Source organism: Coenobita brevimanus, chromosome 86, assembly GCF_032717465.1.
Source record: "Coenobita brevimanus isolate Jiangsu-jjx chromosome 86, ASM3271746v2, whole genome shotgun sequence".
Lineage (NCBI taxonomy): Eukaryota > Metazoa > Arthropoda > Malacostraca > Decapoda > Coenobitidae > Coenobita > Coenobita brevimanus.
The window spans coordinates 5,687,933-5,760,021 of NC_137039.1; the positions used below are offsets into that span (position 1 = coordinate 5,687,933).

Here is a 72,089-nt window from a genome sequence, read left to right on the forward strand (position 1 = left end):
AGTTAGAGGTCTTCATGCTTATTTCTTATAGTACTTTTTCATCCATGTTATCCCTACAATAAGCATTATTTTGTGCAGACCTATGTGTCTGTAGGGCCATGTGTTATTTTGTTAGTAATCCCTCTAATATCCGAACGCCCAATATCCGAACATCCCCACTAACCGGACATAATTGTCCCGGGATCCAACATTCCCAAAACGGTCTGGGGAAAAAAAAAAAATTCCCACCAGTAATTTGAACTTGCCGTGCACGGCGCGGGACAGCTTTCTTGTGGCGCATCATTCCTCTGACGTCTGATAGAGCGCCGCTGCATCCTCCCCACTTTCTGCCTGTCTCTCGCCGCGAGTGCACGCTCGTCGTTATGGCTGCCCACGTGCTCGCTTTTGTGATGGTGCCTTACCTGCTGCAGGCACTCCTGCTGCTCTCGGGCCTCCTATTAGTGTGTGTGATGATGGCCCTGCCGCCTGAGAAGAGGAAGAGAGTGGTGTTGACTCTGGAGAAGAAACGGGAGATATTGGAGAAAGTAGATGCGGGGTGGTCTTCTTCCCGCATCCTCCGCAAGTTCAACCTGGCCCGATCTACTTTGTTCGATATCAAAAGATCCCGAGACAAACTCATGCAGTAAACGGCTGACTTCTCGTCGAGAAACAAAAGCAACGTGGAGAGGAAGGTGATGTTTGCTCCCAAGTTTGCTGAAATCGACCGCTCCACGTTGATTTGGTATCGACAGCAACGTGCTGCTGGTGTGATGGTACGTGGAACGGAGCTGAAGCCTGCTGCTGAGAAGTTCGCCAGGCTTCACGACGCCCTAGACTTAGAGGCATCCGAGGGTTGGCTTTTTGCGTTCAAGTTACGGCATGGCCTTACGAACTGTAAAGCTCATGGTGAAGCTTTGGAAGCTGATGAGGATGGAGTTGACGAGATTTGGCACAAGGTGAAGGGCTTGATCGACAGGGAGGGCCTCACTCTCGGTCAAGTCTACAACGCTGACGAAACTGGTTTATTCTATCGCTCTTTGCCAACGAACACTCTAGAGGAGGAGACGGAGAAGCGTGTACTTGGCCGCAAGCTCTCCAAGGAACGGATATCTGCTTTGTGTTGTGCCAATGCTAACAGCATGCACCGGCTTAAGCCTGTTATTGTTGGCCGTGCAAAGCAGCCTCGGTGTCTTCGTGGGGTGATGGATGTCCTTCCTGTCGTCTGGTTCCATTCTTTGAAGGCATGGTTTACAGCCCAGATCTTCAAAAACTGGTTCCACCGCCACTTCATCAAGGAGGTCATCAATTACCAGACGAAGAGACTGGGAATCCCGCGCGACCAGGTAAAGGCCCTCCTTCTCCTCGACAATGCACCTGTCCACCCGTGCGACAAGGACTTGGTGGCTGAGAATGGCCGCTTTAGGTGCATGTTTCTGCCACCTAATACGACTGCTCTCATCCAACCAATGGACCAAGGAGTGATCGTGGCAATGAAGCGCCTATACCGACGGAAGTTCCTGAACGAGGTGATGATTGTTCTCGAGGACGAGGACGAGCGCAGGGAGGGACGGGACACACGAGGCCAGCGGACTTTGGAAAACCTTCGCCGCTACAACATCAAGTCTGCACTCTACAACTGGGCCAGTGCATGGAAGTCCCTGTTAAGACTCTAGAAAATGGTTGGTCTTGTCTGCTTCTCGGAACGGATGTGGAGTACGATTTTCTTGGGTTTGACGTGGATGACTTTCATGCATGGCTACGTACGCATGGCGACGATGTTGATGTGGACGATGTGTGTGAGTGGTTGGATGACGACGAGGGCGATCCTGGGTATCAGACATTGTCTGATATCGAGATCGCATCTTCAGTTGCAGGTGTCAGTACCAAGCTTGAAGATTCCGACGAGGAAGGCGACGATGATGCGGACTCCTCTCAGCAGAACACTACTCCAGCCATCCCCAGGCTGAGCGCACTCCGGGAACACCTAGAGTTCGTCCTTGACTACCTAGAACACCCGGACTGTGACAGGGAGATGGGGCCCTTGGGACTTGTGGTGGAAGTGCATGCTTTCAGGCAGCGCATCATCAATCGTCAGAATCGTCGGTCCTTGCGTCAATCAACGATTGACAGTTTTTTTAGGCCCGTGACCCCCGCTGTGCCCAGCCCTGGCTCCACTCCGTTGCCTCCCCAAGACAGCCCCTCATGCTCCGAGCCACAGCCCAGCACATCAGCCACGGTGGAGTCACCGCTCAAAGTGAGTTTGCGTCTGTCTTCAGAGTCGTCTGCAGTGGGTACGCCATCACCACGACCCAGCGACACACCCCTAGGTCACCTGCCAGTGATACTCTCGGACTCTGACAGTGATTAAACAGCAAGAACTTCTCCACTAGACCACACGGGAATTTACAGTGTTGTGCAGTGAAAAAAACAGTGTGTTGTGTTAAGGATTTACGGTTGTGAGTGAATAGACTAATTTGGAACAAAATTTAACGTAAATAGACTTGTTTGTTTTTGCTTTAGAAAATTATTAGAAGAATGGGAAAAGTTAAAGTGCACAGTGCAACACTTAGTAAGTTACAATGGAGCATTAGTTAGACAAGAGTGCGCACTGTGAAAAGAACGGACTTCTGAGTGTGATTGACTAAGTTCGTGCAAGACTTCATGAACGGTGTACTGGAAGTGCTTCAGGAAATCCTTCTTACTGTCAGAGTCCGAGAGGAGGCGGTTATTCATCGAGGTGGCCATGGACTTGCTGTAAGTAGGCAGAATGTTTCATACTGTACTTTTTTCCATACTATACTTACCTCAAACATCTCATTTCACTCTTTACCCCCTTAACCGCAGGGCGTCACTTTCGTGACGCTTGGGAGCAAGGGATCATACCGCGGGGCGTCACTTTTGTGATTCTGTGTTATTTTGAATTCACCCGGGCTTCCAAGTGGGGGCTTGTATCATCTACCAGTACAGCCAATGTCCAACACTAGTCAGCACTCCTAATCTCATCTGTACTCCCATCCATTGTTGACAATTTAGCCATTTCTACCCGTTCTTGACTCTCCTCCCTACCCCCCCTCCATTACCCTATCCTCTCGCCTGCCCGGCCGTGCTACGCTAAGTAAATCTTCCCTGGAATTTTTCACTGATTTCATCCATTGAAATAAGCCCTATGCCCTATTCTTATACCAAATAATATATACAAGAAAGAAATATGGTAAGTGAGAGTGCCATACACCTGGAATTGGCTAATTATCACCTGACAACACCTCACATGCACTCGTTCGCTAATTTTCGCTGTTTATTTCCCCTTAAAATATGCCGTATAATCTATTTTCGTAATAAATATACATATAAGGAGGGAAGGGACAAGCCTAAGTGACATTTACATTCACCTGGAACTACCTAATTTATAATGTATTGTCTAGATTTCCTGCCAATCATTTCACTGCTATAAATTAGCTGTGTCAAGAGGCTAACGTTGGCAGTAATGAATTTCCCTAGGTAGGCCACCACCCCGGCCCACCCTTATCAGTTCACTCTCATCTTCCAAAGTGAAGGTACGTCTGTTCGCTCTTGCTAGCTTCAGGGACTTTTCACCCCCATGTAAAGGGCCCTGTGACCTTTACCCGCTACTAAACCTCGTGTGGAAAGAGGTAAAGGGCTGACAATTGATAAAAGAGTGACTACGATCTTTCTATTGAGTAAAACAGTGCAAGTGGAATTGTAAATAATGTGTAAATAATGTGTAAACAACAAGTGAAAGTAATGAATGTAAATATACGTGAACGGTGGAAAATAGTTTTATAAGTTACTTCAAGTGACAGTGCATAACACAGTGTAAATAAAACAGAAATGTAAATAACATAAATAAAATAGAGAACGTAAATAGAAATGTAAATTAGTATTATAAGAATACGAGTATACAGTAGTGCACCAACTTTCGCTACAGCAGGATTCGCGGAATCCACTTTCGCGGCATGCACCAAATATTCCCTAACTTCCACTTTTGCTTGAAAAAAATCGATTTTCGCGCACAAATTTTGGGTTTGGGACAATATTTTGAACTTTGAATTTCCTGCACCGCCCGCCCGCAACCCACCACCATCTTGAATGACGTCATGTCAACACTCTGTCCACCCATTCCCGCCATTGTGTACGAGCGTGCTAGCTCCATTGTGTTGGATTCTCACGGTTCAATGGCCTCTACTATACCTGGTAGTGTGGGGAAAGGGCCTGGTGGTGTGGGGGGAGAGCCTGGTGGTGTGGGGGGAGGGCCGGGAGGCAGTGGTTGTGATAAAAAGTGGCCAGGGCATTCAAAGTCGGGAGGAAAGGCCAAGGCTAAAAGAGAGTATCGTGTTGGAGTGAAGAAACGGCAGTATAATAATGAAATGAAAAGGAAGATAGTTGAGCACATGGACAAGGGCGCAAAAAACAGTGAAATCAGCCATATATTTAACATCCCAGAATCGACAGCGCGTAGTATGAGGAAACAGCATGGTGGTAGCGAGGCAGCAAGAGGTGGCGCCAATACGTCTGGCGTGGCTAAATAAGCCCGCCACGCGCCTCGGATACTTACCCCCAACATCCATTAAACACCTCAACCTGGTCTCTGTGGTATGTTTCTCCTCATATAATGTGTACTGTACAGTTTTTATTGTTTGTATCTCACAATGCAATGTACAATAGTGATTTGATGTACTGTATTGCAAGTGAAAATGAAAGTCAGATGTTACTTTAGGATAACCGGGAACCAATTAGCCTTTTTGCCATAAAGACAATGCCCCAACTTTCGCTAATTTCACTTTCGCGCATTATTTTTGGACCCAATTAGGCGCGAAAATTGGTGCCCCACTGTATACCCTAGGAGTAATGAAAGTGAAAGTTTCACTCTAGCATGTCTGAATACTATGAGTTATGAGAGTGAAGGTGAAAGTGACATTCATTCTCAATGCTAGTATACAAGACGAGAAAGTTAATGCTACGTATTTTACTGAAAGAAATTGAATCCCTACAGTGACAATAAACTAATACTACTGAAGGAAACTTATGGATAAAGACTGTAGATATATATAAGTGTTATATAGTAATAGAAATATAAAGTGTGAGGGGTTTTATGAATAATAAATGACAGAGTACCAAGAGCGAACTAGCGCAAGTGCGACGGTCAGACGCGCTCGTAATTTTCATTGCTTTCACAGTGGGTTTTTTTTTGGAGTATGGATCCTAAACTACTTGAAAATCATAAAATAGTGTTTATAATGTTAATATCTGGCTGTGGTAATCATATTACGGGTTGTCGGGAAGTGTAAATGGAGACTTCGTTACCCAACTTCAGAGGTCTCCACAAGTCCTACGGTAACCGATGAAGGCTCAACAAACATTCCAGGAGAAAGCTGAAGGTATGTGCCATAAGCATATGTAATTTTAATATTCTAGGACTAATAACTGATTTTTGGCAAATATTTTTTGAGAGTCTGTCGGAGCCCAAATAACCCCGCGGCACATGCAAAACATTGGTAAACATGCCCGCGGTGTAGGGGTTAATGTCCTTTATTGGCGTGAATAGGGTGTTAGGAGCTATGCATGTGCAGTAGGAAAGTGTTTTTCTGAGCTAGGCTAGGTTAGGGTCCATAAGTACCAGTCCAGGAGCCAATAACCAGAATGTTTATTATTGTATGAACCTACTTCTAAACCCTCATTTTATGCTTCTTTTGCATTTATTTCAGTCATTTATGTGCCTTATTGGTGTGATTTGGGTCTTAAATAGGTGCTATGCATGTCCAGAGGGAGTTGTATAGGTGTTTCTCTGAGTTAGGGTCCATAAGTACAAGTCCATAAGCTGGGGCCCATTATCCGGACAGGACCAGTATCCGGACCTGCCTATGGCCCTATTACGTCGGATATTGGAGGGATTACTGTACTTGAGATGCCGAGTGTTATAACTCATGTTTCTTTTGTATGAGACTTTCTTGATCATGTGCAGGGATTACTTGCATTAGTGAGAATAGTTATTAATTGTACATAATTTCTAGCGGGTCCAACTGTGGAGGTCGAAGTCCAGTGAGTCAAAGACGAAGTGTGGAGGTCAGTCCCAGTGAGTGATTCAAGGTCCCAGTGCATAAGTCAAGGTCCCAGTGTGGAAGTCAAGGTCGGGAGTAGCAGAGGACTGGACCAGTGAACTATGTGCTCAGAGGGACGATTATGAAGAAACACATTAGACTGGGACAAAGGAGCTAAGTTTTGTGGCATTTAACATTAGGACCATATATATTTTTTTTAACGTGCCAACTAATTCAGGATTAATCTGTGAGGTTAATAGATGGGAAGATTCTATTTTTTTTTTTTTTTCCTTTTTGGTCTTGTTAATACACATTTCCTCCCACTCAAACTCTACTGTTTGTATAACCCTTGAGAACTGGTGGTACAAAGCTTACCTAGTAGTTTGTTAATGTGTAACCTTAGAAGCATTTGGGGGAAATTGCAATGGCTGGGCTTGGGTTGGCCGAGTTGGAGACTGGCCCCGTCATTTTTTGGCATGCTACCACTCTTAACTTGACCACTTGAAATGTAATAAACGTAACCGAAGAGGCCGCTAGTGGGAGAGAGTCTCCGTCAACCTGAGTTCCCGACTGTTCCAGCACACAGTGGTTATCAATAGTGACTTGATTTCTGCCCCTTTTGACCACGTAAAAGTCTGGACCACAGAGGTGACAGTACATGGGAGCATGCCGTAGTGTTTTTCAAGCAGCCGCACATGTCAGTGCTTTTGGATTCACTTCAGTGCCATGGCGTCCTACGGCAATGAATCTGACTTGGATAGTGACTTAGAAGTGTCTGACGATAACCAAACACAATCTGACATAACTGTGAGCGACTCTGATGAGGAGTACATGCCCAAGAATGACGATGAAGTGAGCGATAGTTGTGGGGAGAGTGATACTGATTCTGATATCAGTTTGGCCTTGAAGCGCATCACCCCATCCCCATCTACTTTTGACCTCCCTGCTGCCTACCTCATTCTTCATGGATCTTCTTCATACTTACAAGTTAAATAATACAATAATTAATCTCTTCCTTATTCACTGATTTATATCTCTATCTACTATATTTATCTGTATATTGTATGTTTACTAAATCAGTTCGTTAGACATATAATACCATCATGTACATTATTTTAACATCATAAACACAGCTCGTGGTCAATATCTACTTACCAATACAAAAATAAATAATATAAACCAAATAGAAATGATGTAATGATAAAATAAATACTACCCCACAAAAGAGCCACGCCTGGGGGAAGTCGGTTTGGCAGGGAGGGGTAGCTTAGCCGGGGAGGGGGGGAAATGCGGTAACGAAGGGGTTAAACTGGCAATCCAAGAAAAGAGATAAAACATGTATTCTCCCTCACTTGTTAGTGAATGGCACCATGCCTGCTTAAAGCCTGATTTCTTCTTCAAGCTTTGCCTCATTCATCATAACCATATAATTGCTCTCACACCTGAATGAATTGTCAGGTGCCATGTGATTAACCCATCACGACCCGACCGATTTCCTCTCTTCTTCATTTCTGCAACATTCACGGCCTTTCCTCTAACTTTCGCTCTGCTGAGCACCACCTCTCCTCCTCTAATCCTCACCTTCTTTTTCTAACTGAGACTCAGCTGTCTGAGGCAACTGACAGCAAACCCTTTTCTGTATCCTCCTACTTTCTCTATACTCATTTCAAAGCCAAAGGTGGCTGTTCTGAATATATACACAACGACTTATCTTCCTCTCGTGTTCCTGAACTCGATTCTTCTGAATTCTCTACACTCTGATTTCGGCTTTCCTGTCATTCTCTGACTAAATATATCTGTGCTGTTTACTTATCCCCTAATTCGACTGACTATAAAAAATTCTTCGACTATCTTACTTCTACGATGGAACACATTCTATCCATTTCTCCTTTCTCTGAAATCTCCAATCTAGGAGATTTCAATGTTCACCACCACCTTCATCTCTCCTCTCTTTTCACCGATCCACCTGGTGAACAAGGCTACATCTTTTCTATCCTTAATGACCTAGAGCAGCTTGTACAGTACCCTACCCGTATCCCTGACCGCCTTGGAGAGAGCTCCAACATACTTGATCTCTTCCTTACAACTAATCCTTCTGCTTACTCTGTTAATCTTTTCTCTCTGTTAGGCTCCTCCGATCACAACCTTATCACCTTAACCTGTCCTATCACCCCGGTATGGCCTGTGGACCCTCCAGGGAAACGTTGTCTGTGGCATTTTGGAGCTGCGGATTGGGAGGCCCTCAGGCAGTACTTTGATTTTCCCTGGAATGATTATTGCTTCCATGGCCGGGAGCCATCTGAGTGTGCGTTGTGCATTACGGAGGTTATTCTCTCGGGCATGGAAGCATACATTCCTTTCTCATAACCTTTGACTAACGCAAGAAAGCCTTGGTTTAATCACGCTTGTTCTAATGTTGTCCGCAACAAGGAGAGGGCCTACAAAAGGCCCCGGAGCCAACCCACCCCTGAATCACATCATCTATACGTTTCTGCCCGGAATCCTGCTAAATCTGTTCTTCGCTCTACAAAAAATAATTTCATCCGTACTAAATGCTCTCAACTCTCCAACTCGAATTCTTCCCGCTTCTTCTGGTACCTTGCCAAAAACCTTTCTAACAACTTTACCTTATCATCCTTCCTTCCTCTTTTCTGCTCTGATGGTTCTGTAGCTATTTCTTCTACTGATAAAGCAGATCTCTTCGCACACACTGTCTCCTCCAATTCCACCTTAGACGATTCCGGTGCTGTTCCTCCATCACTTCCTCCCTCTGACTTCCTCATGGCTGACATTAAAATTTCTTCAGCTGATGTATTTTCTGCTATCACTGCCCTCCATACTAACAAGGCATATGGGCCTGATGGAGTCCCTCCTGTTGTTCTCAAGAACTGTGCTTCTGTGCTTACACCCTACCTAGGCAAACTCTTTCGCTTTTGTCTGTCCACTTGTACCTTTCCTTCTTGCTGGAAGTTTGTTCTCATTCAGAAGGTCCCAAAGAAGAGTGACCACTCCCAACTCTCCAACTATCGTCCAATTGCTTTAACGTCCTGTATTTCAAAAGTTTTCAAGTCAATTCTTAATAGAAAAATTTTAAAGGCATCTTTCCTATCACAACCTTCTTTCTGATCGTCAGTATGGATTCCGTCAGGGACGCTCCACTGGCGATCTTCTCACCTACCTTTCAGACTCCTGGTCATCCTCCTTTCGGGACTTTGGCGAAAGCTTTGCCATTGCACTTGACATCTCAAAGGCTTTCGATCGAGTCTGGCATAAATCTTTAATTTCCAAACTGCCCTCTTACGGCTTCTATCCTTCTATCTGTGCCTTCATCGCTAGCCTCCTTTCTGGTCGTTCTATAGCCGCTGTTGTAGACAGCCATCGTTCTTCTCCTAGATCTATTAACAGTGGAGTTCCTCAGGGCTCTGTCCTATCACCAACTCTCTTCCTTTTATTCATCAATGACCTTCTAAGCTGTACATCTAACCCTATCCACTCATACGCTGATGTCTCCACCCTTCACCTTTCCATTCGGTTCCCGCAACGCTCAACCCAGCAGTTACTTCAACAAACAAGGGATGAGGCTATGGCACACCTAATGTCTGACTTGGCACGTATCTCTGACTGGGGTAAAAATAATATGGTTGGTTTTAATGCATCAAAGACTCAGTTGTTACACCTATCAACCCAACAAAATCTTCCACAGGTATACCCACTAATGTTTAATAATATTCAGCTTAAGCCTGCATCATCCTTGAACATGCTTGGGGTTTCATTTACTCGGGACTTATCTAGGAAAGATCATATTACATCTCTTGTAAAATATGCTTCCAAGAGATTCGGTGTGATAAGCCAAGTCCGTTCTTTCTTTACCCCTGCACAATTGTTGACTCTATACAGAGGTTTTATCCACCCCTGTGTGGAGTACAACTCTCATGTGTGGGGAGGCTCCCCACATACAGCTCTTCTCAATAGGGTGGAGTCAAAGGCTTTTCGTCTCATTAACTCTCCTCCTCTTACAGACTCCCTTCAACCTCTGTCTCTTCGCCGCACTGTTGCATCTTTATCTCTTTTCTATCGCTACTTCAACGGTCATTGCTCCTCTGAACTGTCTGCATGCATTCCTCCACCTCTACGACGGGCGCGTAGCTCCCGTCTAGCAGCAAACTCTCGTCCCTTTTCTGTCCAACTCTCTAATGCAAGAGTTAACTGTTACTCCCAGTCCTTCATTTATGCAACATGTCAACTCTGGAACTGTCTCCCTCAGTCTGTATTTCCTGCTGCCTATGATCTCCAGTCTTTCAAACGCAATGTGTCCAGGCATCTCGTAATGATCAGATCTTGAATTTGGCTCTCTATTGTATTTTTTTCTCTTGGAGGGAACTGTTATTGCGGGCTCGTGGCCTTTGGTTCCTTCTTCCTTGCATAAAAAAAAAAAAAAGAGAGATTAACCCATCACGTCCCGACCGATTTCCCACCTCCTATACCCCCCAATCCCGAGCTATTTTGGAAAAATTTATTTTTGGCTAAAACCTGTTTTTGTTGAGAAACAAAGGAAAATCACCAGAAAGGGCTTACTGGGGTCCATAAGTGGTTAGAATAGGTGAGCCTCCCCGCGTCAGGTATCGTATTGTCACTGACATGTCAGGCTCTCACATTTTCTATGGTAGGTAATTTGGGGAGAAACAACAAAGAACACGTCTACATTTATTGATTGGGAACTAATAAACAATCACAACAAGAATATAATGGTTTTCATTGAGATATACAGGAAAAATATGCACTGTTCCATTGCGCAAGCACAGCGAGTTTGGTCACACTGGTTACACGTTAGTTGCTAAGTTTCTTGTTTCATGAAACATATCATTTTTCCTACTTGCATAATACTGTTTCAATGACATTTTACCATTTTTTGCATTATGTAAATGTTTTCAGCTGTTTACATTCCTTATTTAGATATTTAGCATAATTATTGTGCATATTTCCCTACTCAGCACACTCGCTATGACTTCTCTCAACATACATTACATTTTTTTTACTTTCATATTACTGTTTCCATGACATTATACCATCTTTAAACAATGTAAAAGTTTTCACTTATTTACATTCCTTACGAGGATATTTAGCGAAATGCTAGAGCATATTCACGTAGTAAGCACACTCGCTACCACTCGTGTTTCAACTTATATTTTATTTCTTCACTTCCAATATACTTCCCCACTTTCATTACACCCGTTTCCACATTACACTACTATTTACATATTTACTGGCCTTATTTATTACACTGAGCGTCAGAATATCGCATCTGTATACACTCGCTAGGAATGTTTTGACTTTGAATATATTTATGCACTTAGATAATAATTTTCCACTTACCGTATTTCGCGGCATGTAAGACGCACTTTTTTGTCTCAAAGTTACCTTAAAATATCCCCATGCATCCTGCACGCTAGACTAAGGCAGGTTAGTTTGGCTCCATTGAGAAGAAACTCTTATAAAGATGATCATCTCACTGCTTAGCAGCCACAGGTGTTTTCTACAGTATGCAGACTTGATTTTATTTTTAAAAATAATATACACTAGTGTGTATATGCAGCAGATTTAAGAAACACGCGAGATCAGAAACACACAAAACTTTCGCGGGTTTGTTTACAGCTCAACTGGCTAACATCGTGAAGATATTTAGCGGTTTAGCAATTTAGCAGTTTAGCATCTGCACTATTCTAGCAAGCTAACGTACATGATCACTAGTGAACTGTCTGCTTACCTTCTGAAAGGCAATCATGACCACTTTGCATGCAATCCATTCAAAACTAGCAAAGCAATCATACTGGAGAGATGCTGGCTAGTGAAACTACCAAGTCATCAAAACAGACTTTCGTCACGTATGGATATTCAGTAACCCTAATTAGGTCAGTTACTTTTGTGACATTTTGTGAGTTTTGAGTACATGTTGAGTACACCGCTTCCCGTCCGATCAGCGAAGTTAAGCAACGTTGGGTCTGGTTAGTACTTGGATGGGTGACCGCCTGGGAACACCAGATGCTGTTGGCATCCCTACGTGTCAAGTGGGGTTGGTGGAGGATTAGTGCCCCTCCCTGTAAAACAATTACTCTAAGCCCTTGGCCACCCTGTCTGGGATACATGGCGTCTGGCAATGAATGAATGAATGAATATATGCAGCAGATATTAAAACACACAAGTTCAAGAACACAAAGCATTCACGGTTTGTTTTCAGCTCAACTGGCCAATACCGTCAAGGGGTTTAGCGGTTTAGCAACTAAGCAGTTTAGTGTCTAGCGTACACCCTACTCTAGCAAGCCAACATGCTCACTGGTGAACTGTCTGCTAACCTTCTGAAAGGAAATCATAACCACTTTGCTTGCCATCCACTTACTAACTAGCAAAGCAGTCATACTGGAGAGATGCTGGCAAGCGAACCTGACAAGTCATCAGAATTGATTTTTGTTGCATATGGAAATTCAATCACCCTCATATGGTTGGCTTCTCTTAGTGACATTTTGTTTCATGCCTGACAAGAGTATCATAGAAGTGAACAGTCTTATTGTACCAACTGCGAAAAACAGGAAAAACAGTTGTAACGTTAAACAGTACTGCCTGAAGTTACAGCTTCACTATTTCAGCCAAGTGAAGTACTTTATCAATGTCTATGCAACTCAGGGCACACCCAATTACAGTATTTTGTTATGAAAATAGGATAAAATTCACTGATTAGCATAACTGATGCAATATCTGAAATAGCAGTGCCTGACAGGCATTCATATCAGCGTTCGCCATTTCTGCTGTATTCTTAGCAGACGAAGCGATCAGAATGATTGACAACGTTCACTTTCTGCATCTCTGCTGCCTAAGCAAAGCTCTCATGATCGGCAATGGGGATCATTTAGGCCATAACGTCCAAATTGGTTAGGTTAGGTTAGGTTAGGTTGTAAAGTCATTTGCCATTTTGGACGTTACGGCCGAAACGACCAGAATCCTAAGGTGTAGGTGAGAGTTTGGTGTGGGTGTAGTTAAGGAAGTAGGAGTGGGAAGAGTCAGGCTAGGGAACTGATAATCCGCTTATTATAATCCCTTCAGCCCAGCAATGTATTTTATAGGGTAGTTTATTCATGCTCACCATATGATTTTATTCAGTTCAGGAAACATGTACTGAGGAGGTTAATGTGGGCTGTATCAAATGCCCCAAGTCTGAATATCGCCTGTGTTCAGTTAAAACGATTGCCAAGTTAAAGTTGCATAAAGTGTGGTATAAGCAATTCAATGGATGGTACTGAGGACCATTTACTGTATGAGAGTGACAGTGAAACAGTGATGATGACCGTGGTGATGACTTCCAGTGATGCTTCAGGACTTGGGGGAAGTAGTGATGAATTCTCAGGATTTGAAGATGCGTGAAATTTTCACCATGTCAGTAATGTGAAGTGAATATAGGTTTTAGGTGATCATGACAGATGCAACCATGGAAAATTTAGGATCAATGGTGCTGTACACCTTTAGTCTTGCACTGACGATGTTTGGATGAATAAATTGTTTGAGATGTTTCATGTCCTTAAGTGATGATATTTATATAGAACAACCAAATACATTTTGATGTTTTTGGCATATAATAATGCCACTGGGTACTCCACAACTGACTGATGTAAATGTTTCAGAGGCGAGCGAATGTTGCATGTGGTGTGTACATGTGCGTGTGTGTGTGTACCATAGCGACTAGGAGGCAGCAGTGTTAAGACCAAAAATGGATGTTTTCACAGTACAGGTAACTCGCACGGAACACGAGGGTTTCGTTCCTACCGTGCAGCGATACGGGCGAAATCGCGTATATTTAAACTACTCCGTATTTTCCTCCCTAGACCCCCCAAATGTGTTGTTTTGCTGTTATCTGTCACTGGTAATCACTAGAAAGCACTTTAAGTGGTTAGAAGGTTTATTTAATGTTATAACTCACAAATACAGTACTCCAGAGCAAAACTTCAACACACAAATACTGTACGTAAACACAAGGAAACATTCCGACACCGATCATAGGTAATCATATAAATCAGGTTAACTGGTACCAGTGCTTTATTTAATGCTTTATCTTTTTTGAGTGCTTTAACTTACAAGTACATACCAGAACAGTACATATTTAACTTAGAAATGCAGTACTGTGGAAAAGCTGTACAGCAAGTCTTTAACGAACAAACAAAAAAGGCAATATTCCGACGCCGATCATGGGTAATCATATAAATCAGGATAACTGGTTACAAGGCTTTATTTAATGCTTTAATTGCTTACAAGTACATACCAGAACAGTAAATATTTAACTTACAAATACAGTACTGTAGAAAAGCAGTACAGTAAGAGTTTAACGAACAAACAAAAAAGGCAATATTCCGATGCCGATCATGGGTAATCATATAATTCGGGTTAACTGGTTACAAGGCTTTATTTAATGATTTAACTTTATTTAAGTGCTTACAAGTACAGTACATACGAAAACAGTAAATATTTAACTTACAAATACTGTACAGTACTGTGGAAAAAACGAACAAATAAAAAAGGCAATATTCTGACGCCTATCAGGTAAACTGGTTATAAGACTTTATTTCTTGCTTTAACGTTATTTAATAGTACTTTAAGTTGCACATAAACTTACCAGAACAGTACAGTACAGTACTGTAAATATTTAACTTACAAATACTGTACGGTGGAAAATTGTCAGCATTCCTACACCTTCTTCGGAGTTGGCTTATAACCAGAAGTGGATGGCTGGGGCTCTGAAGACTCTGGTGCTGAAGGGGTTCCTGATAAAGGTGCTGAAGGTGTTGAAGACGAAGGTTGGGAATCTGCTGGAGCCATGGGACATCGTGACTTAAGGAACATCGTGATAGGGAGCTGTTTCCTCTGCCTCTTCATCTGGTCATACAGCTCCTTGTATGCTTGCATCCCTTCGTCAATAATCCTTTTAAATTTAATACTTCGGTCCATGTTAGGGTCATTCTCTATGGCAATATCCTGGAGAATACGGGCTTGGCTGAAAGAGTGGGCAAAGGAATCCAGGGTCCACCCACTAGGGGAAGCTTGTTCCTCGTCATCGTCATGACTATCTTCATCTTCCTCAGAAGACCTGACAAGCTCCTGAAGGTCGTCATCTGTCAGTTCTTGCCGGTGCTCGTTTATATGCTCTTCAACCTCCTCCTCCAGCATGTCAGAGAAACCCTCGCCTCTGACACTCCTAGCCAAATCGACGATCTTTTTTATTTCAGGACCGACCTCGGGGAAGCCCTTGAAATCCTTCACGACCTCGGGCCACAAAGGCCTCCAGCAGGCATTTATAGTTTCACACTTCAGACTTCGGCATGCTTCGTCGATGTACGTGATGCAGTCTGAAATCTTGAACTGCTTCCAACATTCAGTAAGTTCAGCATTGAGGTCGTCGTCGATGAATTCTCGAATCCTGGCAAAGGTCAAACGGGTGTAGGCTGCCTTGAACACTGCTATTATCCCTTGGTCAAGGGGCTGCAGTATCGAAGTCGTGTTTGGCGGAAGGAAAAGAACCTGAACATTCTCATTCACGTCCATGAGGGATTGTGGGTGGCCTGGGGCATTGTCAATAATCAGCAGGACCTCGAAGGGCAACTTCTTGCTCTCGAGGTAGACCTTGACATCCGAGACGAAATAGCGCTCAAGCCATTCTGTGCTGATAAGGCCCGTCACCCAGGCCTTTTTATTGAACATGTAGTGTACAGGAAGGCGGTTCAGGTTCTTCCCCTTTAGTGCCCGAGGTCTCTGCGTTCTGTAGACAGCTGTTGCTTTAAGCATATGTCCTGCAGCACTGGCACAAAACATGACGGTGATCCTGTCTTTCCAGGCCTTGAACCCTGGTGCCTGTTTTGCTTTTTTCTGGATATAAGTCCTGTTGGGCATCTTTTTCCAGAACAGGCCCGTTTCATCAATATTGAACACCTGTTCTGGAAGGTAGCCTTTCTCCATGATGATCTCCTGCAGCTCCTTCGGGAATTCTTGGGCGGCGCCTGTGTCAGCAGAGGCAGCCTCACCAGTAATCTTGATATTCTTAAGGTTGAAGCGCCTCTTGAAATTTGCCACCCACCCAGGGCTGGCAGTAAACTCCTTTTGATTCTCCACAGGAAGTTCAGCCTGAAAAGACACGTAGAGAGATTTAGCCTTCTCAGACAATGTGGCGCCGTCCACAGGAACTCTGCGTTGAACCATATTCTCCAGCCAGAGACTCAGAGCCTTTTCTGTCTTCACCAGGGCTTTGTCCCTGGGGAAAAAGCACACTTTCGCTGTTGTGGTGAGGGTCAAGTCAGAGTAGGCCTTACGAATCTCCTTCTCCTTGGCTCTAATTGTGCGAATGCTGGACTCGTTTCGTCCCACTGCACGTGCTGCACTACTCACAGACATACCTGACCTTAACTGATCTAAAACTTTCACTTTCTCAGCAACTGTCAGAGCACTACGAGACCTTTTAGGCTTACCATCCTCAACAGCACTGTTAGATGATCGCTTAGGCATTATTCACAGAGCAAAGGAGTCGGAGCACGGGATAACGTCCTACTGTACTCGGGAATGTCTCACTCACTGACAGGGTTGCCAAGTCGCACCATGCTCTGCCCGTGGAAACCCACCTGAAAACCAGCCCAAAAGTAGCCCAACACCAATAATTATTTTAAAAATCCTCTTATTATGCAAAATTAGTGTTTTATATTAATAAGAGAAAATCCTCTCTACTGCAGCAGTGCTTGCTGGCAACGAAAATTGGGATAAAACAAAACTCTCTCCGGAGTCTCCGCACTGGCTGCATCCACTGGTCCCTGTGGGAGTATTAGGGGGTCTCTCTCCGCCATATGTTTAAACGCTCTCTCTCTCCCTCAGTAGGTCCCGCCTAGATCGTTACATAATCAAAACAAACCGCGCGCTGCGGTGACGTTCGAGGATTTGATCTTTCAAAGGCCTCTTCTGCGTTAATTTGTAGTTTTCATAATGGTTCTTTAATCTTATGTTGTCTTATATGTATCCCAGCCCTTACCGTGTATAATTGCGAGCGCGTTCCGTGAGATCGTGTTCCGTGCGAGTTACCTGTACTCGAATGTTTTGAGATGGATGTCTGTTTTTAGCAAATTCTGGTAAGAGAAATATGCATTTTTAATTGTTGATGCTGCAAGGAAAACAGCTGACAGTAAGGGAGTGATACTGGGAGAAGAGGGTAGAGACAGTTGTCTAGCGCTTGGGATGCAGCAGTGTTGCTAAGGGATAGTTTCACCATTCTCGACATGTTTTGAGATGAATGTCTGTTTTTAGTAAATTGTGATCAGTGATGAATGTATTTTTAACTGTTGATGCTGCAGGGGAAACATCGCTGACAGTGAGGAAGTGATACTGAGAGGAAGGGGTAGAGACTGCTGTCTAGCGACTGGGAGGCAGCAGTGTTACTAAGGTGTAACAATGGATGTTTTCACCATACTCAGTATGTTTTGAAATGAATGTTTATAGTAAATTATGATCAATGAAGCATGCATTTTTAATTGTTGATGCTGCAAGGCAAACATAGCTGACAGTGAAGGAGTGATACTGGGAGAAGAGAGTAAAAACAGCTGTCTATCCTGTTCCCAAGCAGCCTTGCTATATTGAACTTTGGTTGTAAAACATTGTAATTTGTGTATTTACAAGTGCTACCTTTTTATATTATTTGTGAAGGTAATTACAGGTTAGTTAGAGTGCATGATTAATGATGGTAGTAGTCTGATATTGTGCTTGAGTCAAGGCAATGTGAGGAAATTCGTAACAGGTGTGGAATATGACGGGGTTCTTTTAGGATAAATGAATTGATGTGAACATTCACTGTACTTTATGTTTTTGTCAGTGAATGAAAGAATAGAGTTTATTGACTTCATTTGTGGTTTTAAATTCATCAAATATTAAAAACAGTGTTGATATTAGTTTACTGATACATATTTATCAACAAAGTTGAGATGGCCTCGTGGTTTGAAGTCACGTTTTGTTAAGACGGGGTTTTGTTTTCTCTTTTCCTGTATCATTTTTTGTACATAAAAGAAGAAACTAAAGGATGATGAGCAGTACTGAATAGATTCTGAAAGGTGAGTGTGTATCTAAGTGATAGTGGCTCAAATCAGTCACGTTTTGTCAAGAAGGGGCATTGTTTTCTTTTCCTGTACCATTCTTTGTATATAAAAAAATGAAACCAAAGGCTGATGATCAGTAATGAATAGATTCTGAAAGGTGTGTATCTGTGTGGTAATGGCTCTTATCAAGAAACCTTACTGCAGTCTTGGTTGGGGCAAACTTTTTTTTCACACAACTGCCCTGCCAGAATTAGGGTGCGTCTTTCACAATGCTGCGTCTTACATGCCGCGAAATACGGTACATTACACCCGTTTCCACTTTATACTACTATTTACATATTTACGGGCCTTATTTATTACACTGAGCATCAAAATATCACATCTATATACACTCGCTAGGAATGTTTCGACTTAGAATATATGTATGCACTTACATAATAATTTTCCACTTACAATACACCCGTTTCCACTTTATACTACTATTTACATATTTACGGGCCTTATAATTACACTGAGCATCTGTATGTCGCATTTTTTCCTGAGTATGAGCGTCATATCGCATTCACACCATATTAATACTGCATCAAGGTGTGATATTCACTGAAACAAGGGTCAATGCAGAGACCCACGTTACACTCAACGCACTCATAGCGGGTGTCTTTTCTCTGAGTGGTGGGTCTCACACGGGAATTACCACACACGACACCTGCGTTGGGGCCTTGGTCTATTTGGCTGGGGAGGTATAGGAGTGGGAAAATGGCGGGCAAAAATTCTCAGGGGAGTCTGGGCAGTAGGGGTAGTGCATGTGCGTTGTTGGGTTCTCTCGACCGCATACTGGGCTATAATCTCATGGCCAAGCTCCCTCAAACCCTTCAAAGGTTTCCTGCACTCCTGTTGTCATGGCGTGCAGGTGGTGGCAATTGAGGGCAGTTATATCGGGCAGGTGAAAGAAGTGCTTCTTGTACTACTTCATTGTGGTCCTGGCACACTCGACAGAGGATAACATGGAGTCCGACTGGTCCATCAGCCACATGTTGACGTTATAATCCAGCACACACTCGGGTTTCCAGATGCGGCGCCTCCTCTCGCTACGGTAATCCACGGACTTTGTACGGTGCATCAATGGGCGGTGAACCGTGGACAAGAGGCAGACTTCTCTGTTGTGGTTCCACACTGTAGCTAGGATGTTGTTAGCCTTGAAGAAAACCACCTCATTTTTTTCTAGTTTCCGCCCCACCTTGACCATGTGACGCCGATTCACCTTGACAGTACCACAGAGTCCCATGTCATGCACGTGTAGATAACGAGCGAGAAGAGGGCTAGTGTACCAGTTATCCAGGTAGAGGACATGACCATGATGAAGGTACTCTTCAATCATTGTCTTTACCACTGCTCCAGACAGTCCAATACTCTGATATTCTATTATGTCTGTCTGTGCACCAGTGTACAAGACTATGTCTTGCACATAACCAGTCCTACAATCAAACATAACAAAGATCTTGAACCCAAAACGGTGCCTTTTGCTGGGTACATACTGGCAAAAAGAAATATTGTCTCTCCACAACATGAGACTCTCATCTATGACAAGGTCTCTATAGGGATAAAATGAGGAACGGAATGTTTGCCGTAGGTGAGCAAAAACCAACCTAATTCGCCTCATCTTATCAGTGTCATTTGCATTGGCAAAATCATCAGGATCGTAAAAGTGGAGGCGGCTTAGAATTTGCTGATACCGATTACGGCTCATGATCTTGCCAAATACAGGTGTCTGCATGATAGGGTTCGTTGTCCAGTATGCTGGAATTCAGTTTTTACATAAAATACCCATAAAAAGTACCAAGGCAAAAAATACAAACATCTCTGCCAGGGAGACAGTGTAATCGTAAATGATCAAATGCCGGCTCCTTGTGCCCAGTCGTTCACTCTCATGGCGCTGGCTGCTAGCAAAACGGTTGGTTTGTTCCACAATCTGCTCCACAAAACCCTCACCGAAAAACAGGTGGAAAAAATCCAGCCTGGTGGAGCAACGGTGAATCCCAGGAGCCATGCAGCGCGCGCCCCTGCTCAGTGAAGGGGTGAATGATGGGAGAGAAATCACTGCCATCTTCCCAATTCCAACTCACATTAGCCTCGCCCCCATTGTCCCCATTGTCAGGGTGGGGAGGAGATGCTGGTGGAGGAGGTTGGGGAGGAGTGTGGAGGGCTTCCCCACTCACACTCCTCTTCCCTCAGCCTTTACCCTTCCCCTTTCCCTTACCCTTACGGCCTTGGGGAACATCAGGGGGTTGTGGAGAGTAAGTCTGGGAATATTGGGGAGCATAAGACGTGCCGGGGAGTGGCTCCATCTCATCTCCCCGCTCCATCACCACACCACATGATTCACCACGCACCCTCACTGCCCCACGTGATACGCTCCGCTGCCTCGCACCACCACATGAGAGTGATGACTCACTCCCGCCACTCTCACTTTCAGTGACCGCCCCTACACTTTCAATTTCACTCCCCACTCCCTCCACGCCACTTCTGCCCTCCCCAAATAAAATACTAGGCCCTTACCTCATAGAACGGTGTGCTGTGCGCTCGGGGCCGCGATGAGTGATGATCTCGTGGCCGTACCACGTGGCAGCACGTCCCACGGCTCCGTCCTCGTCCTCGGTTTCGGCCTCCACATCACGTAGGGGCTGCAGTGAGGTGATTGCATGATGTTTTGTTGCAGGCGGGCCCATTCTTATGGCACGATAAGTGACGTAGCGCTGCTTCCTCGGGGACAGGACCTCCTCATCGCTGCTGCTACTTGCCTCCTCCTCTGGTTGTACATAATCCTTGTCTGCCATCTCATCATCGAGGGGCGAATCACTGTTGCCTGTGAACGCGTCCAGGGCTGCTTGAATTTGCTCCTCTGAGAGACCTCTGTGCGCCATGTCTGACCTGGGTCACCGCTAACAGGTGAGTGACCGAGCCGAGGTTGAGCGCAGGTCACGCGGGGTCGCCGAGTGTTCCCGCCCGGTGGCAGGTAAGGGAAGGTCTCCCGACCCTGCGTACCCAAAATCAAGCATGAGATTTGAAAATTGTGCAAATTATGAACCTTGCAATAGACGAGTTTCAAGTCAAAATTTTTTTGAAATTAGATACTTCTATGGGTAAAAGATACACAGAAAATAACTATGTCAACCATTATTTCCAAAAGAAATGTGCAGAAACATGAAAAAATAATAGATAAAGTAGCCGAAAAATCACGTGACTCTGAAACGGCCTGTGATTGGCCGTGACGTCACTACTCACACTGAGGCAGCATAGTCTGCTTTGTTTACGTTTAGCCAGCATACACTGTGTTTATTTCTGACCTCTAAGAATGTCCAATGACAGAGGAATAATTGCTAATGTTTCGTCCCAATGTGTAAGTGCACTGACAAAAGCACAGTAGGGAAATTATTCCTCTGTATACTAGCCAATAACAATAAACGAAAACAGTGGTGGCTGACTGCTCGTTGGAAGTTCCCAGTGCTGGAATGCAGTCTTTACTGTTGTGAAAATATTATATTCTTCACCATATAAGTTCATGCATACCTAATTATCTGAAATTCAGTAAAAAAAACTACGCTTAATTTAACTATTAATAGAATATTATGAGTCAGAGCGAAAATGTTCTAAGGTTAGTGGGTATTTCTACTTTAGATCACCAACATGCCTTGACAGACTTATATTTTGCACAGATACTGATTTAAAGTGCAAATAAATGCACTTGTATGTTAAATTAATATTTATACAAAGCAGATGTCTGCCAAGGAAAGCTGTTGAGCTAAAAGAGAAACACTTCCGCTAATTTTAGCGCGTTTTCGCGTGAATCTGGATTTTTTAAAAGGTAAAATTAAATACAAAAATTTGACTAGATTTCAGGTAATTAGGTGAGTATGAACCTCTATGGTAATAAAATCTATAATACCAATTAAAACGTGCCAATTAATTCGGTGTTGATTCGGTAAATGACCACCGATTCGGTATTTCATCACACTCCCCTGAAGTATTGTACTGTAGTTCAGGGTCACTGAAACTGTTTTTTTCAGAAAACTAATAATGAAGTTATCAAATATATGAGCATAATACTATTATAAACTTATACAACTGATTCTGTACGGCATACATTTAACACTTTCCACCTCATGAGGTACGAGCACCGCTCGGGCATGGTGTAGCTGTAAGCTACATCTGGTCAATTTCACCACAATTTACTTACCTAACAGGTACCATCCATTTACACCATGAAAAGTATTCCTTCACAACATACCTGAAGGGGATAGTTCGGATCTACGGTGGCCATGCAGGTACAACTATCATATCTTACTGGTAAAGTATTGTGTGATGGATTGGAGCGTCGTCTGCAGTGTGAATGCTGACGTCATCGCCAACATGGCGGCTCCTTCCCTCCAGCCGCAAAGAATTAAAGTTATCACGTCTTGTTCAGTGCAAATGATAAATTAAATCAAAAGATACATATACCGTAAGTTTTTAAGTACATGGCAGAGTGCACTGGCCATGTTTACCCAGAACCAGCAACACGTCTATTGCGCGACGTACCAGTACGTCGACGGGACTGGCTGTTACAAAACGTTGTGACGTACCCATACGTCGACGGGATGCCTCGGGTTAAGATTTTTTTCTGAACAGTTTTCCAGTCACCACAAATTCAAATTTTTTCACTCCTGAAATGATACTGGAGAGAACTTAAAACTATTTACCCCATTCATCAAACTTGTTTTTCTTCACTCCTTAATGAATTAAACAGTGTCAGATGACATCAACTGAGTCAACTGTTTACCACATTAAGCACACTAGAAACTCTTCCCTACGCAATGATGTAATAGGTGTCTGATGAGACTGCTTCTCAGAGAAAACTGTTTACCACACTGATCACACTTGAAATTCTTCACCCCTGAATGAATTAACAGGTGTTGAGTGAGATTACGCTTCTCTGTAAATTGTTTACCACATTCATCACACTTGAAATTCTTCACTCCTGAATGAATTAATAGGTGTTTGTTGAGAGTATCTTTCCGTGTAAATTGTTTACCACATTCATCACACTTGAAATTCTTCACTCCTGAATGAATTACTAGGTGTTTGGTGAGACTACCCTTCTGTGCAAATTGTTTACCACATTCATCACACTTGAAATTCTTCACTCCTGAATGAATTAAAAGGTGTTGAGCGAGATCACGCTTCTGTGTAAATTGTTTACCACATTCATCACACTTGAAATTCTTCACTCCTGAATGAATTAATAGGTGTTTGTTGAGAGTATCTTTCCGTGTAAATTGTTTACCACATTCATCACACTTGAAATTCTTCACTCCTGAATGAATTAGTAGGTGTTTGGTGAGACTACCTTTCTCTGTAAATTGTTTACCACATTCATCACACTTGAAATTCTTCACTCCTGAATGAATTAAAAGGTGTTGAGTGAGACTACACTTCATTGCAAATAGTTTACCACATTCATCACACTTGAAATTCTTAACTCCTGAATGAATTAACAGGTGTTGCGTGAGATTACACTTCATTGCAAATAGTTTACCACATTCATCACACTTGAAATTCTTCACTCCTGAATGAATTAATAGGTGTTTGGTGAGATCACACTTCACTGTAAATTGTTTATCACATTCATCACACTTGAAGTTCTTCACTCCTGAATGAATTAAAAGGTGTCGAGTGAGATTACGCTTCTCTGCAAATTGTTTACCACATTCATCACACTTGAAATTCTTCACTCCAGAATGAATTAATAGGTGTCTGGTGAGAGTATCCTTCTCTGTAAATTGTTTACCACATTCATCACACTTGAAATTCTTCACTCCTGAATGAATTAATAGGTGTTTGATGAGACTAACTTTCTGTGTAAATTGTTTACCACATTCATCACACTTGAAATTCTTCACTCCTGAATGAATTAAAAGGTGTCGAGTGAGATTACGCTTCTCTGCAAATTGTTTACCACATTCATCACACTTGAAATTCTTCACTCCAGAATGAATTAATAGGTGTCTGGTGAGAGTATCCTTCTCTGTAAATTGTTTACCACATTCATCACACTTGAAATTCTTCACTCCTGAATGAATTAATAGGTGTTTGATGAGACTAACTTTCTGTGTAAATTGTTTACCACATTCATCACACTTGAAATTCTTCACTCCTGAATGAATTAATAGGTGTCTGGTGAGATTACGCTTATCTGTAAATTGTTTACCACATTCATCACACTTGAAATTCTTCACTCCTGAATGAATTAATAGGTGTCTGGTGAGAGTACCCTTCTCTGTAAATTGTTTACCACATTCATCACACTTGAAATTCTTCACTCCTGAATGAATTAATAGGTGTCTGGTGAGAGTACCCTTCTCTGTAAATCGTTTATCACATTCATCACACTTGAAATTCTTCACTCCTGAATGAATTAATAGGTGCTGAGTGAGATCACTCTTCTGAGAAAACAGTTTACCACATTCATCACACTTGAAATTCTTCACTCCTGAATGAATAACTGCATGTTGGGTAAGACTGTTCTTAAAAGGAAATGCTTTACCATACTCTAAACATCTGAACTGCTCAACTTCAGCTAAGGACACTGTGTCCAGGACAGTCTCATTGTCACTGAGGAATATTTTGTCACCCACCTCACACTCTGACTGTTCTTCCTTTACCACCTCCAATATTTTGTCACCCACCTCACACTCTGACTGTACATCTGGTTCTTCCTTTACCACCTCCATTATTTTGTCACCCACCTCACACTCTGACTGTACATCTGGTTCTTCCTTTACCACCTCCAATATTTTGTCACCCACCTCACACTCTGACTGTACATCTGGTTCTTCCTTTACCACCTCCAATATTTTGTAACTCACCTCATATTCTAACTTTACATTTGGTTCTTCCTTTGCCACCTCCATTATATCATTCCTTCCACCTCTCTCAACTTCCACAATACTTCAGTTACTCTACCTTGGTGTTAATCTTACTGTCTACCACCAACAGGATGACTTACCCTCATTGTACCCATGCTCAGTCATCAGATGCTCCCATTACAATGAACAGTGTCAAAAATTCATCACTATTACTGGATAATAATAGTACATATATAAAATGGATAAAATTTCTAACACATAAAAAATGGATAAAATTTCAACACAGACTATTATTCCTTCAACCCTTTGGCCACGACCTATCATTTCTCGGTCATTCCCCTGGTTGCGGCCTAAGTCCCTAAAAAATTGTGCTAATTATATTGTTACTTTTCCAATGGGAAATGACTGTGAAGTTCTAATTTTTTTAGTGTGATAATGGTAAAAAATGCACATTTCTCTACGAAAAAACTTTAAGGCTATAAGAAAAAAATGCAAAAATTAATTTTTGCAATTGTGTGATTTTGCAATAATGAGGGAATTATTTATGACAAGCAAGGTTTTCACTTGTATATCTACACTTGACACATGTACAGTACACTGTCTGCTGGCACATACAGAGAAATCAAAACTAACCATATTTGTGCAAGAACATTGTAATTTTCTGAGAAAAAAATGAAAAATAATTAATTTGTGCTATTCTCTAATTTTGCTATAATGACAAGATATTTACTTCAAACAAGGTTTTTCACTTGTATATATACACTAGACACATGTATACTGTTTGTTGGCACATAAAAGAAATCAAAACCTACTGTATTTAGAGAAAAACAACAGACGTGTAGATGGAAATGTGTTTTTTTCGGCTGTGGACTGTGGTTGCCTGACTTGCCACAAAGAATAATTGGTAGGGGGACCACAGTCACCTAACACGGCCAAAGGATTAAATATTGCTAACACGTGAATGCTTCTGAACCGTAACTTTAAACATACAGGCCATCACTGCTGAGTCAAGCCGTCAATTCAGGCATATTACCACCATCTTCCTTACTTCAAATGCTGTTACCCATTGTTTCTGCTGTAAAAGATACTGCAAAGGATACCACACCAGGTATATAATCCAAATCAGCTTTGTGGAGAGAAAAAAAAAAAAATCTTCCACAGGACACTACATGGATAATAACCCATAATTTGTTGGCTGAGGTACCTCTTGTTGGATGTGCTAACACAACATAAGATGTGCCCTCAGTCCTGTTTTGTACTTATCATCCATTACTCAGGCAGTGACGACAGTGTTTATGACTGTTTTACTGCTCTGACTCCAGCTGTGAACCTGGAACAACAGCCGCCATTAGACCAGCATTTCCATGAAGTTAATTACATGGTCCAGTGAACCCTAATTTTGCATGGAGCTCATTTATACTGACAAAAAAGAAAAAAAAATGTTCAGGTTCATTTTAATGGTTATTCAATTTGCAAAGCAATAAAAGACATATAGAAATGTATATTAAAACAGCTAAAGAAAAAATACTGTGTCTTTGTCTTACTAGAGGCTTGTTTGCAAATCTGTGTACAACATGAACTTTTATAAAAATATATAATTTAACATTTAATATCACTTTACTGTTTCATTCATGACCAATACATCTTTAACCCTTAAAATGTGTAATCATCAAGTAACTGCTATATTACTTTTGGAATGTATTCTGAACTTCCTACCACCTCGTTATTGTGCATCAGAGACATGGATAGCATCAACTGTGGCACAGTTTGACAGTAAGCCACACTATACTGGAATCACTCCTGTATTGAAGATAACAAAAACTTTACAGAGCCAAAAGAGGAATCTTTGGGAATATTTATAATTCAATTTTCCCCAATACCAAAACAAGGGGATTCTTAACCTTTTTTTTTCTGTGCAGATTTCACTTACACAATGCATGGTACAACCTAGGAATACATTATAGCCATGCAAAACAATGGTTTACAGTACAACACTTTATAAAGGCAGAGGCAGAAACATAAACATGAAGATTTGAGTCTTGGCACAGTCATTACCTTTTAGCAGGGGTCAACATCAGCTCCTCAGATGAACTGACTGCAAGCTGCCTTGTGCATGTCCAGTTGCCCTCTCACCACACACCTGAATCACAGATCACTTCATTACATACACAACGGTAGACTATCTAGTGGACAAGTACTTCATGGTACATCAATGCAACTATGTAATACTTTTATAAGTCATTGATCTGGAATCAACAGATTAATGTGTACATCCTGAGGAAATACAGAAACCAGTAAAGCTTAAATGTAAAGCATTTCTAAAACAAAGATACATACAGCAATTGCAATTACATAATTTAAACAATGACTGAAATTATGAGGTGGTGGCAACAATCATCCACTCACTTGATGTATGGTAGTACTGAACTTCTCCCTTCCCCTTTCTCACTTTATTTCCGTCTGCCTTCCTCTCATCTTACCTCTCCCTTCCCTTTCTGTTACTTTTTATGACTCTTCTTTCCATATCAGGTGGCTCTATGCTCAGTAGGGTAGGTTCATTATAAAACTACTATCTTGGACAAGTAGAGATAGTTAGGACTCAGTATTATGATGTCTGACGAGAAGTTTTAGATCCATCACTTGTATAGTTTTTTGAGGAAATCGATCTAAAGACAAATACAAATATCAGTGACCCATTGAATTTTTTCACAATTTTACTCTGACTTTTGTTTGTATGAAAGCATAGTATATGTGCATTCACTGAGCCTGACTTTTGTCATGTTGCAGGTATGTTACGTTGTGATACATTTCTTGAAAATGCGAAGAACTCGCAATTCTGCAGTGTCAACTTGGACTGGTACAGCCAAAAAGTTCTGCAGTCACCTTTCGCCACTGGATAAAACCGAACCGCCAACACTCTGCCAAGTAATACAGTATTGCTATTATCTGCAGAACAGTCATCCCCATGTAAATGATTACGCTACTGCTAAGATGACAGCAAAGGATGTCATCGACATCTGGGGGGCAGTCAACCCATGGCTTACCCTGCATGGGGGAGGCGGTGGCTGAATCGGTAGAGAGGCGGCTTGCAGTCCTAATGGACCCAGGATCTAATCTCGGCTGGGGCAGGGAACAGTTTAAGGATTTGAATTTCCTAAAAGCAGACTTTCCTGATCTACCAGATGATCCGCCGACATGTCGTAAAAGTCTATCTATCTATAGCCCGACGCCCTAATCCTGCAAAAGGGTGGCCGCAGACAAAACGCCTCCAAGTCACTCTGTCACCCACCATTTGACTGCCCTCCCCCCAACTCACCCCCCCCTCCCTCATATACCTCTCAACTCCATCCCTCCACTTCATCCTCGGTCTGCCTCTCCCTCTCCCTCCCTCCACCTCACCTACATACACCCTCTTAGTCAGTCTTTCATTCTTCATTCTCTTCACATGTCCAAACCATGACATTTGGACATGTCGTAAAAGTACCCCCGCTAATACCAATACACCAGTCCTGTATGACACAGCCCTAGCACGTATTCAATATGGATGGTGGGTGTTAGAGCCAAAGTGGTGACATGTGGAGGTGTAGGAGGACTACTGGGCCTTGGGATAGGCAACTGCCCCCAAGAAATAGGCCCTGAGCCTTTGCCCAGAGTCGGGGGGGGGGGGGGAGGTCAACAGAGTGTGCTTCAAGAAAGCAAAGGCCATCAACAGGAAATCTCTTCCTACAGTTCAGGAACAGAAACTGAAAGCAAAGTTAGATAAGCTTTTTGATATTTCCGCCTGTATATGTGAATTGCCTGTCCGTAACTGTGATGACAAATCTGTGAAGTGCAGCAAAGAAAACTGTCAAGTCCAGCATATTGTCTGCACTTGTCCTCCTAGAAAGAAGGTGAATATTTTCTCTGATTTATAATTGGTTCTATGTGTGCATTATTCAGCTGAATCCCATTGGGCATGCAATATAATGCACATATTTCTTCTTTCTGGTTCCTATACAGGACAGGCAATACCTAGATGATCAGAGAGCTAAAGTGGGGACCAAAGGCTCTTTCCAGTTGGGCCCTGTTGATAGAGCCGACTCAAGGAGATGCCAAAAAAATGGCAGTTGATGTCGAAAGACTCAAGAGACAGGCTGAAAAGCACAGGGAAGCTGATGTGGTAGCTTCTACGACCACGTCTGCCCATGTTCTCGAAAGTGATATGGAAGAATTAGGACAAGGGAAAAATATGAATAACATATATTTTCCAATAAACATGTGACGTATTTCATACTTCCACCCACTTAATGTAGTGGTTTTGTCTTTAGGGTAGCTCTACACTGAGTGGCAAGCTAAATTTCATTCATTCATTCATTGACAGACGCCATGTATCCCAAACGGGGTGGCCAACGGCTTAGAGTTAATTGTTTTACATGGAGGGGCACTAATCCTCCACCAACCCCACTTGACACGTAGGGAGAACGTTATGCCAACAGCATCTGGTGTTCCCAGGCGGTCACCCATCCAAGTACTAACCAGACCCAACGCAAGCTAAATGATTTCCTGTAAACCAGGAAAGCATTTACAATGCTGGGTGGTAACCTTATAACCAATCAACACGTGTTCCCTACATGGCAATAAGTTAAAAATGGAGGGTTAGTGCCCCTCCTCGGAAAACAATCAGCTAATAATACGAACAAGAAGCCTCAGACCAGGACTGACCAAAAGGTAATGACTAAGGACCGAACAAAGGACATGGTACGGATAGTTACTTGGAATGTAAGGGGTGTAAATGATGAGGTGAAAGAGAGATTGTCTAGGTGCTTGTGGGAGCAAAAGTGGATGTATGTGGAGAAACTGAAACTAAATGGCGAGGTGAGAGTGTCAAAGAATGGGAGTATGGCTGGGGAATATGTGCGGGAGTAGGTGAGAATGAGAGAGCAAAAGAAGAAGTGTGTATTGGTGTAAGTAACAGATGAAAGGAGAATATAAGAAAGTATGGATCAGTTGGCTTTAGCGTTTGTGTGGGTAAGATTGAGAGTTGGACTAAAAATGTGGACGATTGTGTGCATGTATGCGCCAACGCAAGATCATGCAAGGAGAGAGAGAGAGGAGTTCTGGACAAACATGGATGCATACTTGGAAATGTTTGAAAGGAATGAGAAAGTGTTTTTGCTTGGAGATACGAATGGAAAAGTAGGGAATGTTAAGGTGGATGGAGTGGTTGGTGAGTGGGGTGTGCCTGCAGAGATGGATGAGAATGGCAGTGCTTTAGTGGACATTTGTGCTGCAAGGGGGTTGGTTAGAGTCAATACCCTCTTCAGGCACAAAATGATCCATAGGTACATGTGGCAAGTGATAAGAAGGGTGGGTGGTGAACTGAAAGAACGGAAGGCGATGACTGGTTACGTATGTTTGGATGAAAGGATGAGGTGTGTAATGGATGCAAGAGTATACAGAAGCTGGGGAAGTGGACTTTCTGACCACAGAATCAAGGTCCAAAGGAAATGGAGAGATAGAAGAAGGGAAGGATAGGTGGAAGTAGTGCATATAAGGAGAGTGGAAAAATTACAAGAGGAGGGAAAAAAAGCAGAATTTAAGAGGGAAGTAGAGATGCCATTGCGTAAATATGGATTCGAGCAGATGCGGGATGTGGAAGGTGTGTGCAAGATAGTCACAGAAGAAATCTGTGCTGCATGGGAGGTGGTGTGTGGGTTGAAGAGAAGACAAAAGGGGGTGCAGGGAACAGCATGGTGGAATGAAGAGGTGAGGGAGGCTGTGGCACAAAAGAAGAAAGCATAGAGTGAGTGGATGAGAAACACTGGCGTGGAAGAAGCTGAGAGACGCAAGAGAAAGTTACATGCAGAGAGGACAAGAGAGGTGAAAAGATTAGGAAGAGAGGGTAAGAAGAGAGTGGATGAGGAATTTGGGAGGACTTTGAGTGTAAATTGGAGGGAATGTAAGAAAATGTTCTGGAAAGAGGTAAAGAGAGTTAGACAGTGTGCCAATGAAGTTAGCTGGGGAGTGAAAGATATAAATAGAAGATTTTTTTTTTTTTTAATGTGAGGAAGAAGGAACGAAAGGCCGCAAGACCGCAAAATTGTTCCTTCCAAGAAAAAAACAAAATACAAGAGAGAGCGAAAATCAAGATCCGGTCATTTCATTTCGAGATGTCTGGAGTGACACACTGCATTTGAAAGACTGATCATAGGAAACAGGAAATACAGACAGAGGGAGACAGTTCCAGAGTTGACCTGTTGCATAAATGATGGACTGGGAGTAACGGTTAACTCTTGCTTTAGGGAGCTGGACAGAAAAGGGATGAGAGTTTGTTGCTAGACGGGTGCTACGCGCCTGTCGTAGAGGTGGAAGAATGCATGCAGACGGTTCAGAGGAGTAGTGACCATTGAAGTAGTGACAGAAAAGAGATAAAGATGCAACACTGCTGCGAAGAGACAGAGGTTGAAGGGAGTCAGTAAGAGAAGGAGAGTTAATGAGATGAAAAACGTTTGACTCCACTCTATTCAGAAAAGCTGTATGTGGGGAGATTCCCCACACGAGAGTTGTACTCCACACAGGGGTGGATAAAACCCATGTATAGAGTCAACAATTATGAAGAGGTAAAGAAGGAAAGGAGTCGGGTTAGCACACCCAATCTCTTGGAAGCAGATTTTACAAGAGATGTAATATGATCTTTCCAAGATATGTCCCGAGTAAATGAAACCCAGAGCATGTTCGAGGATGATGCAGGATTAAGCTGAATATTATTAAACATTAGTGGGTATGCCTGTGGAAGATTCTGTCGAGTTGATAGGTGTAAAAACTGAGTCTTTGATGCATTAAAAACAACCAGATTATTTTTACCTCAGAGATACGAGCCAAGTCAGACATTACGTGTGCCATTGCCTCATTCCTTGTTTGTTGAAGTAACTGCTGAGATGGACATTGCGGGAACCAAATGGAAAGGTGAAGGTTGGAGTCATCAGCGTATGAGTGGATAGGGTTAGATGTACAGCTTAGAAGGTCATTGATGAATAAATGGAAGAGAGTTGGTGATAGGACAGAGCCCTGAAGAACACCACTGTTAATAGATCTTGGAGAACGATGGCCGTCTACAACAGCGGCTATAGAACGACCAGAAAGGAAGCTAGCGATGAAGGCACAGACAGAAAGATAGAAACCGTATGAGGGCAGTTTTGAAATTAAAGATTTATGCCAGACTCAATCGAAAGCCTTTCAGATGTCAAGTGCAATGGCAAAGCTTTTGCCAAAGTCCCAAAAGGAGGATGACCAAGAGTCTGAAACATAGGTGAGAAGATTGCCAGTGGAATGTCCCTGACAGAACCCATACTGACGATCAGAAAGAAGGTTGTGATAGGAAAGATGCTTTAAAATTTTTCTGTTAAGAACTGACTCAATAACTTTTGAGATACAGGATGTTAAAGCAATTGGACGACAGTTAGAGGGTTGGGAATGGCCACCCTTCTTTGGGACTGGTTGATGAGAGCAAACTTCCAGCAAGAAAGAAAGGTACAAGTTTTTTTTTTTTTTTTTTTTTTTTTTTTTTTTAAATGCGAGGAAGAAGGAACCAAAGGCCATGAGCCCGCAGTAACAGTTCCCTCCAAGAGAAAAACAAAACACAATAGAGAGCCAAATTCAAGATCCGATCATTTTGAGATGCCTGGACACACTGAGTTTGAAAGACTGGAGATCATAGGCAGCAGGAAATACAGATAGAGGGAGACAGTTCCAGAGCTGACCTGTTGCATAAATGAAAGACTGGGAGTAACGGTTAACTCTTGCATTAGAGAGTTGGACAGAAAAGGGATGAGAGTTTGCTGCCAGACGGGTGCTACGCGCCCGTCGTAGAGGTGGAGGAATGCAAGCAGACAGTTCAGAGGAGCAGTGACCATTAAAGTAGCGATAGAAAAGAGATAAAAATGCAACAGTGCGGCGAAGAGACAGAGGTTGAAGGGAGTCAGTAAGAGGAGGAGAGTTAATGAGACGAAAAGCCTTTGACTCCACCCTATTGAGAAGAGCTGTATGTGGGGAGCCTCCCCACACATGAGAGTTGTACTCCACACAGGGGCGGATAAAACCCCTGTATAGAGTCAACAATTGTGCAGGGGTAAAGAAAGAGCGGAGTCGGCTTAGCACACCCAATCTCTTGGAAGCAGATTTTACAAGAGATGTAATATGATCTTTCCAAGATAAGTCCTAAGTAAATGAAACCCCAAGCATGTTCAAGGATGATGCAGAATTAAGCTGAATATTATTAAACATTAATGGGTATACCTGTGGAAGATTTTGTTGGGTTGATAGGTGTAAGAACTGAGTCTTAGATGCATTAAAGACAACCATATTATTTTTACCCCAGTCAGAGATAGAAGCCAAGTCAGACATTAGGTGTGCCATAGCCTCATCCCTTGTTTCTTGAAGTAACTGTTGAGATGGGCATTGCGGGAACCGAATGGAAAGGTGAAGGGTGGAGTCATCAGCGTATGAGTGGATAGGGTTAGATGTACAGCTTAGAAGATCATTGATGAATAAAAGGAAGAGAGTTGCTGATAGGACTGAGCCCTGAGGAACACCACTGTTGATAGATCTAGGAGAAGAACGATGGCCGTCTACAACAGCGGCTATAGAACGACCAGAAAGGAAGCTAGTGATGAAGGCACAGATAGAAGGATAGAAACCGTAGGAGGGCAGTTTGGAAATTAAAGATTTATGCCAGACTCGATCAAAAGCCTTTGAGATGTCAAGTGCAATGGCAAAGCTTTCGCTAAAGTCCCGAAAGGAGGATGACCAAGAGTCTGCAAGGTAGGTGAGAAGATCGCCAGTGGAGCGTCCCTGACGGAACCCATACTGACGATTGGAAAGAAGGTTGTGATAGGAAAGATGCCTTAAAATTTTTCTATTAAGAATTGACTTGAAAACTTTTGAAATACAGGACGTTAAAGCAATTGGACGATAGTTGGAGGGTTGGGAGTGGTCACCCTTCTTTGGGACTGGCTGAATGAGAGCAAACTTCCAGCAAGAAGGAAAGGTACAAGTTGACAGACAAAGGCGAAAGAGTTTGCCTAGGCAGGGTGTAAGCACAGAAGCACAGTTCTTGAGAACAACAGGAGGGACCCCATCAGGCCCATATGCCTTGTTAGTACTGAGGCCAGTGATGGCAGAAAATACATCAACTGAAGAAATTTTAATGTCACCCATGAGGAAGTCAGAGGGGAGAAGTGATGGAGGAACAGCACCGGAATCGTCTAAGGTGGAATTGGAGGAGAAAGTCTGTGCGAAGAGATCTGCTTTATCAGTAGAAGAAATAGCTACAGAACCATCAGAGTAGAAAAGAGGAGGGAAGGATGATGAGGTAAAGTTGTTAGAAAGATTTTTGGCAAGGTGCCAGAAGGAGCGGGAAGAATTCGAGTTGGAGAGTTGAGAGCATTTAGTATGGATGAAATTATTTTTAGTAGAGCGAAGAACAGACTTAGCACGATTCTGGGCAGAAACGTAAAGATGATGTGATTCAGGGGTGGGTTGGCTCCGGTACCTTTTGTAGGCCTTCTCCTTGTTACGGACAGCATTAGAACAAGCGTGATTAAACCAAGGCTTTCTTGCGTTAGTCAAAGGATATGAGAAAGGAATGTATGCTTCCATGCCCGAGAGAATAACCTCCGTAATGCGCAAGGCACACTCAGATGGCTCACGGCCATGGAAGCAATAATCATTCCAGGGAAAATCAAAGAAGTACTGCCTGAGGGCCTCCCAGTTCGCGGCTCCAAAATGCCACAGACGACGTTTCCCTGGAGGGTCCACAGGCCGTACCGGAGTGATAGGACAGGTTAAGGTAATAAGGTTGTGATCGGAGGAGCCCAACGGAGAGAAAAGATTAACAGAGTAAGCAGAAGGATTAGTTGTGAGGAAGAGGTCAAGTATGTTGGAGCTCTCTCCAAGGCGGTCAGGGATACAGGTAGGGTGCTGTACAAGCTGCTCTAGGTCATTAAGGATAGAAAAGATGTAGGCTTGTTCACCAGGTGGATCTGTGAAAGGAGAGGAGAGCCAAAGGTGGTGGTGAACATTGAAATCTCCAAGAATGGAGATTTCAGAGAAAGGAGAAATGGACAGAATGTGTTCCATCGTAGAAGTAAGATAGTCGAAAAATTTTTGATAGTCAGTAGAATTAGGGGATAAGTAAACAGCACAGATATATTTAGTCAGAGAATGACAGGAAAGCCGAAGCCAGAGTGTGGAGAATTCAGAAGAATCGAGTTCAGGAACACGAGAGCAAGATAAGTCGTTGCATATGTATACACAACAGCCACCTTTGGCTTTGAAATGAGTATAGAGAAAGTAGGAGGATACAGAAAAGGGTTTGCTGTCGGTTGCCTCAGACAGCTGAGTCTCCGTCAGAAAAAGAAGGTGAGGTTTAGAGGAGGAGAGGTGTTGCTCAACAGAGCGAAAGTTAGATGAAAGGCCGCGAATGTTGCAGAAATGAAGAAGAAGAGAGTCAGACAGTGGTTCCAAGCACCTCGAGTCGTCACTGGGAGAGGGGCAGATGGCGAGGGCATTTATGGTCCCCCCCCCGGGGACTCCGAGACCATTTTTTTTGAATTTTGAATAGGAAGTGTAGTGTGTACTGTGCATGTAGTTTGGTGAAGATAGAGAAATTTGTACTGGAGAGCATGCTGGCCTACTCTCTGTGTAACTGAGACACTGAAAAAGTTCAGCAAAGGGGGATGGTCAGGAACTAGTCCTGAGGGCTGATGAAACGGGAGCTCCAGCACTCCCTGTTGGGAGAAAAAGGCAAAAGAGTTTGCCTAGGCAAAGTGTAAGCACAGAAACACAGTTCTTGAGAACAACAGGAGGGACTCCATCAGGCCCATATGCCTTATTAATATTGAGGCCTGTGATGGCAGAAAATACATCAGCTGAAGAAATTTTAATGTCAGCCATGAGGAAGTCAAAAAGGGGATGTGATGGAGGAACAGTACCGGAATCGTCTAAGGTGGAATTGGAGGAGAAAGTCTGAGTGAAGAGATCTGCTTTATCAGTAGAAGAAATAGCTACAGAGCCACCAGAGTAGAAAAGAGGAAGGAAGGATGATGAGGTAATGTTGTTAGAAAGGTTTTTGGCAAGGTGTCAGTAGGAGCGGGAAGAATTCGAGTTAGAGAGTTGAGAGCATTTAGTACGGATGAAGAACAGACTTAGCAAGAATCCGGGCAGAAACGTATAGAAGATGTGATTCAGGGGTGGGTTGGCTCTGGTAACTTTTATAGGCCCTCTCCTTCTTGCGGACAGCATTAGAACAAGCATGATTAAACCAAGGCTTTCTTGCATTAGTCAAAGGATATGAGAAAGGAATGGATGCTTCCATGCCCGAGAGAATAACCTCCGTAATGAGCAAGGCACACCCAGATGTCTCCTGGCCCTGGAAGCAATAATCATTCCAGGGAAAATTAAAGAAATACTGCCTGAGGGCCTCCCAATCCGCAGCTCCAAAGTGCCACAGACAACGTTTCATTGGAGGGTCCGCAGGCTGTACCGGAGCGATAGGACAGGTTAAGGTGATAAGGTCGTGATCGGAGGAGCCCAAAGGAGAGAAAAGATTAACAGTGTAAGCAGAAGGATTAGTTGTAAGGAAGAGGTCAAGTATGATGGAGCTCTCTCCAAAGCGGTCAGGGATACGGGTAGGGTGCTGTACAAGCAGCTCTAGGTCATTAAGGATAGAAAAGGTGTAGGCTTGTTCACCAGGTGGATCAGTGAAAGCAAAGGAGAGCCAAAGGTGGTGGTGAACATTGAAATCTCCTAGAATGGAGATTTCAGAGAAAGGAGAAATGGATAGAATGCGTTCCATCGTAGAAGTAAGATAGTCAAAGAATTTGTGATAGTCAGTAGAATTAAGAGATAAGTAAACAGCGTAGATATATTTAGTCAGAGAATGACAGGAAAACCAAAACCAGAGTGTAGAAAATGCAGAAGAATCGAGTTCAGGAACACAAGAGCAAGATAAGTTGTTGCATATATAAACACAACAGTCACCTTTGGCTTTCAAATGAGTATATTGAAAGCAGGAGGATACAGAAAAGAGTCTGCTGTCAGTTGCCTCAGACAGCTGAGTCTCAGTTAGAAAAAGAAGGTGAGGTCTAAAGGAGATGTGGTGTTCAAGAGAGCGAAAGTTAGAGGAAAGGCCAAGAATGTTGCAGAAATGAAGAAGAGAGTCAGACAGTGGTTCCAGGCATCTTGAGTCGTCACCGGGAGAGGGGCGGAAGGTGGGGGCATTTAGGGTCCCCCCCCCCTGGGGACTCCAGGGCCACGTGTTTTGCTGCCATGATTATTTTTTTTTTACATTTTGGAGAAGGAAGTGTGGTGTGTACTGTGCATGTAGTTTGGTGTTGATAGTTAAACTTGTATTGGAGAGCATGCTGGCCTACTCTCTGTGTTACTGAGACACTGAAAAAGTTCAGCAAAGGGGGATGGTTGGGACCTAGTCCCGAGGGCTGATGAAATGGGAGCTCCAGCTATCCCTGTCATCAGCTTTCCATCCACCTTGGGTATACGGCCCTGCTCGACTGGTGCTACAGTCTACTCCTGTAGTAGAGAAGGGAGAAAAAGTGAGCAGATGGAGAGAACAGTTTAAAGAACTGTTGAACATAGAGAATGAAAGTATGCAAGTGTAAGTGGCTAGGGAATGGCTAGGAGATAGAAGGATGTGAGAAGAGAGGAAAAAATCAGTAAAATGGAAGTTGTGGAACCAATGAAGAAAGTCAAAATGGGGAAAGCCCCAGGAACTGATGGAGTGTGTGGTGCATTGCTGAAGCATGGGGGAGAGCCAGTAGTAGAATGGATGTGGAAGATGTGCACATTGGCCTGGGAGGAAAGTAGAGTCCCAGAGATTGGAAGTCAGGTATAATTATTCCCCTGCAGAAAGGAAAAGGGGAAAAAGAAGTATGTGGTAATCATAGGGGCATTTGTCTTCTTAGTGTAATAGGAAAAGTGTATGGTAGGATACTTATTGACACAGTTAGGGAAATAACAGAGGAATCAGTTGGAGAAGAACAGGGAGGTTTTAAGAAGGGAAGAGGATGTGTAGATCAGATATTCATTCTTAGATCTTTAGTGGAAAAGTTTCTCAAAAAGGGAAAGAAGTTGTATGCTGCCTTCATGCATTTGGAGAAAGCATATGACAGGGTGGATAAAAAAGGATTATGGAAAGTATTAACGCTTTTGCTCACGATAAGTTTTAATAAGTTTCACATTCCACAACACATCGCCTTTCTCCCCATCCCCCGACACCTGCAACGTGCTCCAAAAAAGTGTATTCGTGGCTTATTTTCACCACCCAAACATATTTATTTTGCCACAAAACCCACATATTGCTATTCGTCAATGTTTGTTCTACATGATAAGGGAAAAAAACACACACACACAAACACTATACGAATGTTACAGAGGTGTGAATAAACATTCAAGAACATTCATCTCACTTCCCAACATCGTAACTTGAATGTTCACAAATCTATCTCTACATGTTATACCATCATTAGAAAGAGAATTTTATTAGCTTTCGAATGGGATCGTCGGCATTTTGATACGAGGTATGGTTTTTGAGTAATAAGCGAAAAAGTGAAACCTTCTGACTGACACCAGATTTTTTATTCATGGAGCTCTAGCAAAAAACTTTCCTTGGCAATGTTAGTTTTTTTTTTTTTTTTATCATTGTATGCAGAATTTTATGGGCTTTCATTTAAGACCAGAACTTTTCTCCTATGCCTCATAGTTTTCGAGAAAAAAAAAAAAAAACTACTGTGTACTCACCAGGACGCTGAACCAAAGTCAGCTGTGGTCACTTACGTTATTTTCCCATAGTGCACAACATGTTTATGCTTGCTAGGTATGTTTTTTTTTTTTTTTTCAGTTTTATTCTAAATACTATTATAAAATAACATCTGGTTTTCTTTATAGTCCTCTCAGAAACCACACATGAAAACTACATCTGTTGCTTGCAACTGAAACTGAAGCTGTACTTATTTCCCTGTCATTTGTGTTGATGTAAAGAACAATATATATAAATGTGTAAATATACTGACATAAAGACAGGTAAACAGATAAATCAAAACAGAAAAAATCACTTACTTCTCCAGTGGCGTCGCTCCTCCTGCAGGACCAGGTGGGTTTGGAGGTGAGAAGTTTTGTACTGTGTGTGTGTGTGTGTGTGTGTGTGTGTGTGTGTGTGTGTGTGTGTGTGTGTGTGCGCGCGCGTGCGTGTGTGCGCGCGCGCGTGCATGTGTGCGTGCGTGCATGCGTGCGTGCATGCGTGTGTGTGTGTGTGTGTGTGTGTGTGTGTGTGTGTATTTACCTATTTGTAGTATACAGGAATTGAGCAATGCTCGTGTTGTCCTGTCTCCATATCCACATTTATCAAGTCTACCTTTACACACATGAATGTTTTTCTCATGCACCACCTCTTTGTCTAAGTCGTTCCAAATATTTAAGTATTTACCTAATATACCTAATTGTGATATACACGGAATGTACTAAGCTCGTGGGTTTCCGTCGCTGTTTCTCAATAAGTCGAATTTAACTTTAAACTCGTTTAAGTTTTTAGACTGGACGATCTCTTTGTCCAGGCTATTCCATAAGTCTATACTTCTGTAAGGAAAGCTATAATTCTTGATATCCTTCAAGCAGCTTGACTTTTTCAATTTCATTCCATGTCCTCTTGTTGCTCTCTTATCCCATACAAACAGATCTTCTTTGTCAATTTTATCTACTCCCACCATGGTCCTGAACACGCAATCATGTCTCCTCTCTTTCTCCTTTCCTCTAACGAAGGCAAATCCAGTTTTTCCAGCCTCTCTCTGTATGACAGGTCTGTTAGACTGGGGACCATCTTGGTTGCTTATCTTTGTATTCTCTCAATCTTGTTTATATCTTTCTTTTTGTGTGGGGACCACACTACCGCTGCATATTCTAACCTGGGGCGGATCATGGCCACTATCAATTTTTTCATCATTTCCTCATCCATATAATGAAATGCTACTCTTATGTTAGTCAAGAGTTTATAAGTCTCTCCAACTATCTTGTTAATGTGCTTTTCTGGTGACAAACTATCTTGGACCAGCACTCCCAAATCTTTCTCTTCTCTCCTTTTTGTGATTAATTCATTACCCAAAAAATAATTCAGTGATAGTCTCCTGGTACTTTTACCCATTTCCAATATTTTACATTTCTTTACATTAAATTTCATTTCCCACGTCCGGTTCCAATTGTGTATCCTATCCAAATCCTCCTGCAGTATTTTACAATCCTCCTCAACCTCTACCTTCCTCAAGATCTTTACATCATCAGCAAACAGACATCCATAACTGTTCACTCCATCTACCATATCATTTACGTAAATCAGGAACATTACTGGCGCCAACACTGAGCCTTGAGGGACTCCACTTGTTACTTCCCTCCATCCAGACATCTTTTCCTTTATTACTGTCCTCATTTGTCTGTCTCTCAAAAAGTCTCTCATCCATTCCAGAAGTTTCCCCTTTAGTCCTCCTATATGTTCTAGTTTCCACATTAGTCTCTTATGAGGTACCTTGTCAAAGGCCTTCTCTAAGTCTAAGTACACACAATCCACCCAACCATCTCTCTCCTGTACCACATCAATCGCTCTTGAGTAAAAGCTCAACAAGTTAGAAACACATGACCTTCCACTTCTGAATCCAAACTGACATTCAGCCAAAATATTCATCTCTTCCAGATATTTTATCCATCTATCTTTCAGGATTCTCTCACACAATTTTGCGACCATGCTGGTTAGAGACACTGGTCTATAATTCAGGGGTTCTTCCCTGTTTCCTCCCTTGTAAATTGGTACCACATTTGCCCTCTTCCATTCTTTTGGCACTTTCCCCTCTTCCAGTGAGCATACAATTAAGCTGTGAATTTTATCCGCCAGTTGTTCTCTGCATTCCTTCAGTACCCAATTAGAAATTCCATCAGGTCCTGGGGCTTTCCTTACATCTTGAGTTTCCAGTAATTTATACACTTCCTGTACCTCCACTTTTATATCTTTCATCACCGGAACATTTCTAATCACTCCCTCCCCTTCCTCAAGCTCCTTTTCTTTAGTGAAAACTGACTGGAAACGTTTGTTCATTATTTCTGCTTGCATTGCCGCATCCTTAAGACCTCTCCTTCTACTTTCAACTTGGTGATTCCTTCCTTTTGTTTCAGTTTGCCATTAACAAATCTATAAAACAGTTTGGGTTCATCCTTACATTTGTCAATTATACCTTTTTCGAAATTCCTTTCTTCTTCTCTACGTATTCTTGTGTATTCATTTCTTGTTCTTTTATATTCTTCCTTTGTTCTGTCGTTACCTCTCTTTCTCCAATTGTTCCACGCCTTATCTCTCTCTTTTTTTGCTATCATACACCTTCTATTAAACCACTCCTTTTTCCTGTTTTCTTTCCCTCTTACTCTTGGTACAAATTTTTCCACTCCCAAATTATAGAAGTCTAGAAAGATATCCCACTTCCTCTGTATCTCTCTTGTTTCTCTGAATTGTCTCCAATCCGCATTTTCAAAAAAAGTTTCTCAATCCTGTAAAATTTGCTTTCCCAAAGTTGTATCTTCCCCGTCTATCAAGCTCATCTCTTGGCTCGACGTTTCCTATTAACATCTGGAACTCAATGACCACGTGATCACTTTTTCCCAAAGGACAGGGATATTCCAATGATTCTACTACATCGGGTTCTTTGGTGAACAGTAAATCTAACCTTGCTGGTGTGTCCTCACCTCGAAACCGTGTCTCTTCTTTGACCCATTGCGTCATCACATTATTCATTATTATATTTAATAACATAGTGCCCCACGAATCCTCGCCGCCTCCCGAGTACCATTCCTCCCAGTTCACCTCTTTACAATTAAAGTCACCCACCAAAATTATGTTATTGCTTTTCTCAATTATTTTTTGCAAGTAGCTAGCCATATCTGACAACATCTCATGGTATTCGTCATCCTTCCATGCTCTCGTCTTTGGGGGAACATACACTACCGCCATATCTCTCTTACCATTCTCTCCAGTTTCTAATTTCATATATATCACTTCAGCCCTGCCTTCTCCCATTTCCACAGTATCTACATTTATGTTGTTCTTCACTGCTATCATCACTCCTCCTCCCTTTTTTTCTTTTCTGTCTTTTCTCCACAGTTTGTATTTACCATCTCCCAAATGAACATCAATATCTTCTCTTAATTTGGTCTCTACAAAGCACATGACATCAGGTTCATGTTCTCTTAAGAAATCATTAATTTCGATCCTTGTCGATATGAAACCATCAACATTAGTATATATCACCTTCAAATTATTTTTGACATTATTAATACCCTCTTCTCTCCTACTCTCTGTCCGTACCACTTCCTCAACTTCTGATCTTTCACATCCATCCCCCCTAGTTTCCTTCACTTCTATTTCCTTAAATACCATTTCCTTACTTTCATATCCAATACTCTCCAAAAAAAAGTATTACATTCTTCCTCTGTCCTCTTATCATTTTTTTCCTTTACTTCTTCCTTTAATGATTTTAAAACTTCTCTTTCTTCTTCATTCAGATCTTTTCTTATTATAATATTTTCCATCCCTGCCTCTTTGCTTAATTTCCAGGTCACTTTAAGTATCTCATTTATTACACTTTCTGATGTAAACTTTACTCTCATTGGTCTTGTTTCCCCTTTCTTGTAAAGCCCTATTCTCCTTACTTCCTTAGTTTCTTTTACCCACTTGTCTCCTTCGGGGTCAATCTTGCCTAATATTCCTCTCACCATGTTCGTGTCTCTCTCGAGTCTTACGAACCTAACCTTTTCTTCCTCTTCCCTGTTTCCAAATACTACCACACATCTGTTCCTTTCTACAGTTTCTCTCACTATTTTCTCTTTTTTCTTCAGTATTTTCACTACATTTTCTTCCATTTCTTTCTTGTTCATTTCCCTTTCTTCCTGGATGATCTCTCTTAAGCTGACCACTTCTTTCTGTTCTTCTTCTATGTGTGCCCACTTTGCCTTATGTTCTTCTAATACATTACTCACCTTCTCCGTTTTATTAGTACTCTCTTCTAGTTTCCTCCTCAGTTCAACATTTTCCCGCTTCAAATTCCTAATTTCTTCATTGGCTGTTTCATTGGACTGGATCAGACTCTGTATGGTGGTTTCCGTATTTACTGACACATCCTTTATCACTAGATTCTCTACTTTCTTTTCGAGTTCACTAATCCTCATAATTAATGTTTTAACCAGGTCCATGACATTGGTATTAGCATCAAATCCTTGAAATTCCAGTCCCTCATTGTTTATATTTTCGGCCATGTTTGATGTTGGCTAAATACCAAAACAGCTGTTACCGAAAAAAAACTACAAACATTCACGTACAATCTAGTCAATAAATCTTTACATTATTGGTAGTCTATTAACTTTCATTATTTGGAATTTAAAGCAAGACCTTAGGAGACAGGACAGACAAAATTCCTGAAACTACCTAAGGTTAGCAGCGATGGCTGGTACGTCTGCTCTCTACGGCTGTTCGTGTGTGTGTGTGTGCGTGCATGTGTGCATGCGTGCATGTGTGCATGCGTGCATGAGTGTGTGTGTGTGTGTGTGTTCTTACCTAATTGTATCTTTACAGGAATGAGTCAAGCTCGTACTGTCCCATGTCTTAAACCTTATTTATCCTACATATCCTTAAATTTGTGAATTGTTTTGGCACACACTATTTCATTCGGTAGTGCATTCCACTGATCAATTGCTCTATTTGGGAAACAAAATTTCCTTACGTCTTTATCACCTCTCTTCTTATGCAGTTTTTTGCAGTGTCCTCTTGCTGATGCTTCCCCATAGGTTAAGTAATCATTTATGACTATTTTCTCCTTCCCTGATATGTATTTATATAGCATAATCATGTCACCTCTTTTCCTTCTCTCCTGTAGTGTTGGTAGATTCAGTTTATTTAGTCTTTCTTCGTGGCTTAGAACCCTTAAGCTTGGTACCCATATTGTAGCAGCCCTTTGAACTTTTTCAATCTGGTCTATGTGTTTTTTGAGATGAGGACTCCAGACTACTGATGCATACTCCAGGGTTGGTCTGATGAATGATGTTATTATCTTTCTTAGCATGTCTTCATTTATGTATGTGAACGCTATTCTCATATTTGCAAGCAGTGTATACATGTTCCGTACCTTCTCACTGATGTGGTCAGCCAGAGATAGTCTTGTTATTGATAATCACACCTAGGTCCTTCTCTCTTTCTGATGTGTGTAGGGTTTTATTTCCTAACGTATAATCCTAATCAGGTCTTTTTCCACTTTTACCAAACTTGATTACATGACACTTGTCCACAATGAATTCCATTTGCCATATATTACTCCATTCATTAAGTTTATTTAATTCTTCTTGTAGCTCTTTACAAGAGTCTGTGTTAGTAATTCTCCTTTGTATTTTTGCATCATCTGCAAACATATTTAGATAGCTTTCATTTCCAGTGTTACTGTCTATATCATTTATATACACTAATAACATGATTGCTGCCAGCACTGAGCCCTGTGGCACTCCACTGGTCACTTCTTTCAATGATGAGTAATTTCCCCTTAGTACTGTTCTCATTCCTCTTTTTATGAGAAAATCTTGCATCCAACAATACAGTTTGCCTCGAATTCCTACTTGATGGTACAGTTTCCATAAAAGTCTTTGGTGTGGTACTGTGTCAAATGCTTTCTTGAAATCTAAATAGATACTGTCCACCCATCCTTCTGTTTCCTGTAATGTGTCTGTTACTCTGTCATAGTAGCTCAACAGATTAGTAACACATGATTTTCTTTTTCTGAAACCAAACTGTCTTTCTGTTATCATATTGTGTTCTTCTAGGTGATTTACCCAAGCTTTTCTCATAAGCTTTTCTAATACCCTGCTTACAACACTGGTTAGTGATACTGGTCGGTAGTTAAGTGGATTTTGTCTATTCCCTTTCTTGAATAAGGGAACAATGTTTGCTTTCTTCCAACTATCAGATAGTTAACCTTGACTCAAGGATTTCTTGAAAATTGAAAATAATGGTTTACTTAACTCCTTTACACATTCACGCAGCACCCAACATGAAATTTCATCAGGACCAGTTGCTTTTCCTTTGTCTAATTTACTTAGCTCCTCCTGTATTTCTTTTTCTGATGTTTGTATATCTGGTAGTATGTGTGGGCATGCATGTTCCACATAATCCCTCTCAAAATTTTTTTCCTCAATAAAAACCGATTGGAAATTCTTGTTTAGTGCTTCACAAATATCTTTCTCTTGTGTATAGGTGATTCCCTCGTCTGTAATGGATTGTATTTTATCTTTTATTTTGGTTTTGCTTCTGCTCTAGCTGTAAAATAGCTTTGGTTGATCACTACTTTTATTTATGATATCCTCCTCAAACTGTTTTTGGGCTTCCCTCCTTATTCTTGTATAATCGTTTCTTGCCTGTTTGTAATTATTATATGCCCTTTCACTATTGTGTCTTCTGTATCTATTCCACAACAAATATCTTTTTTCTTTTGATTTTTTACATTCTGTATTGAACCATTTCTTTATTTTATTTTCTTCTTTTTTGTGCTGTGGGATGTACTTCTGGACTCCTATTTCATAAAGTTCACAGAATTTTTCATATATAGCATTTAAATCTTGTCCTCTAAGCTTCTTTTCCCAAGCAATTTCTAAGAAGTACTTCTTTAGGTCATGATACTTTCCCTTTTTATAGTTTAGGCTCTTTTTGTAATTTTCATTGCTGTTACCTATGTCATATGCAATCCTGAAGCTGCAATTTAGTACTGCATGGTCGCTTTTGCCTAACGGAGGGTGATATATTAAATTGTCAATATCGTTTTCTTGCCTAGTAAATATGAGATCTAGCACTGAGGGTACATCGAGTTCTCTTTTTCTGGTGCTTTCCCTTACATGTTGCATTAGGAAAAAGTCTTGCATGAGATCCAGGAGCTTTTGGTCCTAACAGCTTTCTTGGCTTATTATATCTACAGTATTCCAATTTACAGTGCTCGTCAGAAGTATTCAGCGTTGTCCGCCAGGCGCGCAATACTTATGGCCCAAAAAGAATCACCCATTCTGGGGGGTAAGAATTGAGCCACAAGTTTGAGCTCCGAGCATGACGTCACGGTAGCCTGGGGCCTTCCGACGCGCTGGTTGGTTCCCGCCTCAGTCGCCCACGGGCTGCCTGAGAGAGAGGAACTCCGCCGAGTGTCCCTCTCAAATTGCGCCATTTTTTACCGAGTGTCCCGCAGTGTTCTGGCCTTCACAACTTTGTTATGGCACCTACCCGTGAACTATCGAGTGAAATCATATCCCAGATCATTGCTCTAAAGGAGGCAGGCCACCAGACAAAGGAAATTAGTGAATTGGTTGGTGTGGCACGATCGACAGTGCGTCGTTGGTGTGCGCGGTTTCGGGAGGAAAACAGTGGTGCAGTTCCCACAAAGAAACCGCGGTCTGGTAGGCCTAGGAAAACTTCCCCAAGGTCTGTTAATGTTTTAAAACGTGCAGTGGAGTTTAATCCTCGTGTGAGTGCAAGGAAAATTAAGGAGAGCAACCCGGAAGTGTTTGGTGAGGTGTCAGTGAGAACAGTGTCTCGTAGGGTGCATGAGCTTGGTTACACAAGTCACAGGCCTGTGAAAAAGCCTCTTCTCACCAAGAGCCAGAGAATTCGTAGGCTTTCCTTTGCTAATAAATATCTAACCTGGGGTGAGGAGCAATGGTTGTCAGTGTTATGGTCTGATGAGGCAACGTTTAGTGTTACCTGTAACAGAGGAGCACGTGTGTATCGACGCAAAGGTAGTGACCCACTTGACCCACGGTATGTAGAAAGCACAGTTAAACATCCTGATTCACTCATGGTATGGGGTTGTTTCTCAGGGAAGGGTTTGGGGAAGCTTGTTGTACTTCCCAAGAACATCAGAGTGAATCAGGATGTTTACCTGGAGCTTCTGTGTGATCATTTACCAGACTCCTTCGAGCTAACAGGTGCACGAGTGTTTCAGCAGGACGGTGCACCTGCTCACAAGGCCAAATCGGTCACCAATTGGCTTCGTGACTGCGAGGTATCATTCATGACAGACTGGCCAGGAAATAGCCCAGACCTCAACCCCATTGAAAACCTCTGGTACCTCGTAAAGAAGAGTCTCCAAGGGAAAGATGTGAGCTCTCTGCCTAAGTTGGAAGCCGCCATTCGTGACTCCTGGGACAAAATACCCCTCCAGCACCTCAGGAGCCTCGCCCTTTCACTTCCAAGACGTCTCAGGTCCGTGAAGAAACGTAAAGGCTACCCTACGAAGCACTAAAGGTAAATAAAATGCATTATTTATATGTTTTTTCAATGTTGAAAGGTTTGTTTCTCAGGAGGGACGCAGGGCGCTCTATACTTCTGATGAGCACTGTATATTTGTATTAAAATCTCCAGTTAGTATAATTCTTTCCAATGTCTCTTCCATTTTATGTAGTAATGATCTTAAACTCTGAATTGTACTCTCTGCCAGGTCCTCATATTCGTCTCTTTCCCATGTGTTTGATCTGGGTGGCATGTACAAACTGGCTACAATTACTTTACCTTCAGATGTATTGATCTCTACTGCAATCAGTTCTACTTGTGACGGTATATCTAGTTCTATTTCTTTGACTTTTAGATTTTTCTTAGTTAATATTATAATTCCTCCTCCTTTTATTAAGTTCCTATCTCTTCTCCACATATTATATTCCTCTGAGTTTGGGATGTCATTTGATATCCTTGGTGTTAATTTTGTTTCAGTTAGCATATTATATGTGGTTCATTTTTTCTGACATAATCCTTCATCTCTAATAATTTCGATACCATTCCATCCACATTTGAGTACATCAACTTAATCATCTTGTTTATATACTTGTCATAATTTGGTTCTACTACCTTCCTCCTTTTTATTCCCTCCTGTTTATGTACCACTTTCGTACCTGCAATCCAATTACTTTGTAAAAAAATGTATTCTCCTCCTCCTCTGATCTTCCCTCATTTTTTGTGTTTGCTTCCTCCCTCTTCTCTTTCAGTAATTCCAGTTCCTCTTGTGTTAGGCATCTTTTTATCCATACATTTTTTAACTCCTCTTTTTCCATAAGATTCCTTGCATTTTTTAGTATCTCCTCCACGGTGTTTACACTCTGGAAGGTTACCTTTAGGGGTCTTGACTTGCTTCTCTCGTATTTCCCTAACCTTTTGTGTTCCTCTATGTCTTTACTACAGATTTTCTCTGATACTGTACTTCTTTCAATATGCCCATTACATTTGCCATCTCCTTTTTCTCTCTTGAGAACTTGTTTTTTACTTCTTCCTCTTCTACACCAGTGATTATTATAGATTTGTTGATATCTACTGGATCTCTGACTAACTTAGGATTGTTCTGGATTATTCTTTTCACTTCCATTTTAATGCTTTTTTCTTCCACCCTTGTTTCTCTTTCTTTACTTTCACTATTTCAGCATACGTGGTTTCCATCATTTTTGTAGCTTTGCACAGCTTCATTCACCTGTGTTATCTTCTCCTCAATATCACTGCTCTGGTCTATCAGACTGCTTACTTGCCTAATTGTCTCTGTATCATTTTTGAACTCTTCCATAATACTCTCATGGTTGACTACTGTACTTGCCATTTCACTAATTTTCCCCCAAGTGTACCCACTTCTACTGCGAGCTCATCTATGGTTGTGTCTTTCTTGTTGACTTCCTTTCCTAATTTTTTTATTTCTTCCTTTTGCAAGTGCATCTGTTTCTTAATTTCATCAATCTCATTCTGAAAAGCCATCTCTAGTCTGTGTACTTGTTCCACCAGTTTATTGTGAGTCTCCATTTCAACCAATTCTTGGTAGAAATCATCATCCTGCTTTCTACCTTTATCCCTCTTCTTTTCCAAATATGCTTTACTAAAGTATGTCGACATTTTGCAGTACTACAAGCACATACAGTACTTACATTCCCTGGGGCAGTTGTAGACTAAACAAACGATCAGCTGATTGTGCACATTCTTGCTTTGCTTTGTTTTCTTTTCTGTTTGAACAAGTCCAACTTAAAATTTTTTTTTTTTTATTAGAACACCATTTAGTCTAACCTGGTACAGAGCTTGACTCATATGAAGATACTAATTTAGGTAATGCCACTGGCCAAGTTGGCCAGATATGGAGCGGTGGCGACGTGCGTCTGTTCTCCTCAGTGCCTAGTGTGTGTGTGTGTGTGTGTGTCTGTGTGTGTGTATTTACCTATTTGTATTTACCTATTTGTAGTATACAGGAATTGAGCAATGCTCGTGTTGTCCTGTCTCCATATCCACATTTATCAAGTCTACCTTTACACACATGAATGTTTTTCTCATGCACCACCTCTTTGTCTAAGTCGTTTCAAATATTTAAGAATATACCTAATTGTGATATACACGGAATGTACTATGCTCGTGGGTTTCCGTCGCTGTTTCTCAATAAGTCGAATTTAACTTTAAACTCGTTTAAGTTTTTAGACTGGACGATCTCTTTGTCCAGGCTATTCCATAAGTCTATACTTCTGTAAGGAAAGCTATATTTCTTGATATCCTTCAAGCAGCTTGACTTTTTCAATTTCATTCCATGTCCTCTTGTTGCTCTCTTATCCCATACAAACAGATCTTCTTTGTCAATTTTATCTACTCCCACCATGGTCCTGAACACCGCAATCATGTCTCCCCTCTTTCTCCTTTCCTCTAACGAAGGCAAATCCAGTTTTTCCAGCCTCTCTCTGTATGACAGGTCTGCCAGACTGGGGGACCATCTTGGTTGCTGTTCTTTGTATTCTCTCAATCTTGTTTATATCTTTCTTTTTGTGTGGGCACCACACTACCGCTGCATATTCTAACCTGGGGCGGATCATGGCCACTATCAATTTTTTCATCATTTCCTCATCCATATAATGAAATGCTACTCTTATGTTAGTCAAGAGCTTATAAGTCTCTCCAACTATCTTGTTAATGTGCTTTTCTGGTGACAAACTATCTTGGACCAGCACTCCCAAATCTTTCTCTTCTCTCCTTTTTGTGATTAATTCATTACCCAAAAAATAATTCAGTGATGGTCTCCTGGTACTTTTACCCATTTCCAATATTTTACATTTCTTTACATTAAATTTCATTTCCCACGTCCAGCTCCAATTGTGTATCCTATCCAAATCCTCCTGCAGTATTTTACAATCCTCCTCAACCTCTATCTTCCTCAAGATCTTTACATCATCAGCAAACAGACTCGCATAACTGTTCACTCCATCTACCATATCATTTACGTAAATCAGGAACATTACTGGCGCCAACACTGAGCCTTGAGGGACTCCACTTGTTACTTCCCTCCATCCAGACATCTTTTCCTTTATTACTGTCCTCATTTGTCTGTCTCTCAAAAAGTCTCTCATCCATTCCAGAAGTTTCCCCTTTAGTCCTCCTATATATTCTAGTTTCTAGTTTCTAGTTTGGGGCTAAGATGCGAATGAATGTGTTTGAATGGATGAGTAAATGGAGAGTGAGTCGTCCTGTCTCGGCTACCTCCCTTTCCTTGGGGGAAGCAGCCTAGGTATATAGATAGATAGATAGATATATTCTAGTTTCAACATTAGTCTCTTATGAGGTACCTTGTCAAAGGCCTTCTCTAAGTCTAAGTACACACAATCCACCCAACCATCTCTCTCCTGTACCATGTCAATCGCTCTTGAGTAAAAGCTCAACAAGTTTGAAACACATGACCTTCCACTTCTGAATCCAAACTGACATTCAGCCAAAATATTCATCTCTTCCAGATATTTTATCCATCTGCCATTCAGGATTCTCTCACACAATTTTGCGACCATGCTGGTTAGAGACACTGGTCTATAATTCAGGGGTTCTTCCCTGTTTCCTCCCTTGTAAATTGGTACCACATTTGCCCTCTTCCATTCTTTTGGCACTTTCCCCTCTTCCAGTGAGCATACAATTAAGCTGTGAATTTTATCCGCCAGTTGTTCTCTGCATTCCTTCAGTACCCAATTAGAAATTCCATCAGGTCCTGGGGCTTTCCTAACATCTTGAGTTTCCAGTAATTTATACACTTCCTGCACCTCCACTTTTATATCTTTCATCACCGGAACATTTCTGATCACTCCCTCCCCTTCCACAAGCTCCTTTTCTTTAGTGAAAACTGACTGGAAACGTTTGTTCATTATTTCTGCTTGCATTGCCGCATCCTTAAAGACCTCTCCATCTACTTTCAACTTGGTGATTCCTTCCTTTTGTTTCAGTTTGCCATTAACAAATCTATAAAACAGTTTGGGTTCATCCTTGCATTTGTCAATTATACCTTTTTCAAAATTCCTTTCTTCTTCCCTACGTATTCTTGTGTATTCGTTTCTTGTTCTTTTATATTCTTCCTTTGTTCTGTCGTTACCTCTCTTTCTCCAATTGTTCCACGCCTTATCTCTCTCTTTTTTGGCTATCATACACCTTCTATTAAACCACTCCTTTTTCCTGTTTTCTTTCCCTCTTACTCTTGGTACAAATTTTTCCACTCCCAAATTATAGAAGTCTAGAAAGATATCCCACTTCCTCTGTATCTCTCTTGTTTCTCTGAATTTTCTCCAATCCGCATTTTCAAAAAAGTTTCTCAATCCTGTAAAATTTGCTTTGCCAAAGTTGTATCTTCCCCGTCTATCAAGCTCGTCTCTTGGCTCGACGTTTCCTATTAACATCTGGAACTCAATGACCACGTGATCACTTTTTCCCAAAGGACAGAGATATTCCAATGATTCTATTACATCGGGTTCTTTGGTGAACAGTAAATCTAACCTTGCTGGTGTGTCCTCACCTCGAAACCGTGTCTCTTCTTTGACCCACTGCGTCATCACATTATTCATTATTATATTTAATAACATAGTACCCCACGAATCCTCGCCGCCTCCCGAGTACCATTCCTCCCAGTTCACCTCTTTACAATTAAAGTCACCCACCAAAATTATATTATTGCTTTTCTCAATTATTTTTTGCAAGTAGCTAGCCATATCTGACAACATCTCATGGTATTCATCATCCTTCCATGCTCTCGTCTTTGGGGGAACATACACTACCGCCATATCTCTCTTAACATTCTCTCCAGTTTCTAATTTCATATATATCACTTCAGCCCTGCCTTCTCCCATTTCCACAGTACCGGTATCTACATTTATGTTGTTCTTCACTGCTATCATCACTCCTCCTCCCTTTTTTTCTTTCCTGTCTTTTCTCCACAGTTTGTATTTACCATCTCCCAAATGAACATCAATATCTTCTCTTAATTTGGTCTCTACAAGGCACATGACATCAGGTTCATGTTCTCTCAAGAAATCATTAATTTCGATCCTTGTCGATATGAAACCATCAACATTAGTATATATCACCTTCAAATTATTTTTGACATTATTAATACCCTCTTCTCTCCTACTCTCTGTCCGTACCACTTCTTCAACTTCTGATCTTTCACAACCATCCCCCCTAGTTTCCTAGTGTGTGTGTGTGTGTGTGTGTGTGTGTGTGTGTGTGTGTGTGTGTATCACCCATGCAAAGCGGCACATCACATACAGGACACATGTTCCTTGTGTCCTTCCTCACCCCCAACCTGAAGCACAAGGTACACCTGAGCATCTTCTCGTTGGGGATCCTCGCCCGGTGGTGGCCCTGAGTGCGGTCTAACCTGATGTCGTCGTCTATCACCCAGCGACGCTTGATTGGATGCCCTCGTGCTCCGTGGTCTTGTTGTGCGGGAAGGACAGCTGCAGACCCAGGCACAGGTTCTCCTGACGGACCAGGAACTTTAGGTGGTGGCGGTGCTGACACCCATGATAGGCCTCCTGCAGGCAGTGCTGGTGGCGGTAATGGCACCCATGATGGGCTTGCTGCAGGTGGTGCTGGTGGCAGTGACAGCACCTGTGGTGGGCCTGCTGCAGGTGGTGCTGGGGGTGGTGATGGGACCCGTGGTGGTCCTCTTGCAGGCGGTGCTGGTGATGGCTGGGCCCATCCTGGCACTGGTGCCTGTGCCTGCTGGGTGCCAGGTGTTGCTGGTGCTGGCCTTTGGGTAGGTAGGCCTGGGGCATGGTGGATTACATCTCCAGACGCAGGCCAGTCCTCTTCATGGAAATGCAGAAGATCGTTGATGATCTGCTCCACAAATTCAAGGAGAGTTACTGTCCCATGTCTGTACTTTTTGTACAAGGCGAATGCGTTGAAGAGTGCCATGTGGACGAAGTAGAAGATGATCTTCTTCGTCCACTTGATGGTTCGCCGTCGGATGGGGTAGTACTGAACCATCTGATCGAAATGATCCACACCACCCACGTACCTGTTGTAGTCCTCCGCTACGACGGGCTTGTTGACAACTTTCTCCACATAGATTGTCCGCCTGTCATTACCCCGCACCTTCCCTCAAACCCTCTTTGGAATGGTGTCAGCACTGTGGAAGGTGGACATCATGTTGACAATGCACTAGTCCCTCCACAAGAAGACGAGCACATTGTCTTTGTGCCTGTATGCCATACCCCCCTCAGGCAGGCCCTGGCGATGGCCTGCAGCTGGCGTGGTGCTCCTCTAGGCAGCTGCAGGGTCCCATACATGTAAATGCCTGCGATGAAGAGTCATTTGCACAGGGCTACAGAAATGTAATAGTTGTCTATGAACAACTTACAGCACTGGTCCTTCAACGGTTCCACCAGGCCCCACACGGTGTTCTCGAGGGTATGCTGCACCAGTGCGTAGACCTCAAGGTTCCAGATGTAGCCCAAGGATGACTCAGCCACCATGCAGAGTTTAATGGCATACTTGGTGGGCTTCTGGGGGTTGTAGACACAGAAGGGCAACCTGCCCTTCCATCCCAGAGAGCCATCATCGAGGCTGAGCTGCTCCTTGGGTTGGTACATTGACTGGAACTGCTGAAAAAGGTAGAGGTACCCCATGACTGTGTGAATGTGGATGAGCTGATCTTGGTTGTCCCAGGGTATGGCAAACGAGTTGAAGGTGTGGAAGTGCTTCAGGATGGCGTTGAAGCACCTTCCACTCATCGTCCACCTGAACCTTGGGTAGTCGTGCTGCTCAGAACTCCTTCAGTAGTGCCTGATGGTGGGCATGTGCACGACTCCCATGAACAGGTACAGCCCCAGGAACTTGGCCATCTCCTCTTCATTACAGGTGAACCAGGCATCCAGCTGAGTCCCAAGGAATGTGGCATATCGGTTGGTTTCCATGGTGAGATATGACAACTCGCGAATGAAGAAAAGCTGGAAGAACTGCAACGGAGTTGTTGTAATATCCACCTTGATCCCTGGGGAGCCAGTGAACAGTCCTTGGTTTGGTGTGAACAGGCCACTGCTCCACCCAGGACCCTCTTCACCGGCGGTGGCGGCAGAGGCAGCGGGTCGGCCTGCCAACACCCTTCGGCCTGCCCTCCAACCCCTTGGACGTCCCCCGTGACCAGGCAATGGACCATGGTGCCCTTGTCTAGGAGGAGACGGCTCAGATGAGGACAAGGACAAGACAGAGGGCTCTGGGGACTAGAGATGTACTGATACTAAAATTTCGACCAATACCGATGCCGATAACACAAAATTGGACCAATACCAATACTACTACTGATACTGATACTGATACCAGTGAGGGAGGGTGGTGCCAGCAGTCTGAGGGCTGTGGCAGGGCCCTGAGCTGCTGATATAAGGCTACTAACCTGTCTCGTTGATGTCCATGGTGGTAGATGTGGCTCATTACCAAAGAATGTACTGTATTACTATGCACTGTATACTCAAAATAATGATACTAAATAATTGGATATTATGGTACCAATAATTTATTTTTCATATCTATAAAACATCCAAATTCTATTTAACAAAATAACTTCCTGTGAGTGATATGTTACACACTAAATTCCTTTTAAGTATCGGTAGTATCGGCAGAAAATCGGCTGATACCAATTCCGATACCAATACTCTAAAAATGGGCCGATACCACCGATACCGATACATCGGTACATCTCTAATGGGGACACCATTCTCCTCGGCCTGGCTGGCGAGGATGTCACCGTAGCATCCTGCACAGCAGACGCCGGTGGAGGGGCCATGGTCACATACAATGTCCCAGATTCCAGTGACACTGGCTTGGCCAAGGGGGCAGAGGGGCCTGGAGATGGAAAGAAGACGAAGACAGTGGTGGGACCGGCAGGTCCTAGAGGTGGGAAGAGCCTTGAGGTGAGGCCGGCCACCGATGGTGGTGTTGTCTCCCATGGTGGAAGGCGGCGGGGCAGCTCCACTTGCTTGCCGGAAGGCGTGATGTCAATCTCCACCCCAGAATGTTTGCTCTCGCTGTCACTCTCCGACTCGATCTCATCAAGGAGTCTTCTCCACTTGTCTGGTGTCAACCCCTGTTTCATCTTTGCAAAAGACTTATTCTCATTGCAAGCCAACTGGAGAATGAAATTGCTGAGATAGGGTTGTGAGCTGAAATAAAGCAATCAAAATATTGTATTCACACCCAGCCAAGAACTTTGCTCAACACTAGCACAACACAAGGATTCATGATATACATGTATGTCCTTGAAAAACATTGTCTGCTACACCTGACTTAGTGCACAAGTAGGGGCCACCTAAGTGACCTACAGAACACATGCATGTACTTTAGTGGTAAACTATGCTGTACTTCTCATAAAGTGATAGATTTGGTTATTTCTCACGGGAAAAAAATACGTAAACAGTGCAGCATGTTCTCGTAGGGAAAATATCGTCTCCTACACCTAAGTTAGCACAAAGGTAGCGAAATGCAATGTGACCTACGGAACACGTGTATGTACTTTAGTGGTGAAATATACTGTATTTCTCATAAAGTGATAGATTTGGTTATGTCTTGCGTAACCAACACATAATAAGCGCACCGCGTGTTCATGACAAATTCTCGTGTGCAAGACAATTAGTGCTACCTTTGGGCTGAGTCAGGTGTAGTAGACGATCTTTTTCTAACGAGCCCACACCGCACTGTTTACATGTTTTGTTCACATGAGACATAACCAAATCTATCACTTTATAAGAAATACCGTATATTTCAGCACTAAAGTACGTGCATGTGTTCCGTAGGTCACATTGCATTTCACTACTTTCACGCTAACGCAGGTGTAGGAGATGATATTTTCCTTACGAGAACACTCTGCACTATTTACATGTTTTGTTCACATGAGACATAACCAAATCTATCACTTTATGAGAAATACAGAATATTTCACCACTAAAGTACATGCACATGTTCTGTGAGTCAAGTTCCATTTTGCTACCTTTGCGCTAACTCAGGTGTACGGGACAATGTTTTTCTTACTAGCACGTGGTTCACTCTTTCATTTTCTTTTCACATTACACATAACCAAATCTATCACTTTATGAGATACATAGTACATTTCACCACTATAGTGCATGCACATATTCCGTTGGTCACATAGGTGGCCCCTACCTGTGCGCCAAGTCAGGTGTTGCACACGCTATTTTTGTAACGATAACACACTGCATTGTTTCTGTTTTTATTTCACATGAGACATAACCAAATCTATCACTCTATGAGAAACACTTCACCAGTGAAGTACATGCACATCCTCTGTATGTCACGCTGGATTTTGCTACCTTTGCGCTAAACTCAGGTGGTAGATGATGTTTTCTTACGAGCATGGGGTTCACTCTTCCATTTTCTTTTCACATTACACATAACCAAATCTATCAATTTATGAGATACACAGTATATTCCACCACTAAAAGTACATGAACGTGCTCTGTAGGTCACATGTGCAATACCTCAGGTATCGCACCACAATATTTTCTGACAAGCACGTGGTGCAGTGTTTACATTGTTCCGCACAAGCATACGGTAAACATATCACTATAACATTCATGCTTTATTTCACACAACAAGCATACGGAATAAATATAACAGTATAAAATGAAATATCCCTAAGCCTCCTCCATTTCATCCCCTCATGACAACAGCGTGCCGTGGCTGTAAGGCATACGTGACTCATGCCCTAGCCAATATTTTATCTCGTACACTCATTGCACTGTACTCCTATTTATTGCACTATAACACTATCCCACCTACATCAGCATAAAAAAATGATTTCATCAACACCTTGCCAATTATTCCATTCATGACAACGCCATGTCGTAAGGCGGTTTCTTGTCTCCCCCTAAAGCTGCTGCACGTTTCACCATTTCCTTGCTCACTAGCTATTGCACACTGTATTCACTTGATTCACTGTCACCATTTCAATGATTGAATACTCACATCTGGTGCAGGACAGAGGCAGTGTAGTTGTGACGCCACGGCGAAAAACAGGTAGCACAATCTTCGTTGGGCCAACGGTTGATAATGGCCAGGAATAATTCACAAACATTTAATTTCCTATTGCAAACACCAAAGCTAATCACAATAGTGCCCAAAAAGTACAGACAAGCACTATTGGTATAGTGAAATATGACACGCACCTGGGACGGGGGTAATGGAGGAGGTTTAACCCCTTAACCGCGGGGCGTCACTTTCGTGACGTTTGGGAGCAAGGGATCATACCGTGGGGCGACACTTTTGTGATTCTGTGTTATTTTGAATTCGCCCGGGCTTTCAAGTGGTGGCTTGTATCATCTATCAGTACTGCTAATGTCCAACACTAGCCAGCACTCCTAATCTCATCTGTACTCCCATCCATTGTTGACAATTTAGCCATTTCTCCCCGTTCTTGACTCCCCTCCCTACCTCCCCTCCATTACCCTATCCTCTCGCCTGCCTGGCCGTGCTAAGTAAATCTTCTCTGGAATTTTTCACTGATTTCATCCATTGAAATAAGCCCTATGCCCTATTCTTATACCAAATAATATACAGTATACAAGAAAGAAATAAGGTAAGTGAGAGTGCCATACACCTAGAATTGGCTAATTATCACCTGACAACACCTCACATGCACTCGTTAGCTAATTTTCGCTGTTTATTTCCCCTTGAATTATGCCATATAATCTATTTTCGTAATAAAAATATATATAAGAAAGGAAGGGAGAAGCCTAAGTGATATTTACATTCACCTGGAACTACCTAATTACTGCAGGCCACCACACTGTATTCTATGCTAAGAAAATCTTTCCTGGAATTTTCCACTGATTTCATCCATTGAAATAAGCCCTATGCCCTATTCTTATACCAAATAATTTATACAAAAAAGAAATAAGGTAAGTGATAGTGCCATACACCTGGAATTGGCTAATTATCACCTGACAACACCTCACATGCACTCGTTCGCTAATTTTCGCTGTTCATTTCCCCTTGAAATATGCCATATAATCTATTTTCGTAATAAATATACATATAAGGAGGGAAGGGAGAAGTCTAAGTGATATTTACATTCACCTGGAACTACCTAATTTATTATGTATTGTCTTGGTTTCCTGCCAATCATTTCATTGCTATATATTAGCAGGTCTCACAGGGCTGAAGTTGGTAGTATTGCACTCACCATTGCCAGGCAGCAGGAGGCCACTACTATCAGTTCACTGTCGTCTTTGAAGGTGGGAGTATGTCTGATTAGCTCCTGCTAACTTCCGCCGCTTTCTAGCCCCATGCAAAGTGCGCTGTGACCTTTACCCCCTACTAAAACTCGTGTGGAAAGAGGTAAAGGGCTGACAATTGATAGAGAGTGACTACGATCTTTTTATTGAGTAAAATAGTGCAAGTGGAATTGTAAATAATGTGTAAATAATGTGTAAACAGCAACTGAAAGCAATGAATATATAAGTGAACAGTGGAATATAGTTTTATAAGTTACTTCAAGTGACAGTGCATAACACTGCGTAAATAAAATAGAAATGTAAATAATGTAAATAAAATAGAGAACGTAAATAGAAATGTAAATGAGCAGTGTTATAAGAATACGAGTCTATATACTAGGAGTAATGAAAGTGAAAGTTTCACTCTAGCATGTATGAATACTATGAGTTATGAGAGTGAAGGTGAAAGTGACATTCACTCTCAATGCTAGTATACAGGATGAGAAAGTGAATGCTACGTATTTTACTGAAAGAAATTGAATCCCTACAGTGACAATAAACTACTATTACTGAAGGAAACTTATGGATAAAGACTGTAGATATATATGTGTTATATAGTAACAGAAATATATACTGTGAGTGTTTTTATGAATAACTGACAACACTAGCGGCGAATGATCGGAAGTGGGATGGTCATACGCCCTCGTAATTTTCATTGCTTTCACAGTGTTTTTTTTTTGGAGTATGGATTCCAAACTATTTGAGAATCATAGAATAGAGTTTCTAGTGATAATATCAGGCTGTGGTAATCATATTACGAGTTGTCAGGAAGTGTAAAGTGGAGACTTCATTACCCAACTTCAGACGTCTCCACAAGTCCTACGGTACTCGACGAAGGCTCAACAAACACCCAAGGAGAAAGCTGAAGGTATGTGCCATAAGTATATGTGATTTTAATATTCTAGGACTAATAACTGATTTTTGGCAAATATTTTTAAAGAGTGTCGGAGCACGAATATGCCCGCGGGAGCCGCAAGTCAAAGCAAAACAAGCCGCGGTTTAAGGGTTAAAGGGACACGACCATACAATACCTTCTCCCCTGACAGCCAGTGTGGTACTAATCAACCTGTCTGCGCTGCCGCGCATCTCAGGACCAACAGTTGCCAACTCATTACTTTTGACAAGAGCCGGGCAAGCTATGACGCGTCCAAAAATGACAAATCACTCCAAAACTTAGTTTTGGGAGAATTTTTTGTACTTTTATGACGCTAATTGCGTCACTGTTCATTTACGAGGAAAGCCCATAATGACGCAAAATGCATCACCGCATATGAAAGGGTTAAGAATATATGGAGTAGATGGGAATTTGTTGAATTCCGTGGAGAGTATGTATGAGAGTGCTAAGGCTGCAGTGAGTGTGGATAAAGAAATGAGTGAATTCTTCTATCTGAAGGCTGAATTGAAACAGGGATGTGTCATGTCTCCATGGTTGTTCAATCTGTATATGGATGGAGTTATAAAAGACATACAAGGTAGGGCAGTGGATGTTGGAGCGGCAGTGTTTTGAGAGAGCAGTGTTTGGAAACTCCCTATACTGTTCTTTGCAGATGATACTGTGTTGTTAAGTGAAGACGAGGGGGAGCTACAAGGCTTCATGGATGAGTTTAGGAAAGTGTGTAAGAAATGGAATCTAAAGGTGAACATAGGGAAGAATACAGTTATGGTCTTCAAGAGAAGTGAAGTCAGTGAATGTGCAATGACGAGTGATGAGGAAACGGAAAATGTGTGTGTGTTTAAGTGCTTGGGTAGTGTGATCGGTAAGGATGGAAGTTTAGAGGGTGAAGTGTTTGAAAAGGTACAACAAGGAAGAAAGGTTGCTGGTTCCTTGAATGCAGTGATAAGAAACAGGGAAGTGAGCATGGATGTGAAAAAGTTACTGTGACAGTACTGTCATACCAACTCTACTGTATGGAAATGAAGCTTGGACTTTCTTGGAGGGACAGAAGTCAAGAGTGAGAGCAGTGGAAATGAGTTATTTGAGAGGAACATGTGAAGTTACATGGAGAGACAGACTGACAAATGAGGATATGAAGGAGCAGTGTGGTGTGGCTGTGGATGTAATGGGAAGCATTAAGAGAAATACACTAAGGTGGTTGGCCATGTGGAGAGGATGGTGAGAGAGAGACTGATGAGGAGAGTGTATGTGAGTGAGGTGGATGGGGGACAGGGAGGGGGAGACCAAGGAGGGATGGAGTGGAGAGGAATATGAGAGAGGGAGGTGTGAGCTGGGAGCAGGGCAGTGAAACGGTATTGGACAGGGTGACATGGAGGCAATTTGTTTGTGGCTACCCCGTACGGGATTAAGGCGTCTGGCAATAGATAGTACAGTGGAGTCTCTTTTATCCGAAATTCCTTTAACCATAATATGCCTTTAACCGTAAGTTTTACTAAAACGTTTTCATTTCGATTAACTGCAAAAATCTGAAATCTATCCAAAAATTCATACACGGCGGGCTTGTTTCGCACCATTAGCGTTGGTTTACGGTTGCTCCGCTAGTCACTAGTGCGAGTGTTGGTTGCGCCAGTCCCCATCCACCTTGGAAGATTTGGATGATGTGGGAAATGATGTGGATGATTTGATGAGGAAATGACTGAATAAGGAAACAGAAAATATGAAAAAACAATTAGGTTTAAGACTTTATTTGTTAAAATTACTTACAGGAAATAGCGTCATTGTTATGGTGAAGGTTTAAGTTTATTTGAGAGAAGGTTTATTTAAGCTGACAGTTTCTATTACAGTTACAAAAGTGCACTTACATATGCAGTTACTATAGTGTATTAAGTGTTTTGGTAAAGTTTGAGTGGCTTTTTGGGTGCTATCGTGGTGGTGGTGGGCTAGACATCGTCAGAAATGGGTGATGCATGAGTACAATACTGTTCCCTTGTATCTTACATATTATTACAGTATCTTTTATCCGAAAAAATTGATAATACGAAACTTTAGAAGTCCCATGATTTTCGGATAAGAGAGACTCCACTGTATATCATATTATTTTCAATGTTCAGCGCCACTCATTAATTTAGGTTTCTTTTAATTTTCAGTCATCTGATCATGAACAAACCAAAGATGAAGTTTTCGTGCCAATGGAACATCCAGCAGAACGCTACAAGTCCTTGAAACTCCCAGAGTCGCTGCAGAACTTATCATAGGGGATGTTTTTTCTGGTCTTGGAGCATCCTTGGCTAATGCTTTTCTCCTAGACTTGCTTTGCTATGAGCCTTCTAAAGCCTGGTTTGGATGTGAAGCAGATGATGGTTGATAAATCAAAGGTGGACCAAGAAAAGGCCAGAATAAAAGTAAGAACCAATGAAAAGCACAGTGAGGATGTTGGGAAACTCATCTGCATCAGGGTCGACGGAAAGGTCAATAAAGACACTTGTATAGAAATATTACTGATGAAAACGGAGGAACCAAACTCAAGAAGGTGTAAGGACAAGAGCACCACTTGATGTTCACGAAAGAACCGGAGACTGAGAGCAAAACATACCTCACTGATAGAGTAGTCCCTATCACTGGAGCCAGTGGAAGTGTTCTTGCTGAAGAGATGACCAGTGTCTTGGAAAAGTTTAACAGTGTCAATACAGTGAAGGCCATCTTAATAGACAACACCAGTATGAACACTGGCTGTACAGGTCTCATGATGTTTCTGGAGAATAAACATAAACGGAGACTGCGCACCATTAGCTGCTCATTCCACCAGAACGAGCTTCCCAAATGAGCTGTTTTCAAGTACACTAACGATGCTACCAAAAGTCCTACAGCATTCAGTGGTCTGCTGGGAAAACTGTGCAAAAAGGATTGTCAAGATATGCCACAGGTGAAGTTCACCAAAATCAGTAGTACCCTGGAAGACACAGCCATCACTGATGAAATGGCACATGACCTGAGTTGTGATCAGAGGCTTCTTCTGGAGTATGCAGTTGGAATTTCGAAAGATGAAGTCTGCCAGAGATATGCTGCCTGGAAGATGAGACTGCTCAACAATGCTCAATGGCTGACACTGGCAATTATTGTTGGCTGATGTGTGTTTGGATGAGATGAACTTATCCCCTGGAGCTCTACAATAACCTACACAAAATCATAAGATTCATTGTTGAAGTTTATACAGTCAGCTGGTTTGAGATCAAACGGGACGGCAAGTTCCACAATCAGCAACAGTACATCTTCAACATAATACAGCAGATCAAGAAGCAGTCTGAAGAATTCCAGAATGTAGCTCTTAGGAACCTAAGGCATAACGCATTCGCTCTGCTGCCAGAGAATGTGCTCTACACCATGATGAAGTCAGATGAAGCAGGACTGAGAGAAGCTGCCTCTCAAAAAATCCTCTCCATCAGGTATGTGGCTGGACATTTACGCTGAGAAATGTAGAAACTAATTATAATTACATAGATTTTTTTTTCAGTTTAACATATAACCAACAACCTTGTCTGCATTTTTCAAAAGTGAGAAACTGACCAAGATGAGACTGAATAAGATCCCAGCCATCAACATCGATGCCACACACTGGTCACAGTTGATCGATCTCTCCCAGAGTGGCGTTTGTGAGCCTGTCCTCATGGAGGATTCCTGTGACCATGAGCTGCAGGAGGCACTGTTGAGCGGCATGAAGCTGGAGTTACCTGACCTACCTTCACACTCTCAGAGTGTTGAGAGGGTCGTGAAGTTGATGTCTGAGGCTTCTCATACCATTTACGGCCATGAAGTGAGACACAAACACATCCTGACTTTAGTTTTCAGTCACCAGTGATGGCCTTCATTGCTTCAAAGGTTTCTTACAGGCAGGGACATGAAGCACTTTGAATGTGAATATGTGATCTTTTCTCTTTCTTCAGGTTTTTTTTTTATTACTGAATACAACGACAATACCATGACTGTCCATCAAAGCAGTATTCCCTTTTCAAGGAATTTGTCTTAAATATGGGGTTTACAATCATTCTGAGAAGGGGTTAAATATATTATAACCAATTTATAATGTATCCAGTAGCCATAAGTCACACAATAAAGTCACACATTTATAGGCTACAAAACACATACATAACACAAAAACAGGCACAGATGCATACAAAAACATATACAGTGAAAACACCACAGTTGAAATTATTTCCTCAATAACCAGTTATTACCAGAATGCTTATAATTTTTATACATCATCATCGCAGTAATTGCTAACTATCTTAACTTCTCCAATATCAATTATTTTGAAGCTGTGTGAAACTGATCTACCCTAATGCTCAGTGACATGCCTAATAGTTTCCCAAAACCCAGGAAACCATTACAACTCTGGTTGATAACAATATAAACAAACTAAAGGGTGAAGTGGAGCCTGCTATGGTGCACCTATTAACTGGGTGGAAAGATACAAATGTGGCATTCATCCACAAACCAAACCACATTATTCCCTGCACCTTGCTTGGGTTAGGCACTGTCAGCCACAAAGCAACATCAGGTCATTGCATGAGACAACCCTGTAGTGTTGTTTGCCTGAAGCTGATGGGTCTGTTTGGCAAGACAGTCTGGGGTTGATCAGCAACAAAAAACAACCACTGACTGTATCACAGATCTGGCAAGTCCTATGTGGTGAATATGGGTGCCAAGTTACTCCACCTAGTGCCACCTCTGCATTACTAAACAATAGGTAGCTACAGACTGCTCTCACATTTGTTTCCTAATGTAGACTGGATGCTTCCAATACCAGCCTAGTGCTGTTGCACTTACTTATTCTAAGTTCTGTCGTCACCAAAACCCTCCAGAATCATAGGACTGACATTATATGTTCTGTCACTGCCAAATCCCTTTAGAATTATAGGATGTTAAAAATGGCAACTGCACTGGATTCAAAGTCATACTAAGTGCTATCCAAAATTTTCAGGACAGAGATCATGATGCCTAAACGGGTTGTAGTAGTGTGATGCGCCTCTGGGTGGCAGTACTAACATGCATTGCGAGTCAGTGTGCCACGCAGTGAGGAGCTAGGCAGATGCGGGGATTTGTGATGTTCATTTGTTTGCTCTAGTGCATGTATCGTCAGGTGATTTTCGGATAGATATAAAAAAGGAAGTGACTTTGCCTCAAATTTTCTGCAAATCTCAGGAAAAAAATGACACAAAAAAATCTAAAAAAAAAAAAAATTACGATTCAACAAGTGTTTGGTGAGCATCTCTTGGCCAGACACAGGTGTTTCAGTGGCAGGCACGGTTCAAGGCTGGTTGAACATCAGTTAACGATACCAACCACACAGGGAGGCCCTCAACCAGCACAACTCCTCAGCGTGATGCAAAAATTCAGCAGCTCATCCATGAGGATCGACGTCGGTGCATTGACGATATTGGTGAGGAGGTGGGAATGGGTTTTGTGACATGTCAGAGTATTCTCACTGAAGAATTGAGCCAGTGCTGCATCACAGCCAAATTTGTCCTCAGGCTCCTGACGGCTGACCACATGCAGCAACACGCTGATGTCTGCACTAAGCTTCTTGGACTCGCCTCAGAAGATGAAACCTTCTTGTCCAGGCCCTCTGTGACTTTCTTTCTGTTCTCCAAAATGAAGATTAAGCTGAGAGGGCATTGTTTTGATACCATTGAGGACATCAAGAAGGCATAGCAGGCGGTGCTTGACACTCTCGTCAAAAAGGACTTCCAGGGAGTATTCCAGCAATGGAGGAAGCGCTGGGACCGCTGTATCAATGCACAAGGGAACTACTTCACAGGTGACGGTGGCCAGTAGGAGCTATGGTGAGTTTTCAAATTTATATGGCATTAGTCCGGAAAATTATGGATAGCACCTCGTATATAACCCCTCCAGTTCAGTAAATTTTTCCATAAGCTGAATAAATTTGTCTTTACATATCCATAATAACTGAACACAGGACAACATAAGCCTGGTTCAATACTTATTATTACAAACCAAACCTTACTGTACCTATTCAAACACACGTTTCATCATTCATCATCCATCCTGGGGCAGGGTGAGGAGAAGGAATGTCCAGACAGCCCAAATTTGCCCAATCCAATGGGCCACAATTCCATTCACTCACCACTCAAGTCCCCAGAATCCTGCCTCTATCTGGTATGCCAAAAACACTCACCACATTGTGTAGCTTCACATAAACATATCCAGTAGAGTCAATCCGGAAGCTGTCACGTTAAAAAGGGGTGCCAAATCCCTGATCATGCACTTCTCACAATATTCATCCAGCCAGTTCGATCTCTTGTCAGTCCCCTAGCCTCACTGACTTCCAAACCTCTCTTCCACACACACTCATCCACCATATCCCTCCACCTTCTCCTTGGCCTACCTCGCCTCCTCTCTCCTTCAAATTCGCTCAGATATACCTTTTTCACCACTCTGTTGTTATCCATTCTCTCAACATGACCATACCATCTCAGTACACTCTATTCGATTCTGGTGTCCACAGACTTCGTCATTCCGTATCTTTCACGAATCACATTATTTCATATCCTGTCCACTCTCTGTACTCCACATACATTCCTCAGCAGTCCCATCACTGTTCTCACTCTTGACTTTTCATGTTCATGCCAAACCATAGTCTCACATCCATATGTTAAAGTTGGCACTAACACTCCTTCATGCAAGCCTCATGCAGCTGCAACACTCAAGCCTTTGTTTCTTATCAAGGCCTTCATTGCACCAACTACTTTCTTTCCTTGTATCACTCTATTTTCCACTTCTTTTGCACATTTTCCTCTCTTTTCTATCACTGTACCCAAGTATTTGAATTCTCTCACCAATTCCTGTCTCTCTCCATTCACTGTAACATTGCATTGGGAGTCACCTTCTCTCTCAATAACCATCACTTTACTCTCTTCTACACTTACTCTCAAGGCATGACGCTCACAGACATCAGCAAAATTCTGCACCCGTCTACCAAGTTCATGTCCAGTATTTGCAAGTAGCACTGCATCATAAGCATACAACAAATTTGAGATATTCCATCCATCACCATTCATTACCAACTCCATCTCCCTCTCCATTACTCATGTTTTTACTTCTCTCATCACCCCATCCATATATATATTGAACAACAAAGGGGACATCACACAACCTTGACACATGCCCACACCGATCGTAAACCATTCACTTAGATGCCCATTAACCCTTACACATGCCTCACTACCATCATAAAAACTCTTGACAGCACCTAGCAGCTTACCATCTGCACCGTACGTGTGCAACACCTTCCACAACCCTTCTCTGTCTACTTTGTCGTATGCGCTTTCCAGATCCGTGAATGCCATAAACACCTTATACTCCCCACAAGCCTTCTCCACTGTCTGTTTCACTGCAAATATTTGACCCACACATCCTCTGCCACTCCTAAAGCCACCCTGTTCATCACTCACTAGGACTTCTGATATTTCTCTTATTTTATAATATTTTTTCCATGTACCTACCCCACCACACTCAATAAACTTATGCCACGATAATTCTTGCACTCACTTCGCTCACCTTTATTTTTGTACAGGGGTACAATCACAGCCTTTTCCCACTCTGCTGGCAGTTTCACTCATCCATGCCTTCCTACATATCTCCAACAAGCACTTAATTCCACTCTCTTCACTACACTCAATCATCTCTGCATACACCTCATCAACCCCTGCTGCTTTCCCATTGTTCAGCCACTTCACAGCACTCTTCACTTGTGCAAGGGTCACGTTTCCTGGCACTGCATTCCTTCTCTGCACACACCCCAAACCAATCATGTTTACAGTGGCTCTACTTTCTCTATTCCCATTCATCAGGCTTTCAAAATATTCTTTCCATCTGGTCCTTACTTCATCCCCATGGGTTAATAATCTACCACCTACATCCTTCACACCTTCACATTTCTTTCCACTTTCACTTCCACATTTCTGCACCTCTTTTCAAAATAACTTCCTATTTTCATAGTCGTTTGCATTCATTTTTCTTGCTAGATCATAATTTACCTCCTCCTTTTTCCTCTTCACTAGTCTCTTTACATGCTCTCAGTATATTCAGTTCTCATTTCAATTGAACCCCTGTCCTGTACCCAATCTAGCCACTTCTTTCTCTTTTCCTCCACTGCTCTCTTAACCTCTTCATTACCTAACTTAAATTGTCTAACCTAACAATATAACTTACCCCAACCAAAACCAACCCAACCCAACTTAACCAAGCCAACCCTAACCTAATCTAACACAGTCTAAACAAACTTTATTTAACCGTAACCTAGCCTAATCTAACCGAAACTAACCTATGGTAACTTATCCAAAGACACTGTAATATCATAAATTAGGTTAGGATAATAATCTAGCATTAAATTATTTACTTAAAGTGGTTGTGGTAGGTGGGGACACTCACCATCCACTCACTCGATGTAGTGCTGCTCTCGGGTGTCTGCCCTTTCCTCTCTTCCATCCTTCTTTCCTTCCATCCTCTTCTGTCTTTCTTTCCTTCATTCTTTCCTTGTCCTTCTGCCTATGGGTGACTTTACACTCCCTCTTCTGCCTGTCTTTCCTTTTCCTTCTGCCTGTGGGTGACTCTACACTGAGTGACAAGCCAAATGGTTTCCTGTACACCAGGAAACCATTTACTATGCTGGGTGGTAACCATATAACCAAATATGGCACCTGGTGGTTTAGTGGGTAATTATTGCGCTCCAGTCAGACTGAGCCAGTGAAGGTTTGTATCCAAGGGGTGGTTGGGGCTGATTGCTCATGTAATGCCACTCAGGGATGAGTAAGGCTGGTCACTCTCATCTGAAATGTCAAGACCAACTGCCTAGCCCCGGGCTCCTATGCTCCTCATGGGGCAACGTAGGATTGGATGATGGATGGATGGATGGAAATACAAGAACTACAAGTCTTTCACTACTGCCTTACATTCAATGGAATCATCCGTTTTTTGTTTACGAATTATCACTGGGCCTGGCATGGTGCAGCACCTTGATCCATGATGTGTGTGCTTATGTAACCCACAGAATGCTTACCGTACCTTAATGTGTATTTATGATAATACATGCTCATCTAAGTTTCCATTATTGAAACTGTTATTAATAATTAGTAAGGCCACTGAGTGATTTGCTTCTGACTGTTGGTGGCCTTCATGCCAGCCTCCTCAACCTGTATTTACTTAATTGTATTTACCTAACTGTGATACACAGGAAATGAGCTATGCTCGTGGGATCACAGCTCTGTTTCTCAATAAGTCAAATTTTGCTTTGAACTTGTTTAAGCTTTTAGACTAGATGATCTCTTTGTCCAGACTATTCCACGGGTCAATGCTTCTATAAGAAAAACTATATTTCTTGATATCCTTCAAGCAGCTTGGCGTCTTGAGTTTCATTCCGTGTCCTCTTGTTACTCTCGTATCCCATACAAACAGATCTTTTCTATCAGTTTTATCTACTCCCATCATGGTCCTGAACACTGCAATCATATCGCCCCTCTCTCTCCTTTCCTCTAAGGAAGACAAGTCGAGCTTTTCCAGCCTCTATCTGTACAACAGATCTGCCAGACTGGGGACCATCTTGGTTGCTGTTCTTTGTATTCTCTCAATCTTGTTTATATCTTTCTTTTTATGTGGGGACCACACTACTGCTGCATATTCCAACCTGGGGCGGATCATGGCCACTATCAATTTTTTCATCATCTCCTCATCCATGTAATGAAATGCTACTCTTATGTTAGTCAAGAGTTTACATGTCTCTCTGTCTTGTTAATGTGTTTTTCATATGACAAACTATCCTAAACCGGCACTCCCATATATTTCTCTTCTCTCATTTTTGTGACTGGTTCATTACCCATCAAAAAATTCAGTGATGGCTTCTTGGTACTTTTACCCATTTCCAATATTTTACATTTTTTTGCGCTAAATTTAATTTCCCACATCCGGCTCCGATCATGTATCCTATCCAGATCCTCCTGCAGCATTTTACAGTCTTCCTCAGCTTCTACTTTTCTCAAGATCTATGCATCATCAGCAAAAAGACCTGCATAAATGTTCACTCCATCTACCATATCTATCTATTTATCTATTGCCAGATGCCACAATCCCATAAGGGATGGCCATTTGCCTTTGAGTTATTGGTTTTATGAGGAGGGGCACTAACCCTCCACCAACCCACTTGCTGACACGTAGGGAGCAAGTATGGGTTGGTTATATGGTTACCACCCAGCGCTGTAAATGGTTTCTTGGCTTACAGGAAACCATTTGGCTTGTCACTCAATGTAAAGCCACCTGTTAAGGAAAGAAGGGCAATAAGAAGTGACAGGAAAGATGGGAGATATAGGAAGAGAGGAGGGCAGGCACAGAAAAAGAATGATAAAGGCTAAGGAAGAAGTAGGCAGCACTACATCAAGTGAGTGGATGATGGTCGCCACCACCTACCACCAATCTACCATATCACTTACATAAATACATAAATCAACAACATTACTGGCGCCAACACTGAACCCTGTGGGACTCCACTTGTTACTTTCCCCCATCCAGACATACTGTCCTTTATTACTGTCCTCATTTGTCTGTCTCTCAAAAAGTCTCTCATCCATTCCAGGAGGTTTCCCTTCAGTCCTCCTATAAGCTCCAATTTCCACAATAGTCGCTTATGGGGTACCTTGTTGAGGGCCTTCTCCAAATCTTAATACAATCCACCCAACCATCTCTCTCCTGTAGCACATCAATCACTCTTGAGTAAAAGCTCAGCAAGTTGGAAACACATGACCTTCCACTTCTGACCCCAAACTGACTTTCAGCCAAAATGTTCATCTCTTCCCAATATTTTATCCATCTATCTTTCAGGGTTCTCTCACACAATTTTGCGACCATGCTGGTCAGGGACACTGGTCTATAATTCAGGGGTTCTTCCCTGTTTCCTCCATTATAAATTAATACCACATTTCCCCTCTTCCATTCCCAAGGCACTTTTCTCTCTTCCAGAGAACACACAATCAAGCTGTGAATCTTATCCACCGGTTGGTCTCTGCATTCCTTCAGTACCCAATTAGGGATTCCATCCAGTCCTGGGGCTTTCCTTAAATCTTGAGTTTCCAGTAATTTATACACTTCCTGTACTTCCACTTTTATATCTTTTATCACTAGATTTCTAGTCACTCCCTCCCGTTCCACAAACTCACTTTCATTAGTGAAAACTGACTGGAAACGTTTGTTCATTATTTCTGCTTGCACTGCTGCATCTTTATAGGCCTCTCCTTCTACTTTCAATTTGGTAATTCCTTCCTTTTGTTTCAGTTTGCCACTGACAAATCTATAAAACAGTTTGGGTTCATCCTTACATTTGTCTATTATACCTTATTCAAAATTCCTTTCTTCCTCTCTACGTATTCTTGTGTAATCATTTCTAGTTCTTTTATATTCTTCCTTTGTTCTGTTGTTAACTCTCTTTCTCCAATTGTTCCATGCTGAGTCTCTCTCTTTTTTGCTATCATACTATCTATCTATTGCCTGATGCCTCAATCCCCTTTGGGGTGGCCACAAAAAAATCGCCTCCAAGTCGTCCTGTCCCCCGTCATTTCACTGCCCTGCTCCCAACTCACACCTCCCTCTCTCATATACCTCTCCACCCCATCCCTCCATCTCATCCTCGGCCTCCCCCTCCCTCTTCCCCCCTCCACCTCACTCACATACACTCTCTTCGTCAGTCTTTCACCCTCCATCCTCTCCATATGGCCAAACCACCTCAGTGTGTTCCTCATAACACTTCCTATCACATCCACATCCACACCACAACGCTCCTTTATATCCTCATTCGTCAGCCTGTCTCTCCATGTGACTCCACAGGCTCCTCTTAAATAACTCATTTCCACTGCTCTCACTCTTGACTTGTGTCCTTCCAACAATGTCCAAGCTTCACTTCCATACGTTACAGTTGGTATCACAATACTGTCATGTAGTAACTTTTTCACTTCCATGCTGACTTCCCTGTTTCTTATCACTGCTTTCAATGAACCAGCAACCTTTCTTCCCTGTTGTACCCTTTCAAGCACTTCACCCTCCAAACTTCCATCCTTACTCATCACACTACCCAAGTACTTAAAACGTACTCACATTTTCCAATTCCTCACCATCCAACCTCGCTGTACATTTACTGACTTCACCTCTATCAAAGACCATCACTTTACTCTTCACTACATTCACCTTTAGATTCCGTTTCTTGCACACTCTCCCAAACTCATCCACCAAGCCCTGCAGCTCCCCTTCGTCTTCACTCAACAACACAGTATCATCTGCAAACAACAGTACAGGGAGTTTCCAAACACTATCCTCTCTCACCAGGGCCACTCCAACATCCACTACCCTACGTTGTACTTCTTTTATTACCCCATCCATGAACAGATTGAACAACCTTGGAGACATGACACATCCCTGTTTCAACCCAACCTCCAGAGAGAAAAAT

General features: G+C 42.3%; 1 protein-coding gene and 1 pseudogene across 1 annotated transcript; one reads left to right on the top strand and one right to left on the bottom strand.

The window, feature by feature from the left end:
- The first annotated feature begins 11,967 nt into the window (after positions 1–11,967).
- On the top strand, positions 11,968–12,086 carry LOC145410857 (5S ribosomal RNA; annotated as a pseudogene).
- A 7,017-nt stretch (positions 12,087–19,103) lies between these two features.
- On the bottom strand, positions 19,104–53,395 carry LOC145410736 (uncharacterized). The gene is made up of 8 exons (XM_080280841.1): positions 53,289–53,395; positions 52,707–53,072; positions 24,028–24,787; positions 22,987–23,607; positions 21,707–21,714; positions 20,776–21,049; positions 19,873–19,907; positions 19,104–19,227 (listed from the first exon to the last, which is right to left on the bottom strand). The coding sequence occupies exons 1-8, from the start codon at positions 53,393–53,395 to the stop codon at positions 19,104–19,106; spliced, it is 2,295 nt and encodes a 764-aa protein (XP_080136967.1).
- Positions 53,396–72,089: the final 18,694 nt, after the last annotated feature.

Coding starts and splice junctions, on each gene's coding strand:
- LOC145410736 (XM_080280841.1), bottom strand. CDS start 53,395: ATGGTTCAGTACTACCCCATCCGACGGCGAACCATCAAGTGGACGAAG. Junction 53,073..53,288: donor GCATTCGCCTTGTACAAAAA/GTACAGACATGG, acceptor ACCGCCTGCAAG/AGGACCACCACGGGTCCCAT. Junction 24,788..52,706: donor AGGTGTACCTTGTGCTTCAG/GTTGGGGGTGAG, acceptor AATATTCCTCAG/TGACAATGAGACTGTCCTGG.